This window comes from Corvus kubaryi, unplaced genomic scaffold, assembly GCF_017639235.1.
Source record: "Corvus kubaryi isolate FWS band 111438036 unplaced genomic scaffold, C.kubaryi_AGA036_p1.0 37308, whole genome shotgun sequence".
In the NCBI taxonomy this organism is placed as follows: Eukaryota; Metazoa; Chordata; class Aves; order Passeriformes; family Corvidae; genus Corvus; species Corvus kubaryi.
Window position 1 is genome coordinate 5,743,610 of NW_024581096.1, and position 66,599 is coordinate 5,810,208.

The following is a 66,599-nucleotide window of genomic DNA, read 5'->3' on the forward strand; positions in this document are numbered from 1 at the left end:
GGTCAAGCTGTGTAAAACAAGCAGATACGAGTTTTGTCTTTGTTTCAGTGCAGAGCACAGATGGGAGGAGGGAAACTGCTGCTCCACTGAGATAACTGCCAGACAGAAAATCTGAAAGTATCCCGATGACACTGGGAAACAGGGTGTTTTTCAGTCAGTAGGAAATCCAAATGGATTTTTTAATACCTGCTGAACAGTAATAGCAAACAACTCATTGAGTACTTAAGCTCTGCTCCACTTCTCCCACTTTTCTTGTTACATACTAAAAAACTTTTTAAAAAACTAAAAACCACAAACCAAACTGAAAAAACAAAAACAAAAATCACCATACTGAGGACAAGAAAATAATCTGAAGGTTTGGACAGGCTACGGGAAAGCCTAGGACTTTCAAAATCGTGCAGCAATCGGTGATCTTCCATCACTCATTCATTCTGCTGGTGGCCTGCTCCTGGACTCCAAGCAACTGAAGTGCAAAGTGAGAAATGCCAAGTTTAACCTAAACAGAGACACTGGTATCAGCTGAACTTTTGCAGCCGTGTTCTCAGTTACTTCAACATACAGGGACACAAAGCAAATTTCTCACTTGGCACATTAGACGTGCTGTGAGGCTTGTCTCAACACTGGGCTTGCTCACTGTAACCCATCTCTTCAGACAAAATATAAGAGTTCACCATGGTGTAAATTCTAGCAGGCTCTGGAGACAGTGAACCGCAGCATTTCCTGCAACCTGTAGGCTCCGACCTGCCTCTTCACACAATCTGTGTGGATTCAAGGCACAGCCAAACACACCCCACCCCTGCAGGCTTTGAGCCCTGCCTGCACCCTGACTGTAAGCAGTAATGTGGACACACAGCATGGGAGTTGGGGAGGGCATAACTCTGGCTTGGGGATGCCCCTTCCCCAGCCCAGCTCACAGCATGGTGCCATGTGACGTGTGCTGCCTGATTGTTCTTGCTGGGCTTGGTTGCACCCTGTGCTCCAGCATCACGATCAAAGCAGCACACAATAATGAGGGTGTTTGCAGAAAGGCTTCTGCTCAGTCTACCCAGTCTCACTAGATTAAGTCCTTTGGGATATGTTCAGTTTACCTTGATTTGCATTGAAAGACACAGTTTATCCAGTGACTGCAATACTGGTTATGGCTGTGACAACTCTTTTGACATTTCACTAGTCTAAAATCCCAGTTGTAGAGGATTTTAAGCACTTGGGCAGCTGACAATTCCCATGAGAGGTAGGGGTGGATGGAAGAAAAGGAGGAGAGAGAAAATATGCCTTTTCTTTCAAGTAGCTTCTTAGGCAGCTTGCATGCAGCTACACCAAATGACCAGGAGCATGGCTGTCCTGGTTTATTAGAAAATGATGCACTTGTCTCTTCGATATGGAAATTCAGATTATTTTTGTTAGCCACCAGTATTTTTGGTTTTTCTCCCACCCTTGAGTATGCATGTTTCCTGTTTGGAAAGGAGACATTTCCTATGAAAATTGTGTTTGCCCTTGAATACTCAACATCACAAAAATAACTTAAAAACCACAACTGGTATAACGGTTGAGACAGGAAAAAAGCTAAGTACCATCTCAGCACTGACAGCAGTGCTGAGGACAGCACTGACAGAGGACAGCAGATTTGCAAATGAACCACATTTGGTTTGTGCAGCAACTTGTGCCCAGATTATGTTTCCTTTTTTTTGTCACCAGCATGAACAAACCATTTTCTCACTCTGATCCTATGTTCTGATTTCGCTGCCATTAGGATCATAACCCATACCTTCATTTTGGTATAGCGAGAAGCATTCAATTTCTGCAAAGTGCTTTGGCATCTCAGATGAAAGGGCATTTAGAAGTGGAAAGTGTTTTATTACCATTGTTATTGACTTGTTTGAAAGGCAAACCTCAGCCTGTCAAGACTCTGCTAAACAAACACCACCCGGTGCTTGAGAGGCAGGAAAGCCCAATTCAATTACAGAAACCACCTACCTCTACAAACTTGGGGAACTGAACAAACTACTAAGATCCAAATTCCACCTTTCATTGTTAACAAGCTTAGTGAAGTGATGAAAGTCTTCTTTTCCCTTGCTTGCTTTAGCTACATGTAGATTTTTTCATAGTCAAGCTTGTTTTCTTTTCAGCTCATTTCTTTCATGTATTTCTTATAACATGATTTTTGAAAACTAAGTGGAAGCAGCTAGCTGTAGTTATCGCATAGCAGTGTAACCAAAATAAAAAGCTGACCGAGGAGTCTTCTCAGCAACTTTGTTTGCCAGTGATGTGCATTCTCATTCTTACTCCTTGAGCTACACTTTGCCACACGAAAAGCAACTTCTGTTTGAAAAGATGCATGGGAAAGAGTTGCTTCCCTAATTTCTAGCTCTCATTCTTCTACAGCTTTACACAAAAAAAAAAAAAAAAAAATTGTGCTTCTTTACCTCATTCTAACAGCTGATAGATTGAAGAAAGCTAGTGGCTATTTATTGATTACACTCACACCTTGGACCAGCCAAGGACCAGCTGGCTGATCTAACTGCTGGTAGCAGCCACCTTCATGGCAGCAGTGCGAGGCTCTCCCTTCCACCGTGGCTTCACAGGACTGAGCCACTGCTCAGCCTGAGGAGGGCAAGCAAAAGCATTAAGCAAAACAGTGGAAGGGGATTGATGCAAAACCTTTGAGGACTACTGGCTTACAAGAAAATCACTCAAATTGTGACCTATATTGCATTTGACACCAGATATTCAAGGTTAAAAATAAAAAGGCCCATCAGTTGCTATTAACAGACACCATTAGCTAATGAAATGAGAGTAATAGTTCTCTTGATTTGTTTTATCTATCGATAAGGCATTAGACATTTATTACAAAAAAGGAATAAAGACTCAAACAGGTTCATCCTGCTACATGCTGAACTGGATAATTTAGTCTGTTATCTGGTTTTGGCTTTGGTATTGAAGAGTATGTTCTATTTACTAATGGGGTTAAATGGAAGCAGAATTAGGTCTTTCAGACCAGGATGATTATTACGGCTTTTTATGTCCCATCAATACATCAGTATTCACAGTCTCTACTTTATTTTCCAAACTCAGATTGAAATTATGTTAAACCTAGGAAGGGAAGCATATAATGTATAGAACTTCTATATATAGAAAGCATTTGTTAAAATGAATCTCTTTTCACATGGTAAGTCATACTCAGAACAAATGCAGGACTCATAGCTTGGCAGCAAATTGCACTGCTGTTTCTCAAAACTAGGAACTAGGTTTTAATTTGCTGATTGTAAAATGTGAAATGGCCTGTAGGTAGGATGCTGAAGAATGCAGATTTTATTGTGGAGATGCTGGACTTTGATTAAATTTATAAAGAAAGTGCAGTTGATGGGTTTTAGCAGCTGAAGTAAAAAACTTTCTTATTCATTCTTCTTGCATATGCCAGAAGAGAGGTCACAGAAAGGCAGTCTTTCAACAGCAGGCCTTGGCAGGGATCTAAAGGCTAACTAACAACAGTTGGAAGTGGGGCTTTTATCAGCAGTTCAGGTAAATACCACTCTTAGCAAATTACATGAGGAAATCTGCCAAGGCTGCAGGGTCTGCAGGTCATCTGGAGGAGATGTTTGAAGTGTTATCTATTTAAATAAAAAATATAAAAAATCAGAATGCCCTTTTCACATATTAAAGCCCAGTGAAAGGGCACTATCACAAGCAAATTTTCTGATAATGGGTAGGCACAGGTGGCTTGCATTAGTTAAAAGCATCTTGGAAATATAGAGAAGGTAAAATCAATGGGCATACAGGTTTCTTTTTTGGGAGTATTTTAGAGTGATGTTGCCCTTTTGTGCATTCATCATGCACCAACATCATATTAATCACAGAGCAGGTGGAACAAGGACTCTGCAACATTTTCCAGCATCAAACCCCATTCACATAAAACTTCTCCCATCTGCTTCAGACAGCTTGGAGATTGCTACACCTACAGCCATCAGCTATTATCTAGACTGATCACATGAAGTTCATACTCAGTTTGAAAAGCCAGGCCTGAAATAGGAACTAGGAGAAATAAGCTGCCGATTTCCACTAGGCAAGGACACTTAAGACACACAGCCAAGACAAAACTTTGCAGGTAACAAATTCTGGGTGCAACTGATGTCTTTCACCAAACTGACTTTGACCCAAAATTAAACATAGACCCTGTATGGTACATTGTCAAATGAATATCAGGTGGTGCTGGTCCAGTGCAGGAGGAGGAGGACACTGCTACAGATGGCAGCAGGGAAGCCCAGAGAGTTCTCCCATATATGTGTATGTGCAAATTTGCCTCCAAGCCTGATTTTGTGAAGGAATCAGAGAGCCATAGAGATGACAGTTACACCTGTGGCAGGCCTCTAGTTTGATCGCCATCTCAAAGAGGCCTGTCACCAGCATGAGATCAGGACAACTGCAGCTTTATGTGGAAACCTTCAAGGGTGGTGATTGAAAACCTTCCCAGGTAACCTGCTCCAGTGTGGCAAAACTTCCTGGTGAAAGTGCTTTTCTTAATGCTCATCCTGGACAATCTGTGCTACAGGTTGTTACCCTTGCCCTTTTTCTTACCACCTGTAACACCTAGGAAAAAAATTGGATTTATAGTCTTACTAACTCCCTTCAATTCATCATCTCGTTAACTGCTTTTTAAGAACTTGCAGGCTGCTATAAGGTAAGTTCTTCACCTCCTTTTCATCAGATTAAACAAGCCCAGTTCCCTCAGTCCCTCTTTACAGGTTCTGCACTTTAGGTTCCAAGATCTTGGAGCCATCCACTGGGTTTTCTCCAGTTTTTCTACTTCACCTTGAACAAAAGGTCCAGCTTGCCTTATCCATGACAGGAGCACATCTGGCTGCTGTTGTCTCTGGCATTCACCCAAACGTCTTGTTTCTTTTCATCCTGGTGTTGTTCAGCCTGTCACTGCCCTGTACAGCCTGTACTGACACATCAGATTATTCCACCCCATCTCCAGAACTTTGTTCTTCTCCTTGCTGAATTCACAAGGTTGCAGTGTATCCAGTGGAACATTCATCCACATGTCTCTGGGTTCTGTCTCTCAGAATTTCAGCCATACTCCAAGACTTAGTGTCATCTCCAGTTTGCAGAGGAAATGCTCAGTATCATTTCCCAGGTCACTGATAAAGACACTGAACAATAACGGTCCCAGTATCAACCTTCAGGGTACCCTGCTTGCAACAATCTGCCAAGCCATTGTTTATCACCCTTTGGCAAGGAGGAACAGCCATTGGATGTACTGAATGTAGATAACACATCCCAGAGAGCCAGAAGCAATTCTATCATACATGGTCACCTAAGCTGGCTTTTATCAGCAGGTTTGGGAAAAGTTGTGATTTCAGCAGTTGCTCCGTAGAGACAAACCAAAACCCTACAACAGAGCATGGGTGAATTGTGTGCTGAGGTTGGGCATTCTCCCTTCAGATTAAACCATATTAACCATATTGAGCTAGAGGGAGATGACAGATACCACGAGCCCCAGCAATAGCTGTGTTCTTCATTTCAGCAAAATTAATGGAGAGAAGTTGAATGGTATGTTCACTGGCTGAGACAGATGGGTGGTGGACCGGACTTAGATTCCTCTCAGACCTGTGGGCATCAGTGTCTAAATCTGTTTGCTCTTGTGTTAGAGACTGGCAGCAAAGGAGCAGGAAGTGGAAATGAGGCAGTGGAGACTGTAGCAATAGGAAGAATCTACATGTTTTCCACTTTACCAAAATTCTTCCTAATCCTACACTTCCCTGAGCATTAGCTGTTTTTCCCCAAGTATTTACTAACCCAGTGAAGAAGCTCAAAGTAACACTTGTTCTTTACCAGCTGCTTTCAGAAATGGAAACAGGACCCATGGGGTTAATTACATTAGTTATAAATCTCTAAGTGTCCTTTGAAGATATATTTTCATGGAGAAGGGCTTTGATCAAATTTACTTCTACCAAGGAAAATGTCTGTTGTGTCATAGAATCTCCCTTGCAACTCTGATCCCATCACACCAACTAATTTCCCTTCAGGCAAGAGTGTAAGATGGCACAGGAAATACAGTGTGGCAAGAGAGGCAAGGCTGTAAAAGCAAAGGGGAATATAAGATTCATTTTCCAAGACTGTTGGAGTGAAAGCTCCTCTGGACTCAGGCCCAGAGGGAAGTCAAAGCACAGGGGCTGAATTAAAACCTTTGGACAAACTGAGATACATGAAGCCACACCAAAGTGAAATAGAAATACAGATTTTTTAACTTTTAGTAGAAATATATGCTAAGTGCCTTAAACATTAAAAAGCTGCAGCAGAGACCTTAAACACAGTTCTTACTGCAGCAGTGTTACCTTTTCACAGAATTCTTTACTTCAGACAAAATACAGATAGAACTATACTGTTCACATTTTTTAGATAGAGTTCACATAAACAATAAGAACTGATAGAAACTGTACACCCAAATCTGTGTGATACCTGTGTAACACTTGTGTAAAACTTACGATTGTTAGAATTAGACCAGGACAGGCTAAAAGAAAAGAAAAACTAGAATCGTGTGTTAACCTTATTGGTCAATTAACAAATATAATCCACACTTCTGTAGGAAAGAATATAGAGTGTAGAGTGTATAGTGTATAGAGTATATATGGAGCATATAGAGCATACAGAAGAAGCTGGTTCTGCCTGCTGTTGCTGCTTGCCTTTATCATGTAACCCCCTTCGAACTCTGCCTTCAAGAAAGCTATGAGACTATGAAATAAAGAACTTAGCAGAACAGCAGCCTCCTCTGCTCTTTTACCCTGGTCCGAGAAGGAAGGGTACCCCATCAAAAGCTCAACACAAGACAAATAATTTCATGTCAGCCAAAAAGTGTCAGTATTCACATTGAGAAAGAGAACAGCAAAATACTTACTCTTCCATTAGCATGTAAAGTGAAGAAAATCTGAACAACACAAAAAAAGACCTAGGGTAATTGTCGTTTCATAGGTATCACTGATCATGGATTTCACCAACTCATCTAGTTAATAAAGGCCTTCCTTCAGGCCTTTCCATTAGGAAAAGCGTGAGCAGGTGGTTTCCAAACTTGCTTGAAGGCTTCTGGATATTTTGTCCCAGATTACAGAGGACTTGGACTTGCCTTCCATAAACTGCAGAAATGCAGGCACCTCACACCTCTGAGTTCTGTTATCTAGGGGTATTTATACTGACAAGTTACACTTAATTTAATAGGAGTGGGGGGGAAACTTCAACTGTTAAAGCATTTAGGAATTTCAGACTAAGGACTTCACAGCAGTGTGATTGAAACTGCTTTTGGAGGCAGTGGAAGGATGGGCGCCTTGATGAGAGGATTGCAAGAAAACTTGTGAGAGCTGGAATGGGTGCTGGAGCATCAGAGAGTTTCCCAAGGATAAGGAGGGGGGAAAAAACACAGTAGTGATCTGGAACATGTGTGAGGACATGAGAAAAGCTAAGATGGGTCAGTGACCGTGTCAAAGAAGGGCTCTTTGCTGGACAGGAAGCTGGCCCAGAGTGGTCAGCCCGACCTCAGAGAGTGCAGGGGAAAACAGCATGTCCCTCCTCCTCCCTTTAGCATCCTTTCTCCTCCCAGACCTGAGAAAGCTCTAAGGAACACAAGCCCTCTACTGTCAGAACACACTGCTTCGAGACCCATACACAAATGTCCCATGAGCTGTACTGAACAGTTTCCCTGCTTACATGGAAACAACAAGCAGTGTGAAAACTTCAGACAAGAGTTCACTACTTTGTTTCACTAAATAAGCCGTTCAGAGAGAGGAAAAAACCAACAAAACCCCAAAGAGTGTGTGTCATAGAAAAGACTATATTTAGTCAAATGTTAAAAAGAAGCATGGGCTTGGACTGCCAACACATCTGAAAATATTGCAGTCCATTCCTGGTGCAAATGTGCCAGAAGGGAGGGACAAAAAATTTATTGAACAGCTACGTGATGGGATTTGAGCTGGGAGGTTACTCTACCGTGTACTCACTCATGCAGCTTCTCTCAATGCAGGGAAGTAACATATGCCATGGCAGGGCATGCTCTATTTCTTTCTGAGCCTCTCTCAAAGCACCATGCTAAGCTGAATTAATTCCTCTATGCAAACTATTTCTGAGACATCCCACCCAGAGATATTTGCCTTATTTAACAAGAGAAGGAAGTGATTCTGGGTGCAGAATTTCTATGTAATGTTTTCTATAATATCACTGAGAAACAGCCAAGTCTCCAACCACATGCCCACATTACTGAGAAGTCCAAGCAGTGCAGGTCAGGGTCCCTGGCAGCATCAGAGGGCTGTGTCCCATAGGTGTGGTAGCCCTGACACCATGGTCCATAAACACAGTGCTCTGTTCTGGTGGGAAGCTTTAGCTCAAGGCTGCAGAACAATTTTCAAGTGGCCACCTGGGCAGACCACCAAACTTTTTGGCTACTGCAGTTACCCCCGCTGAGTCTTCACCTCATTGCGAAGTGGCAGGGCACCACCGAGGAGCTCTGCACTGCTCCCAAAGGGTGACGGGCTCTCGGTGGGGTGTGAAGCAAGAAGAGCTTGCAATCTGATTGTAAAGAATGCAAAGCACTTTTGGATTCTTCTGGATGAATGACAAATAAATGACAACAGTGAAGTTATTAACTGGCTGACATAACTGGCTCATTCAGACTCCCAGCTCTGCTCAGTATCTGCATGACCTCACCTCTGCTTGGGAGACAAAGTTTTTACTTATTGGTTGGCCAAATCTGAAAATTAAAAAAAAAAAGTATTTTTCTGGCAAGAGGGATGAGCAATGACAGCAGCCTGGGCAGGGCAGTTCACTGGCCAGCTTTGTCAGCTCAGGAGGTGACTTCAGCTGGAATTAGCAGAGGGAATACCACCCAGAGACCAAGCTAAGCAAATAAGAGCGACCAGCGGGGAGGGCACCAGCCTTCCCTCCTGGGAGAGGGGACAAACAGGGCTGTGCAAGGTTTCTGTGCATGGAAATGGCTGACTGAACACCACACTGCCGCCTTCCACTGTGGGAAGAAGCAATTGCATATGGTCTCCCAAGCAAACCTTGCTCAGTGCAGGTTGGATTTCAAGTGAAGCACAGTGTAACAGAGAACTGGTTTCTCACTAATTTCCCTAATTTGCAGCTACAGCTGCATTATTGTGTTTACATTTCATATGACAGGCTGTTATATCACAGGGCGTAGGAGATGACCAAAACAAACTGTACACAAAGAGCAAATAACTGGCTAGGCTTCACAATGACAATCAGCAAAATAAAGATAACTCATTAAATTGGAGGAAAGGGTGTTTCCTTTAAAACCTGTGCCATGAGTGCACAGGCAACTGCCTCACAGTCAACAAGCACCCAGCACTGCTGCAAATCCTTCATCACACATAACAGGCAAGAGGTGCACTGGCAGACACTTTGGAGACACCCACGTGTCCAGCTGCAGGGTCCCTTCCAGGCACACACCTCCTGCAGGGGAGCAGCAGACAGTGGCTCTGGAGGACTGGTGATGAGGCACCTGCTGTGCCCACGAGGTCAGCCCATCTGGAATGAGCCAAAAGCCCTTGTCATCCTGTCCAAGCCCCTCTTTTGGGGTACACAAGGAGATTGCCTGGGGTAACCAGGGAAGAGAGACCATGAAAACAGCAAGAGAAAACTTTGGGTTCTGATAAGAGGCATTCGGGCACCTCACTCCACACATATGAGAAGGAAGTAGGGACCTAAGCAGCTTTACAAAGCTTGCACATACCCATCGGGTGAGGAATTTTGTCATTTCAGGTTATTATTCTGTTATAGTCAGCAACGAAACCCAGATTAAAAATAGGAAGCAGTCGCAGAGAAGAAAGGGGAACAGGACGAGTTTTCTGTTTGCTTTACACAGGAACTTGGCAGTCTTGTCTCTGCTGACTGCAGTGCTGCACATCATTCCTGCATCCCCAACAGTCCTCTTCAACACTGGACAACCCCATACCATCACCTGCCTCAGAGCCATCACCTGGGTGTGAGCTGCAAGGAAGCATTTTTTTCTGATATGCAATGTCATGTTCAGAAGGTTCGCCGGAATCCCAACACGACAGCCCCATTTTCCTTTCTATTACCTAATTTTGAAAGTATTGATGGCTTCATTGTTGGTACTGTCTTGCCAGTACAGTTGTATCATATTCATGCTGAAATTTGATTAATTTTCCCCATGTTACAAAACAAATGGCTCAACAAAGAAAAGGTCTTTATTCATATAGATGCTGGATCTCTTATTTACCCTGCCTTTCTTACAGAGGTATTTTAATGGACAGATGAGATAATTTGTTACTCAGAGCTAGACCTGGTTTTCAATTTTGATTCAAATATAGAACTCAACTTTCACCAGATTAAAGATTTTTCCTTTTAAATCAATTTTTCTATTAACAAAACTTTAAAGTACACTACTCAACTAGATATTTGCACATTCTCAAAGATCTATAATACGAACAAGGCTCATCCGTTGTGTCCTAAATGGTCTCCTGGATTTTTGCCTGGGATTAAATGCATCAGATGATGCATTGGATCATTGGCACTCTGCTTTGCTAGTATTTTATTCCGAAAAATAAATGAACAGAAGAAGGCATTATGGTAGTTACATTCGTCCACTACAGGGCATTTGTTAAGTAAACACCCAATATAATTCAACTATTAGCATCACTTTATAAGATCTTCTTTCTCTGAAGAAAATACGTAATGTGCATTAATATTTCATTATTTGTTATGTGATTTCTCAGTTTCTGTTTAGGCTTGGAAGATTTACAGTGGAGCACTTAAAATCTAAAATATGTGGTCAGAGGCCTGACTTGACTTTGGCTTGAGAGGACAGTTACTTCTCTGGTCAAATTCTGTGCTCATTTAGAATGAGAATGGGACAGCCTCTGAATACATATAAAACCCCACTGTAATAAACAGAACACTGCATTCCATGTTATCCAGGTTGTGTCTGTCCATGTTCTATGTGATCGTGCTCCAAATAATATCATTTTTTAATTCCAAAAAGTATTTTCTTCATGATTAATAGCGAATGCCACCAAGCAGCATGCAGCTGTGTAAAACAGTGCAAAAGTGCAGTCACATCAGAGCAAACCCCTCTAAGTGTGAGTGCTGAACCCACCCCCACACATGAGCACTTCCACCTGACCACAGCACAGGGCTGTGTAAGGCATGATGTGTGCTGTGACTCTGGGCTGGGCACAGCTGCACTGGAGCATGCCTAACATTACTGCCCCTGCACACCGCAGAGGGCTTGGGCTGCACTGGGGGCTGCAACTCCAGGAAATTCTGACTTCTGTTCTCTCCTTAACTGCAGCTGCATCTGCAAAATATCTCACCCATCTTATAATTTAGGGCACAAGTTTAAACTTGAGTAACTTCTGCAGTGTCTTCCTCTTCTATCATAACTTTTCAAGCTCCCACCAGGAGTGGGCATCCCTTTATCGTGCACTTCTGCTTTGTTCTCCTTGCTTTCTTCTGGATGCCGTCAAGAATGTTTTGCCCATAAAGCTTTACCACTCGGCCATGAGTGTCTTTGCCACAATCAGCATCCCTCCACTAAGGGAGAAAGCTCCTTGAGAAGGGCAAAGCTGTCTTAGGGGGCAGGAAGAGGCTTCCTGCTTCTCTGCAAGTCAGCAGCCAGCGTGGCTGCCCTGTGGTCTGCCCTCCCTGGGGACACTCCTCATGTTTGACAAACTGGTCTATCTCCAACAGTACTGACAACCGTGTTTCTTTGGACTTGTTTGACTAGAGTTTCAACTGATTTTTATTTAGTTTTGACTTGTCAGCAGACTGTGTCTGTGATTAATACTCCTTATGAATGGAAATACCATAGGCTTTTTGCAAATATGGTTTCTGTTTCTGTGTTATTTCTTGTGTCAAATTATATCAAGTGATTTTCCCTGGCTGCATTCTTAACACTGCAAGAGGCTCTCTTACATTTCAGGATCAAGAAGTTCCTGTCTCTTGACTTGTTATGCCCTTGAGACAGAGCAATATGCCATGTGTGACAAGAGAGCAACTTCAGAGACTCCTACTTTGCCCAGAAGTGACAGTAGAGAGGTGGAATCTTAACTGTCCTAGTAGCTCTTTCCCCTATGCATTAAGTCCTAACGTGTTCTTTATTTGGGACAAATTACAAACCACAGACTTTCCATAGTTTTCTCCCTATGCTCATCCTCATTTTATATTCTGTTAAGCAAACCTGCTTGCTGTAAATATTGCTCGGGACTACTCAGAGAGGCTTTTGCAGCTACACAGAATTTTTCATCTCTTGGGACTCCAGAAGCTGAAAAGATCAACACTTTAACATGTTGGTATCTTTCACATATTTTTGTTTTCCATTTTCATCAATAAGTCATGTCCCCTACTAACAGAAGAGTAAGCAGAATTCACAATGAACTTTAAAAATCAAGGCTTCTCTTGAGTAATACATACAAATCATAGAATCACAGAAACATTAAGGTTGCAAAAGACCTCCAGGACCATTGACTCCAACCTTTCATAACCACCTTGTCAACTAGACCACAGTACTAAGTGCCCCATGTCCTGCCATTTCTTGAACACTTCCAGGGATGGTGACTCCAGAACTTCTGTGGACAAACCATTTCGATGCTTCACCACTCTTTTAGTGAAAAAACTCTTTTTGATTCTGTCCAATCCAAACCTCATCTGCCACAGCTTGAGGCCACTTCCTCTTATCCTATCACTTGCTGCCTAAGAGAAGAGGCCAAGCCTCACCTTGCTACATCATCCTTTCAGGCAGGCAGTTGTAGAGATCAAGGTCTCCCCTGAAACCATCCCCTGAAATCCATAGATCCTATTTATATGTACATAATATAAGGATGTATTATATATTATATACCATATAGTGTGTGCGCGCGCGCGCGTGTGTGTGTGTTTTACATATAATTACTATAAATTAATAATGCATTATGGTGAAACTAATCCAGGTAAAAGAGAATTTATTCCTGCTCTGTTTCTCAGTAAAGAAAGGCAGGAGCCGTGCTGTGCCTGACGTTCATGTTCCCTATCTGACAGAGGCTGAGCTATGAGGCAACAGCAGGTGGGCTCACAGCACCCTGTAGTGCTCTACCTGAAAACTGAACATTTTTCAAAGGTCAGCAACACTTACACATCGCAGTATTGCAGCCTGACTGAGAGTGATTTCAAGTTACCAAGTGCCATAAAGCTAAGCTCTTTCATGTGGAAGAGGCTGAGCAACTGGCTGAGCAGCTTTGAAATTTGCTCCCAAGTGCCACTGCCCTTCCCTGAGAAGTAATGAGCCATTTGGAGGCTAGATGTTGGATCTGTGATAACTGCCTAGACCTCCCCTGTAGCAGATAGAGACCTTGGAAAACAGCCAATATTAAAATGGGGATGTGAATCCTATATCTGAGCCCTTGTACTTTTCTTTCAGTGTCCCTTAATGGTGTTTCTACATTTTCTACATTTGGCTCTGTCTCTGTATTTGTCCTCTTCCTCCATTTTGCTCTTTCTCATTTGTGCTCCTCCTGACACTTTCCATTCCACTTTATTCATGCAGTTGCCTTGTGACCCCTCTCCCAGGAAGCACCATTTTGGCTTGCTGCACTCTTTGCCACCAAGATGAACTTCAATACCTGCCCCTGGCTGGCACCACTAAAGCTCCATGACAGCCTGTCTTCTCTGTGCATGCCTGCACAGTTTTACCACTTTAGAAATATCCATGGACTTTTTAAAGAGAAATTGCACACTGTATTAACCCTGAGTGTAATAGGAAAACGGAGTAACACAGCCAAGATTTTAATGAGTTCTGTAATATTGCTGATATTTTTGCCCCAGAGAGACAAACACTGTCAGCAAGCTTCCTCTGCCAGAGCTCAGAAGAGACTCAAAAATATCTCAAAGTCTCATTAAATGAAGGCAGCATACATCTCTCTGCAAGGAATGTGAAGGCAAGCATTTAAAACCTGTAGCTTCACACCCCAGGGACAGGAACGAGACACGCAACCCTTCTGTTTGACTGAGGCGTAATACAGAGTGTTGATGCATAAACATTTTCAAATGAAAGGCAATGCTAAAGCCTCAGGAGGAAGCAGACTGCAAGCCGCAGTAGTGTGAGCTGCAGATTTGGTTAGTTTCTTCAAACTACCAGCTCTGAGGTGTGTTTTATCCATCTCCCTCCCCCACACTGCTGAAACCCTACAAATCTGCTGTGACTGGCACCTTCTTGTAACCTGGATTTCTGTAGCAGTGGTGCATCCTAATCAGATGCATTTGTCCTGCTTTATGGTTCCAAGAAAATCATGCATCATTTGGGTATGTGCACAGACCTTTCACCATTGCCTTCAGACACTGAAAGAGGGCAACCCCACTGGCTGGGCTCAGCAAAGGTTATGATGGAATTGTGAGTCCTACTATGTTCTCTGTCTTTACAGTCAAGCAGGATAACACGTGTCCAATCCTAGAGTGCACTTCCATTAACAGGAAAGTCAAAGACCTGAGGTGATCAGAGTGCTACAGAGAGGTTCATCCTTATGCACTGCCCCTCCAAGGCAAGCAGACCCAAGGAAGGAGCCACAAGTCCCTGGGAAACCCACTGAGCACACCAGCCCCTCTGTAGAAATCACACATTCCCTCACACACACACACACACACACACTGGAGACCCTGACACCAGAGGCACACCAGAGGGGATGGAGGCTGATAATGTAGCCAACTCTCATGACTTTATCATGAGTCTTGTAATGGCCAATGTTTATTTTAAAGTTCCCGGAGTCATAGTTTCATAGAGCTAGGAATAATATCATCCTGGGAGCTGATGCTTAGTGATTATCCACTATTTCCCTGAATATATTCCAGTGGTGTGCCTTTCCTTCTATATTCTTCAGCTTTCCCACAGCAATTCTGTCTTTTGTCATATTATCAAGCACTGGAACAGGCTACCCAGGGAAGTGGATGAGTCACCATCCCTGGAGGTATTTAAAAGACAAGTAGATGTGGGACGTGATTTAGGGGTGGACTTCACAGGGCTGGGTTAAAGATTGGCCTTGATGATCTTAAAGATCTTTTCCAACTTAAAGAATTCTATGACTCCATGACTAAAGTACATATTGCCCAGACAGACTCACATAGCTAGTCAATCCATCTCGTCTGCATGTGTGATCTGTTTGTCTCACAATGTTACCTTCATAAGGCTACAAGTCTCATCAACATGATAATTGTTACAGGAAAGGGACCCTGGTGGCCGACATTAATTGCACTGCGCTCAATTTCTGGTTGCTCCCACATCTGCTTTCTGGTGCCTGGCCTGTGTCTGTGTATGATTATGTGGGAACCATAGCATATATTAAAGACAAAATAAATATTTGGTCCTTGTAGTTTCAAGGCAAAAGCTAAAACCCCAAAAGCTTATTAAAAATCCCATGGCTTATAACTCAGTATAATCTTATGGTTTTTAAGTTGCTTTTGTGAATTTCTGGAGCCTGCTTTCATGAACCAGCAATAAAGTTCTGGGGGAAACCGTGGGAGTGGGCAGAGAATGGCTGGGGAATGGCATTGAGCCCCAAAAAGGCAACTTGGGGAAGGTTCCTGAGCTGTCCTCAGCTCTGGCTGAGATGACTCCCAGCCTGCCTGGTAGCGTCAAAGCTGAGGAAATGGCTAAGAATGTAGCTAAATAATAGCTAAACCTGTGATAGGAGCACACACACAGCTTGCAGGACTGGATGTGCAGCTGTATGGTACTACAAAAGAGAGGACGGACCACAGTAGCTCAGCTTGATTCTGCCCCATCCTCATCACTCTGGGCAGCACCAGCCAGGAGTTACACTCCTGTGAACCTCTCCCCACAAACTCCTGCTTGCCAGCTTCTTTTAGTTAACTGCACTTACTCTGTGTGTAGATTCCCAGATTAGTGAATAAAAAATACAGGCTTTCTGCTGACTACCAAGGGGTGGGAATGTGCATTAAAGTAAGTGAACTGAAAGCCTGTGCCACAGGAAGAGTGGCTGCCGCTCCTGCAGTGGTGACCAAATGGTGAGCAGGACCTGCACACCAGTAACAGCTGGGATCATGCCTGGGTGTAGGACCTTTTTCAGCCTCCAGGCCCCTCATGCCCTATGACTATACTGTATACCTACAACAAAAGCAGAGTTAGGAGAACTGAAAATATCTGAGACTGATCCTTGTTGTGTGAATATATAGACTCCCCAAGTTAGATCCCATCATCTTCAGGGAGTGAAATCTGTAATACCTCACATAACATTGATGCATATAGAAACCCCAAAAAAGAAGCAACTGTCAGGGGGAAAATGCTTTCCCTGGGGAGGCTCCTGGCATATAGGAATGCAGAATAAGGGAGAATTCACAGGAAACTTAGTCAGAACCGGAATCTCCTGTTAAACTTAAATATGTGTCAGTTCCTGTTTAAACAAAATGTATAGTCCCCAAATAGCCACAGTGGTTAGTTAATCTCTGTGTTTTGTTACTACTCAAAACCCTGAGCAAGCCTGGACTTTTGTGGTATGTGTGGTACAGGGACGGGACAAGGCTAAAATAATCTAAAGACAAACAAAAGAGAAAAGGAAGCAAAAATGAAAGGTTACAAATTTTGCAACAGGTCGTTGAGCCACAGTGCAATGTCCAAGTGTAGACATCAGTGCATCTAATATCCGGTCCAGTGTCTGTTTCCCATTAGCTTAGCAAGTTCCTGAGAGAGAGCACAACTACTGTATCACCCACAAAGGAGTTGGATAAAATAAACATATGCACCTATACAACATATAGGATTTTTATGTTATACAAGAAGACCAATTTGAGTAACCATTAAAAAGCTTGGATACCCAAAGAGATTGTCTTTCTTTCAGTTTTTTTGAGATGTCCTGAAATTCATCAGAAAGCTGCTCAGTGGCAGAAGCTGGTCAATGAGAACAGTGGCAGTGTTCTAGTGGCTAGTTTCTGGAGTCAAGCAAAGTAACTAGGAAAAAAACTCCTGCCACAGAGACAATTCAAGACAAAAGTTTTTTCTTCATCTGAATTGCTTTTAGAGACAAACCTCCAGATTTTTAAAACCAGCTCAGACCAATCACCCCCTAACACAGGTCCAATCCAAACCAAGAAATCTGAGAAATACTGATGCAAACATCTCTACCGTGAAGACCCTATGAAACTGCAGCTTTATGGGAAGAAGATCACAGCAAGAAGACATTAATTTCTCTTCCCAGATGCCACCTCTTCTTCCATTCATAGTGATACATCATCAGTATAGGATGTTTTTATATGTTGTCTTTCTTGCTTGCTTTTCTACTACAAATCAATCAGCAAAAAACTTTCCTGCAGTTGCTATTCTCCTGTTACATCAGTAACCTCTGTAAGAAATCCTTCCTCTTTTTTAAGCTGTAGAGTTAAAAAATAAAAGAAACATTAACTGAGGTGAAATCTTTACAAAGTGAACTGATACACGTAAAATTGCCCGTTGAGACTTGCAAGTGTAAAAGAGAGCTAGGTCTGGTTGCTCTCAAGTGCAAAACTTCCAAGCTATCTTACTCATGTAACTTTCCAGACAAAGTTGCAAAATAAGTAGGGCCAATTGCTACTGTGGCCACATGCAATACTTTTAGAGAAATGCAAGCATAAAGGAAAAAATATTAGAAGTCTGTACAGGAAATGCTTGCTTAAAATTCAGCTTCTTTGCTTGCAAAATTTGAATAATTCTAAATTCCCTATGCTCCCTAAAGCAATAGGCTGCGCTTTTGCCAATGACACTGACCACAGTGAGCAGAAGTTCCATCAGCTGGGAGACAAAGAGTATCCTTGGGGTGTGCATAACACTGCCACACTGATGTCAAGGGAGCTGAGGGACACACCTCTGCCATAAATGAAGAGGGAAAAATAAACCAACAGTCAGTATTAGAGCACTTCATAAAACAGATCTTTCCATTCTGTCAGCAGAAGCAAAGCAGACCTGTCCCACACCCCTGGCTAGTTTTGCTCTCCTCACTTGTCACAGAGTGTCATTTTTTTGGCTCCTGACCAGCCCATTCAGGGCTTTGAAGGTGCTTAAACTCACAAGAAAAATCAACAGCTATTTGCCTAACATTGTTCTTACCCACACTGCTGTATTCTGTTTCCATGAAATTAAGCTTCTTTATTACTATTCATAACATTCCTGCTTTTTTAGTATTTAGACAAACCTTTCAACGCAAGAGTCTTAGGTGGAAAAAAGAAAGCAAAACCAACTTTTCAATTTTCTGGTTCCATTTGTTCTGAGCTGGATTAGCTACAAGCACCCTTTGCCCAAATTGCATAGTACTACCTGCTTGGTTTTGCAAGAAAATAGAGTGTTTCTTGAATAGAATAGGCCACTCTGAGCTTCTAGGGCTTTTTCAGTGTTCCCTCTCTATAGATCTACTTTCAGCTTCTTTGGCTTGTTGCTATGGAAATCCAATCTGGTCAAGTCCATTGGGACATGAGCAGGAATTGACAGGTATTTTAATACATGTCATTAAAACAGGCCCTGCAACCACAAACCAAGTAATTTCAAGACTGTTACAATGCTTTCCATATGGGAAAGCAGATGTACGGAGAGGTGATAGAGAAATAATCTGACCACAGAAATGCAAGCAAGAGCCTGCACTCTCTGAACATCAATCTAATGCACTCTGCATGGGACTAAAGCACTTCTTTACACTGCATAACCCCAAAATGTCTCTGAAGCAGTGATAATTCTCATACCAGAAAATGAGTTTGTATTTTATTATGGACCAGATTATAAATAACCAAATGGCAAAGGAAAGCACCCAGAAGGCAGAGTCATTGGTCTCTGTGTGGTCTACGTGTGTGCCAGACACACATAGGAGAACGCTGAAGTGACTGGTCCCCGTGGGGTCCCCATGCCCATTCAGTGCAGAGGAAGGACCAGGCTTGTAGAATGAATGGCTGTGTTACATCTCACTGCTGACAGTGTGTGGCCTTGTGGTGCAGAGGAGTCCCTGGCATAGTGTCCAAGTGCTGTTCTGACAACAGGCTCACTAATTCACTGCTGTGGCACTCACACCTTCATCTCAACACACAAGTGTTGAGTCATTCACCCCTGCCACACTGTGAGAAAGGGGCTGATCTCTTGCTCATGGTTGGGGCACTGCAGCACAGTGATGTGCGCTGCGGACAGCGAGCTGCAGGCACAGTGGCAGCTCCACTGCCTTGAGTTGCCACAGCATCTTCTACGGTCTCCTGCAAATTAGACACAGCTGTCTCAGGAAACAGAAAGAAAGAGGAACCTACAGAGTTTCCACATGTTTTAAGTGGTTTTCCCAGCAATTAAAATGCTGCAGCATGATCGTGGACAAAATCCAATTCTCCAGGGCAGTATTTAAATCACCCTCACCATGAGGCCATCTCTTCTCTCCTGCGCCTCTTGTCCTGACCATCGCAAGCTTTCAGAAGTGATGGTGCGTCTTATGGGATGGTGGAACCAGGCCCTTCAGGCTCAATCTCCCAACAGGCTTCTTTACCCACTGGATATCTCCAGACACCAGAGCTCCTTACCTTCTTTCACATCCAGCACTGCCTTTCCCTTCATGCCTGGCCTTTTTATAAAAGAGTTCTCCAAAATAATCAGGGTTGCTAGGTCTGTGTCCCTTTCCCTAAACTTCCCAACAGGGAGGGCCTTTATTTCTGAACTGTGGTAGGCTTGACCCTAGCATGGAGTGGCAGTACAGGCACTCTTTCCAAAAACCTTCCCATGGCAGCAGTTGTAATTAGCACTACTCAACCACTATGCAACATCTGCACTAACGAGGGAGGGACTATACCACAAAATAGTAGTGCTCAGACACAACCATGGCACACAGGACAGGGGCTGAGTTACAGTTCTGCTGCTGTTTCTTGGCATTTGAGTGTTCAACTGAAAATTCAACAACTCTCACAGACTTTCTGTCATAATGTATGCACACACTGAGGTTTTAAGAATCATGTATAGGAATTTGAAGTCTTTCATCCATCAGAGTGGATGCAGGGGCCCTGCCAATGCCCATAAGCAGTGGGATTTCTAAAGCCATCTTTGCTTTGAAAACAGTCAGACAATGTATACTGCTCACCCATCATCACTCTGTAATTACTCAGTCAGAATGGTTTAGTCTGAGGTGATCTTGCCTAACCATGTTCTCCTCCTGCCTTTAAATGCTGTACGTTCTGCTTCATTCTTACTGCTGCTATCACAGCATCTCTGGGCTTTGGAAGAGATTAGGGTTTCATTGTGCAGGATGCTGCTCTGCCACTGAGGAGAGAGTGTCTGCCACTAAGCACTTAAGTCTAAATCAACTGGACAGATAAAGGGGTCCAGAAGGGGTGTACCACTGTCTCCCTTTAGTAGAATAAGAAAGAAATATAAGCACAGACATTACCATAAAATCACGTGAGAGGTCTCTAACAGAAACAGATTTGTATCCTCAGCTTTTCTTTCACCATTTTAGCAAGAAACCATCCTTTTGTTGTTTGCTCTCAGTCTAGAAACAATGCTTGGGGGAACTTTTTTTGGGTGTGGAGTTTCTTTCTTTCTTTTTTTTTTTTCCTGTTTCCAAAAATACAGTTGCTACATGTGATTTAATACTGAATTTTGAAAACAGGTTTGCACTGCTGTTCTGTTAAAACACCTTTCTGGCATGCTTTGGAGTCTTGCATGCTTGCGCTTGTCAGCTTTTACATAAAACATGCACAGCTTTCAAACTGATGTGAAGAGCTCAGCTACAGCTTCTGCAGAGATCTCCTCAGGGATCAGGCTGACCCTGAGACAGTGCTCTGATTATTTTGATTGCCTAGAGGTCTCCATCAACCTACAGGGAACAGGCCACAGTGGTTTTGGGTTTTTTCCACTCTAAATAGCTGTTTGAACTCAATAGAACCAAAATAATTAGGTTGGAAATAACTATTAATAAAGAAGCATAATTTTCACTTAGAAAAGAAAAATATTAAAAAGCTCATAAAATGCTGGTTACTGCATTTATTGGAAGAGATACTAGCCCCTCTCTCTTATCCACATGAAAGCTATCTTCAAAAAGCCATGATATTACTCCCAAAAAAGGAAGTTCATGTTTTCATTTGTGTGGTTACAGCACAGCTGTGGGATGTACTCTACTTTGTGAACTGAAAACCAGATCTGGTGCATGGCTTGAAGAGCCATGAAGAAATTCACATTCGACACACTAGAAACTTTACAGTCTTTGATGATCAGGATGTAAAAGGATTATCAGTTTATGTGTGGATTGGCAGATCTTGGTATTTTATCATGAGTCCAATTGTACATCATGATTTTATTTCTAAAAAGTCCCTGATGCCAAATCTTGTAAACAGATAAAGGTCTAAGCTTTAATTGCAAACAAAAAGAGATTTCTCTCTTATTGCTGTTGAGGGAAAACATTGCCTTAACTGCTTTTAATGACACCTACAATATAACTAAAATATCCCACCTTTGAATTTTTTTTTTTTTAAGACAATCAACTGATATCTTGGACTCCTGGCTTTAAATTGACTGTGGTTAGCAACTCTCTAACTATTTATGATGCAAATGCACAAAAACAATGACAAAACAGAAAAACTTGGAGAAAATGTTCAGCTTTCACCAGTCGGTGTGCTGAGAAGCTGCAAACCTTTCAAAGTGTCGTGTGTTTATAGACCTGGCAGTAGCATCACACTTGAACAGCTTGACTTGAGTTAGAGACAGGTTCCTTTCTCACCTGGCAAGGTATGGTGGTTTTGGGCTGAGCATGCACACAGCCTTCCTCCCTCTTCCTGCCCAGTGAGCCAGGTGCATGGGGAAGCATAAAGGATTTGTAGAGTTCACTGCGGGCTAAGAAGGCTGAAGACCACTTCATTGAAGATGGTCACGGTCACTCATCAATCTGATCCATATGGTATTCTGTGTCCAGGATCATGAGACACGGCCTGGTTGTCTTCTGCCTCCTGTTTACCACAGGCAGGAAGAATCTCTGTAGTATGCACCCACCATTTGTCTTCTCCTTAGCCTTCCACAGAGGTGCCCATCAAAACCTTTACCATGTCCTTATGGGGAACAGTTGTCCCCTTTAACCCTTCCACTAGTGAGAGCAGGTTGCTCTCAAATGAGCCATCGTAATGCCATCAAAATCCTCATGGCTCACATTCCTTGTTACACTGATGCAGTTTGGAAAGGTTATACTGGAGAGTATCATGCCATATGTGTACACTGCCTACATAGCAGCAACTTGCATAACACAATTGCACTGTTTCAGTGTGTTATATAATTAGGCCAAGCAAGGATCTGGTCCTGTGAGCTGTTACTGTGCTGTCCTGCTCATCATTTCTGAGATCTATAGCACCAGGGAACATGATAGCACCAGCCTGTAGTTTTCAGACTTAAACAAAGTATTTTGTTGGATTGGTGACCAAACTAATTTTTATGACATGTCATTTCTGTAAGGACATTGCTTTATTTCGCAGAAGGGTTTCCCATAGATAATGGTTGTTAGCTGGCTGAGTTGGAATCTGGCAGGATTAAGGAAATCTAAACTGACAGCTGGTTTTGTGCAAGGAAGCATAATGTGGCTGTTGTTACAGGAGGCAATGTGGGATGTTTGTGCACAAATGCATGACAAGAGGGCTTGCTCTTTGCTGTATATGTAAGTGCAGCTTAGCAGTTAAAGCAGCACATCAGGGCTGAATGCCTTGCAGAGAAAACTTCATGTGACTTTTTCATCACACAGTTTGTGGTTGTGAATATGATTATATTTTTACTTTCACTATAGTTGTCAGAAACAGATGTTTGAACTCTGGTCAAAATAAAAAGGAGCCATGCTGCCAATTATCTTAAAGTGGAGCCAAGTCAGTTCACCACTAAAGAGTAAGGATCGTAGCTAAAGGAACAGATTGCCTCTCCAGATAACAGCCCAGCTTGTAAGTATGCACAACTGATACAGCAGAACTGATGTGTCCTATCAGAAACAGCACCTCAGATGCTGACATTTCATTTGCCAGCTCCTAGGTTTTATTTTCTCCAAGCAAACTGCCCTGTAACTGCTAAGCACAGACATTTGAAAACAAACACAGTTTCAATGGGACTGCACAGCTCAGTGCTCAGAGGCAGCACTGCCACTTCTGCTGAGCTCTACAGGCACTGAGGCTGGTGCTGAAGGTGCCTATCTGGAAACACAAAGCATTTCTTGAGGGCTTTTTCAGTCAGAAGAGATTTTACCATATCAGTTGAGCTCATAGCAGAAAAACATTAGAAATTGCTTTATTACAGGCCTGTGTAAAATCACAGGCTGTGCTTTGACATGTTTTGCACAAGTTTGACACTAATGCAGCTATGATGAATACCCCAAACTAACAGTTAATATCCATCAGTCTCAGTGAGGCCTGGGATTTACGAAGTGTTCAGTACAATGCTAATGATGTTTTGGTGACATTAACATAATTAACGCATAAATGTACTCACACGGGACTGACACTTGCCAGTATTGGCTAAAATAAAAACAGGAAAAGTTAGAAGCCATGAAAGCAAAGAGACCTGATAAAGGCGTGATAGTGATACATGCTGAAGCCACCAGTGCTGGTGTCTGGCATAAAACACAGTGACGCAGAGCAGGGCAGAGGAAGCATCAGGTGCTCATTTGCCCATGAATGCTGCAAATCTGGATTGCACCTTGCCCCTACTCTGGCACATGGAGGACACAGTTGCCTGGCTAAGTGAACAAGTCTGAAGGGCATCCAGAGCATTCAGGGGAGACTCAAGCCACTGTAAGCCAAGTGGCCTTAGGGTGTAGTTTGGACTTCTGCAGCTCCCAAGACCCAGGGCAGATTGTCCTGGAAATAAGGCCATTCTCGAGAGCACAGAGTGTCAGGTAGACCCTGCTGGGCTTGTACAAATGAAGGACAGAATGCTGGTGTCATGAAATACGAGGTTTTCCTTCCCACACAAATGAGAATAAATTGCTGCAGGATTCCCCCAACATACCCTTGTAAACCAAAGTCAGATGTGCCCACAGAGCTGCTGACCCAGGTGGTGTAACCTCAGGACTTCCACATTTGGCCATTCTGGGAAAATGGTTTGCTTACAGAATGGGAAAATGGAGATAATTGCCTCCCACCTCATCCTGCAGCCCCAGCACTAGAGGCAACTCTATTCCCTCTCACTATATTCTGCAACAAGATCCTTTCCCTTCACAATTCTATGATTCAATGATATATGAGATACCTTGGCTGTGAAGTTTCAGGTTTATGCTGCTGTTTGGAATATAAATATGGCATGGATTACTTTCACATTAGCCTAACATAAACTTAGGAGAAAAGAAGATTGTAATAAACAAGAAAAGTAAGTTTAAAAACCAAGATTCAAATCTGTTTGAAACATATCTCTTAGTATCATGCAGATCCTTCAAAGTCATGTTTTCTTCCTTAGCAGTTTGTGGATCCCTCATTTAAAATTTACTTCATATATTGCACTTGTTGGAAAATAAGTTCTGGTCTTCTGTGGAAGTTCTCCTTCCAAACTGCTGTATTTTTTTGGTCCACTTCCACTAATTCAAGTCACCATCTGACCACAATTAATCCAGCTTTTTTGCACACACAGTTTATCTTGTTTTCTTTATTGATTTTGATAGTAAAATATGTGTGGATTAATAATACACAAATATGTTCTCTTTTCACTGAAGTAAGGGTCAAACCAGCAAACCTCTGACCTGGATATTTAACTCTGAATGCAGACAGTGTGCTAAAAGCTTATTTAAAGGATACAGCTGCTGAAGAAGTGATATAGCTGCAGGAGAGTGTAATTGGAGAGAACAACTTGCTACTTTCAACATAAAATCTTACTGATATTTTCACAACTAAGCTTTTGCAAAGCATATTTGAGCATGGGTCACTGAACATTGTGAAGATACTTCTTGCTTTCCAATGAAGTTAAGAAACCATCCCAACTTGCCACAAATGTAAACAAGCACCAGGAATTCACCTGGAAGCTGGGAGGATAACTCACCCAGTTTCATTTCCTGAATAAACTGGCTGTGTGAGAACCAGGATGTAATTTTAGGGAGGGCAGCAGTCCTCCGCTTCATGGGCCTGACTGAGCACATTTTAATGAGAAAATGCCAGTTCACTGGAACTGATTAATTCCATGTGTTTTCTTGTTTCCTGTTCGTTATGTTCACCTTTGGGGGTTCCCACCTAGGCTTCTGCCAGAAAAAGAGGTACAGCCTGTGCTCATGTGTCATCCAAAGGCCCATGCTGGGCCACCACGTTGGGCGTCACAGCACCCTCCATGAGGATCTGCGGAGCCCAGATGGTGCGAGCTGGTCATCATCTCCAGAGCTACACCATGATGTTCCCTGCACATTCCCAGCAGAGACAGACATTTTGGAAACTGCCTGCTTTCCACCTACACCCCTTGATATTGTGTTCCAATAGGCAGACACTTCCGATTTTACAAGCATCCTGTAGTTTCTAGTTTCTCCGGATTGATCTCTGAATCCTTAGGCTCTATTTGCCACTTTACATGATCACAGATCCTGCTGGATTCAAGTATTTTCTCCCACTGCAGTCAATTATAGACCAGGATCAAGTTTCTTCTTTATTTTCTCTCCAATACACAAAAGCTGTACAAGGCCTTTGAAGGTTATATGGCTGGATCTCATCCTGAGTGTGAAAAGTCTGCATTTAAATAACTTTGTTCTTAGTACCCTTTATATTAGGAATATAAAATATGAAAAATATAGAAAAATTAACACATTGCTTCTTTTTAAGACCCTTCTTGCAGATTATATCAGTGTATTCTGTAGATACATAGTGAGAGAGTCCAGCTATGATAGGGTGCAATTTATGTAATTTGGTATCTATTTTATGATCTGTTTTGTGAGTACATCTAAATGAATACCCAGTCAAACTGTAAAAGAAAAGGAAGTTCTACGTATTATTTATTTGGCTAGTAATCAACAATCAAAAATTAGGAACAAAAAATCTTCTAACAGTGAAAATGCTGTATTAGATTGGCTAACTTGAAATTTAAAGCACAAAACTTATCCCAAATCAGAACAGATATAGGTTAGCAATAACCTGAAATTTAACAGGTACTGGAAGGAATAGCTTATAATGTAAGTGATTCAGGGCAAGGGTGTTCCTTTCATGTTGACAACAGCTTCCCAGAATATTATTCTGTATCTTATAAATGAATTGTCTTGGGAACGATGGCGTTGCTCTGCTTTCGTGCACAGTACAGCCAAATAAGGTGAGAGATTTTACAGCAAACATCTGTCCAATGTAAGGAAGGTAGTAGTAAGGGAATATTCCTGAACAGCAAGACGATGGTGGGAAAGAGGAAAAGAGCTACTGCATCCATGTTACACGTTGGATTAGTGACAGATTTATGTTTGAAGTAGAGGCCTGTCGACCTAAAATTGGTAAAGATGTACCATCAGCCAAATGCAGCATTATTGGAGAAATAGCCTTGAAGCTTTCTTAAACCCTCAGACACAAAGAACAGAGTGGTTTCCTAAAGGTGGGGTCAGAAAATGTGACATTCTTCTAACAACCTATTGGATGACACTGAAAAAGTTACTTCGCTTTCCCTTCTCTGGCAAGATTTTGGGGGCTCCCCACGGCAGAGATTGCCCCTCTTTGTAGGGCTCAACTGAGATCCGCAGAGACGCTTGGACAGGAAGCAGAGCACTAACCCCTTCTCGGCCCGCAGAGGGACAGAGGGGCCCCTGCGCGGGCGGGGGGCACATTCGGGGGCGGGGTGGGGAGGAGGTGTTTAGCCAGCCCGAGCAGCTCCGGCTCCCCAGTCCCGTCCGGGGTGTCCGGGCGCTCGGCGGGGCTGCTGGGCTGGGGCGCCCTGACCTCTGCTGGTCAGAGACAGCCCGCGCCGCTCCTCCCGCGGGAAAAAGGGAGGAAACAGGAAAGGGTGTGTTAACTCTGGTGCGGTTTCTGCCTGAATTCTGGCTGCTCGCCTAATCTCTTCCTACTTTCCCAGGGGAATAGCGTGTTGGGTACTGAAACGGCTGTTTGGTTCTTACATGGACATCCAGCATCTCCTGAGGTTGTTTTTCCATGGATTAATTATTTCAGATGCATGACTTGGCAGAGGTATCCATTTTCTGTTTGCAGAGAGTTTTGTCAGATTTTAAACGTTGAGCTGAAGTTTTCCATGTTATGGACTTCACCTCAGCCCGGGCCGTTTTCACTCCTAGAAATCTCGGTGTGAGGGAAACTGTTTTGAGTGTATCCCAACGTAATTGTGCTGCTACTGACATGTTCTCTCAAAGTGTTTAAACTCTGGAAACTGAAGGAGCATCACTTGGGATTTTGCTGAGGTGAGGCAGAAAGGCTTTGTGTGAAGCCTGTGACCTTACAGCAGAGCTACAGACCTTTCAAATCTACAGTTTACTTGTGCTTGGTAGTTCCTAGCACATCTCCGCACCTTTTACTGAAGATTTTGCTCACTACCATGCCTGATCTAGCTTGATGCTCTACACACTTTTACTTGTGGTCTTAGCCATGGCTACCCTAGGTAACATCAGGTCTCCAAGTCCCACCTTGGAAACGGGGTGACAGAATTAAGGGCTGGATACAGAATTTGGCTGAATGAGGAAGAAGGTTGAAGACAAGAGTAACAACACAGAAGGGTCATGCTGGGAAGGAACAGCATGTACTCTTGTCCTTTCCATGCCACTGCAGAAGCCAGATTGGGTGTCTACTACACATGCCCATGCCTTGTAGTCAGCTCTGGTCAAGCCATCCCTGGTCAGTGCCTTTCCTGCAGAACCTCCTCTACACTGAGCCAGCTAGGATGAAAGACTGAATCTAGAGGTTGGAATAGCCTAGCTGCAGTGAAAATATGCTGTGTACCAAAAACAAGCCCCAGAACTGAGGCAGGGAGTGATAGCCAGTATGGCAGAGCAATCACAGCTATTCTGACACTGCTGCTGCTGCTTTTAGCACTGTATAAAGCTGCACACAAGAAGAAAGCCCCAAAACTGGGACTCCACAGTTTGGCCAAGCTTTGTTCCAGCTTGTGCGTTGTATGCTTGCAACTGTTTTCCTCTTTCAAAACTTGGAAAAAACACTTCATCTCTGCAAGTTGAGAACGAGTATGGAGATGCAAAATGAAAATCTCTTTGTACTTTATTAAAGAATGGAGATCCATCAAAGATATCAGCTTAGCTTTTACATCTGCTGCAATATATTTTGGATTTGAGATTAATGAAAAATAATTTGTGATAAGATTTCAGTTGTGATACACAGAGGAAAGCACTGTTTGTTCTGACCTCCTTTAGGATAAAAGTATCCATATCCAGCTGAACAGCCCCTTTTCTCTGGTGGTAAATAAAGTGAATAGCCCAAAATACATACATGATTTATGTAGAGAGTTCATATTTAAGAAAAGTGTAGTGTAATGAGAATTGCCCATATATAGAGATCAAAGTTAATATAGTGGACAAAAGAATACAGGAAATGATCCCTATCTTCTGTTCAGTCAAGTCACTAAATTCAAGTGTGTCATTGTGTCAGTAGTGTTTGATTTGAAGTCTTCATTATTAAGAAGTGAATGCTCAATATCAGTGGATATTGTTATAATGAATCTTGCTGCTTTCTGAAGTCTACTTCCTACAAATCTTCTGCACATTACTTGTATTCCTAAATTATCCTTTAGGGGCAAAGCCAACAACATGAAACCAGACTAAAACAAAGCTCAGAAGAAGAAAGTATTTCTAGTTTAAAATAAGCACCTTCCTGCACAGTGGTGCTATGCAAGGTATCTCTGTGCATCTCTGTGCATTGCAGTGCCTGCTCAAGAAGTGTGCCAAGGAAGGTATATACTGAAACATCATAGAGGACTGACCAATTGTGTACCCCCAAAATGATAATCTGTCTGAATTTTCTTTCTGGAAAGGCCCCATGACTTAGAAAGGTGAATATTTTTTCACTGTCCAAAAGGCACAAATCAACATCCTGAGGAATTAATGCTTGCCTTGCATTGATTACTGAGCAGAAGAACTAATTGTTCTATAAGGCCTATACAAAACTACAAATTCAAGAAATTCTCTACTTGTGGAAGTGCAGTTACCATGTGTGCATATACAAATAAGCATATTGTTCACCAAACACTTGCATGTCTCAAAAATTAAATTAACAGATCTTCACTCAAACTTATAACCCATTCAATGTCGTCATGAGTACATTTGCCATGTCCTTCATGACTCTCTGCCTTTCATGTTGAAATGTAGCCAATAATGTCCTCAAATTATGGTGCTTAAGCTCTACATAAGCTTACATAAGGAAGCACAATTGAGCCCTTGACATTATTTAGATCATAAGAGCGGTTGAATGCAGGGAGAAATCTTTATAATATTTTACTGCATATGGAAAATGCTCATAGCACAGTGAGGGTTGTGTGTGACATGATTTCCAGAAATTAAATACTCCAGAGAGAAAGTTATAAAATTAATCATCAACTTGTGTGTTACCACTCAGCAAGATTTTTATTTTGTCATGCTGAGAGACTGAAGGGAGAGAAAACAGATCTCAAAGAGACTATATCCAGACATAATTGCTTTATTTGGCTTTGAATTTGCCTGTGCTTCAATATTTATTCTGAACATCTGGTTTCTTTGTTAATCAGAGAAAGCATGTTTTAGTCCCTTGACTTTTTATTAAGAAAAAGTGAATTTATTGCAGTCTGCCATATGAGAATCCACTGCAACAGTAACAGTTTGCAACTGATGTTCAGGAACTGAACATGACATCATGCTGCTTGTGATACGCCTGTGTGTGCATGTGTGTGGGATGCTCACAATAGTGATTCTTTTCCCATAGGATTGAAACCACATGCAGGAACTCCACTGCCAGGACATGCTTATCACCATGATGGCCAACTCAATACAGCCAGGGACTTAAAGGTACAGGATGGATTCACCCTGGTGATAAATAGTTCATCTCTTTAGTGATGTTCAAAAGAACTTAAAGATCAGAGACAATTAAGACTGCTTCCTGAGATGTCAACTTCTGCTTCTCCATTCCTATCCAAACACCCATCCTCAAGTTTGATTTCCACCCCGGGCTATATATAGCTGTTTGTTACAGCAGAGGGACAAGTCTGAAGTCCCATGGAGACTTAAAGCCTGTTCAACTGGCCAGAATTCTTCACCTTCTGTAATGCAGAGAGGCTGGAAGCTTCCCTCTGCTCCCTTTGTCCTCCTCAGAGATGTCTTCATCACCACCACTTTGGTTATGGCTACATTTAGGAGGAAGAAGAAAATGTAGCTGCTTCCTGTGACATCCAGCTGGAGCAATGGCAAGTGATGTCAGACAGCAAGAAATAGAGCAAAGTCAAGAACTTCATATTATCAGCTCCAGTGTCACACTGGGGAGCTGCTGCTTCACCAGACCACAGACCATCACTGTGGTGAGGAATGCAAACTGCAATACAAGGGCTCTCTGTGCATCAGGGAATGGACCTGCAATAAAAATTTGCAGCTTGTTTTTTAAAGAGTTTTATTAAAGACATATTAAAATGCAGCAACAGAGGATATCAAACATTTGCTGTTTAATCAGAAAGGTGGGAATGGATTTTCATCAAAAAGCCTTCTTACTTGTTGCTTTCTCACAGAATCTAAGAAAATTATAATAGCAGGTGGGGTAGCTAGTTTAAAATAGAGCCTAAAACAGTTTTTGGAACAACACTTCCGAAATGCCTCTGTTTTACAATCAGTAAAACCTATGGGAAAATACTTCAAAGTGGGCTGTTTGATGTTATGCCACATGCATAAAAGCAGTACTGCCTCAGGCTTTCAGAATATCATGAAATAGGAATGCATTAAGGATGCAATAAGAGATACTTAATGATTATCCTCATTGCACAAGGTCCTTCACTGCAGAGGAGAACAAAAATACCATGCTCCTGTCAGAGCACTGCTGATTTCTGCTGACTTCTTCCATGGAGGAGATTGCCCCTCTGACTGGCTCTGCGTCTCCCAGTCCTCCCAGACTCCATCAATCAGCGCATTCCTCACTCTCTGACAGGACCCAGTGCACACCATGCTGCCAAGCACGCTCAGAGCCATGGGGACTTCTTCAGCAGCCACTGCTCCAAGGGCATTCTGGCAGCAGGCCCCAAGGCTGTGCTTGCCTGTGTCCTGTGGGCTAAAGGAGCTGGATGCCTAGGATGGAGAATGGACAAGTGGAACCATCAGAACAGTGCCGGCTTAGTCTGCAAAAGGTTGTGAGATACAGCAAGCTCCCTCCTGGGTCTCATTGCAATGGCCATCATTGCAATGGTCTCGGCTCTTCCCCACTCTCCATGTTCAGTTTCTTTCTGCTGATAAAAGTGAGGCCATTCCGTGGAAAGGGAGGAACAGCATTTCATTTACATCACTTTTTTTTCCTGTCCAGGCTTGATCTCAGCTCTTCTACACTCTCCATGTTCAGTTTCAACTTTTTGGGTTTTTACATTTAAAATCCCTGATTTCACAGACTTCATGGCCTTCTCCATGAAATTTAGCTTTCACACACGTGCATGGACACACACAAGCACATGTGTGTCCTGCCTTGCTTCTTCTGCATGAGTCCCACATGAGGACGATTCAGGTGTTCTAAGGTGATCTAAGGTATTGCCAACTCGACACCTGGACCGTGAGGCTGGCAAATGTCTGTGGGGATGATGGAATTTCCCTTGGCAGGACACCTGAGTTCCCCCAGCTAAAGTGACTCTCACTGAAGCACACTGGGTTTCCAAATGCACACTGGGTGAAAAGAGCCACTGACACAAACAGAGGCTACACTGTCACTGTGTGCCAAGTGTGTTGGCAAGGCTGGGGCCAAGCTGGGCTGTGTGAAAGGCAGCGCTTCCTCTCAGATCCTGGCACTCGAGCAGGGCTCCCTTCACCCCCACCCACAGCCACCCCATGGCCCAGCCATCTGGGAGGAGATGCTGCTGCTACAGCAGCTGCTGGAGACCACGCGTTGCGCAGGGAATGTGCTCCGCCAGCCAACAGGAATATGCTCCGCCAGCCAACGGCTGGTGCTGGTCTCCAGCATCCCATCAGAGGAGCCATGTATGATTGTTCTTCCCCCACTGTAAGCTCAGGCTGCTGGGCAGTCTGACAGCTGACTGGGTGGTGGATCTCAGTGGACCTGAGCAACTTCCTCCAGCAATCAGTGCTAACAAAAGGCCTCTGTCAAGCCATGTAGAGCATGGAACTGGTGTTAAGTGTGCAGTGCTACTATTAAGGAATTAGCACAATGAGAAAATTATTTTGGCACCAAATGGCAGCAATGTCTGGGACAGCAAGACAGACATCCACTTCTAGCCATACTTCTGATGTTCATAAGCAATCTCTGCCACTACCTATTTTTCTTTTCAATAATTGGTCAGGGGAGGCAAGCAGTGAGTGCAGTTAATATAGGCAAAATTAAATGTATTTGCTAATGCTCTTTAAACTGCAGCACCTAGAATAGTCTTGAAAGTAAACACTTAATCTTACTGGATTTAGGGTGCAGTAAAATTTTAAATGGGCACATGCTCTTCTCGAGTGAACTGTTATAAAAGCAGTTGCATTGGCTTATATCAGTTGAGATTTATTCTAAATTTTACTCTTCTGTGTTTTTCCAAATAATAAAATCAGATGAAATCTTGAATGCTGTCAAGAATGACTGTGACACCAGACACAAAAGGACACTGTTGATTTTGCAGTCTTGTTAAAATTCTGGCCAAGTTGTCGGATTTTAGTTTTGAGTTATTTACAATGACATGTCAGAGGCTGAATCTATTTTTAAATGGTCTTACTTAAAATTTCACTCTGTTTCTAAATCAAAGAGGAGGCCTAATCTATTTCCAGATATTTCTCTGATTAGTTTCTCAGAAACATCATCTAACTGTATTAACACAGCTGTCAGAAGTGGCTTCCTTAATAAAATCTACCCTTTTCCAAAGGGGAAGAAAAGAAAATTTTATTAGTTTGTTGACCAGGGCATTTCTACAGATGGCGCCTGGTTTACTGGTTTATGTCCTTGCTCGGATCTGACTCTTGTCTTTGTACCATTTGTAAAGTTTAATTTTGCTAATATGAGCATCTGAAGTGATTATGGAGAGATACTAAATGGGAAGCATATATGAAAGATCTTATTAAATAGCATTCCTGCATTATCTGAAACAGATGTAGTATTCTAAAACAAAAAAAGCCTTTATTTAGCCTCCAAAGCTGTCTTTGTCCATCTGCATAAATTGGCAGGTTGCATGAAGACCTTTTTGTTATTTATAAATAGAATTGTGCCTGAAATACAACCACACATCCAAACAATCTCTAATTTAGGAAGGGTTAAAGTCCTTGGTCTTGTTATCCATCTTGCAGCTAAAGCCTGTCATTATTATCTGAGGTTTTACTACTTGCTTCCTCTGGTTCTTCTTGTTATTTGTTTTTACAAGTCAGCCTCCAGTTAACCCTCACTCTTTTATTCATGTTGGCATCTTGTATGTGTTACACTAGATAAATGTAGACATCCTCATCAGACTATGAAATACATATGCTCAAAAGCCCCTAAGGCAATTTTATTAGCCTTTATCTCCTCAGCATAAGATTTGCCCTGCAATCTGTTGTTTTTCTCTTTTAAATACAATATACTGCTCATTAGGCATTGTTGGCTTCAGCAATTACCTTGTAAATCCAGAGCAGGAAGGCATCAAATGACCCTATCCTGTCTCCTGCTTGGGTGTGCAATATCTCCAGAATACCACAAGATTATCCTTGAAACTACCATTTTCAAGACAAAGCCCTCTGGGTGAATTCCACACCTGAATACTTTTGGATTGTGTGGATGCTCTAACTGCAGAGGTCTGTTGCCTCTGCTAAGTCCAAAAGCAGCAGTCCTACACAGAAGTACACAGAACCCACACCCAAATCTTACAGGGTGCAGCAGGTCTGCAGGTGTTTGTCCATTTGTGCTGTGCAGCATGGGGCTGGCTGGCTGCCCTTGGGTACCCACGCCAGCCAGCTTCAGCCTTCACCCGCTGCACCAGTTCTGCTCGTATCTCCAGGCCACCCTGCTCAAGAAAGCCAAGCCTTTTTCATGCAGATGTCATAAAACAAGAGTTTAAGATCCCAAGTTAGGGCCAGAAATAAGTGGTTTTACAAGTTTTCAGAAATCGTAAAATTAAAAGAGGTGTAACTCACTTCAGTCAAAATTTCCTATAGTTTCAGATGAAACATAATTTCTTTTTTTTCCCCTCTTGCTGAGTGATATGTAAAAATCAAGCCCTTAAACTGAGTACGTCATGTTCAGTGACTGTGATGAAGCCCTTTAGCCTCAGGAAATTCAGGGAGTCTTCTGCCTGTTCCATTGTGAAACACAGACATCTCAGCTCCCTACACACTTGCAGTGGGATGAGGCCACGCACATGCACTCTGCTTGCTGAGGAGTGAAGATTCACAATCTTGTGGTAATTTATTTTACGTTGCAACCTGGAAAAATTTTTCTTTATAAAGTATTTTCAGTTTATAAATCCTGTGTGAGGCAGCCACTAGTCCAATTTTAGCATCTGAAATGTGACAGTGTTGTACACATGGTCATCTGTAGGAAAAAAAGTGTTTCAAAATAAAAATGTAATGCCTCATACTCCTGGTTCAGTAGCATGAACATTTCTGGCTCCCTTAAGCTAAATAGCATTGAAAGGAAGGTAAATAGCAATGTTCTCTTTCTAACCTGATTTCAGGGCATCACTGTGACTTGGAGATTTAGTCTCTGTTCATTTCTGAATTATTTTAATTGTAAAGCAAAGGTTCCACAGTTTTTTCTGCATTCATCACAAGAGCAGAGGAGATAGGTGTCTCCGTGCTGTGGGGACCGGGGATGTGCACTGCATGGCAGGGGAAGGGCTTGGATAACAAAATGCCATAGTTATCAGAACCCATGATCCTCATCTTTAGATCTCCAGCTAAAGCTCTTGATATTCATCATAGTCAGAGACCAGAGCATTATATTGTGACATTAAAATAATGCTTAACTTTCTCTTGTAGGAAAAAAAAAAAAAAGCTGCAGTGAGGTTTCCTCAACACCTGGCATTTAACAGCTGGCAGTGGGCAGGTAGCATGTCTTACAGTGCTGGCCAGAGATGCCTCTGCTTAATACAAAACAGCACCAGCAATCCTTACCCTGAGGAATCACTGCTGTTAATCACCAAATTTATTAAACTGGAAAAGCTGCTGATACACATCTGTTCTGCTGGTGGGAAAGGGATTGGCTCTGGCATTTCTTCTCAAGATGGATATAATTCATGAGCTTATTCTAGCATCTGGTGCCAACTGCACTGAAGATTTATGCAGTGTCAGTAAAAAATGAGGTTGTTATCACTGCCAGGTTTATGAAATGTTCTCTGCTTTACTGTGAATATATGTTCTTAAGCAATGTGAGAAAATGGCTGAGAACCTCATATTTGGGTGTTACCTCTCCTTCCACAAACCATGTTCAAATCAATCCATACAGACTTTTTAACAGTATACTTCTCTGATTGAGCAAGTAGGACGAGAAACTGTTCACTTCCACAAAGACAGGTCAGTAATATTTTCTGGAGGGTTTTTCTAATTATTGTTTGGCTTACATGATTTTTTTGTGAAGTATGCATGCATGCAGAAAAATTTGGGACATATGTGCTCTTTAAAAAACCCATACAATTACATTCTTTAAATCTGATTTTAATGCTGCATAGTTACCAGAAAGACTTTCTTGTACCTCAGAATACAGTGCTTAGTCCTTTCATGACTGAGGCTTTCAATGACCGCTCCATTGACAGGTCCCCACGTCTCTGTTCATTCTATTCTTCCTCAGATCTGCTGTTATTCCTACTCCCTTCTACAAAAAGTATGAGTCCCCATTAGTTTTCTCTCCACCTTTTCATTTCTAGTCTCTGTCTATCATTACAACAACCTTTGTTAGGGTGCCTGTATTACTTTTTTGAGACATTGGACTTTTTATCAATCCGCTCCGCATGTTTCCTTGAATAATTTGATCTACTCATATTTCCAAACCTCCTCTTAATGTCAGTTCCCAATACCGACTTGCAGCTCCTAATCCTTTTCCTTCCATTCTGTTCCACAATTATTTTAATTTTTTTCCTGATCTTTTCTGGGGAGTGCTTTGCTGGCATGAACATGGCTAAAGCATAATCCCTACAGAGTCAACAGTGGATAGAGCTGTAAGAGGTGGCAAGGTATCTTCCTCCTCTAATGCAAATAAATATTTACCTGTCATCTTCTTAATACTTTCCAGTATTTCAACACACCCTTAGAAAGCCTCCTCTAATCTTGTTATCTCCTCTAATATCTACCATGTTATAACTCAAAGTTTTCTAACTCAACCATACTTTTTTCTGCCTATAATGTCAGGTGATCTCTTCCTGTCTCCCACTCAGTTGCCACATGATTCAGTGAACATCACACTTCCACCTGCCACACTGGAAGGGTGTTACCACGAGGATCCTCTCTTCCTCCACGGTCTTCTCTTGGTTTTGAGCTAAGAAAACCCTGTTCTGGTCCTAGCAAGTGTGTTTTCCAGACACACTGTTATTTTGTTCTCTTTTCTCTGGTCTCCTGCAAATGTATTTACATCTAAAAATATGAGGCATAAAAATCAAACATTCTAAGAGGCATCTCTGCACTGAGCAGAGTCCTATTTTCTTATCTTACGTATGGACGTCCTGAGTTTGTTTCTTTCACCTTCTGTTTCTTCCCATATTGTGCTAGTAACCTGCTACTACTACAACTTATCACCCTGGTGCCTGGCATGTACCGAAAAATCCAAAACTACAAGAATACACAAGATGGCTTCTCATACCTTTGTGAGAGGATGAGAAAATATACACTATCCTTCTTGTTCTGCAGACCTTCCCTGTGAAAAGAGTGAAGTTTTCCAAGGTTACCCCAAGGCTACAGTTAAGCTTGCAGCCTATAAATCTGATTTGCAAATATATTGACTATCTCAATTCCCCTTACTTTAGGTGCAAAACAAAATAAACCCCCACTGACACAATTTTCTCTTCCCCTCAGCATTACTCATAAATGAGGTTGCCTGAAGGGAAGTGTTAAATCACCGCCTGTTATGGATACCCTCCTAGATTTTTACTGCTTCCAAACTCCAGTGCTTCTCCTTGAATCTTGTCTTTCTTCTATCATCATTTAAACAACTGACAGTTCTAATTATTGTACTCATAGACAAGGACTTAATTAACCTAATCAGCCTGCCATGGAGCTGACAGGTATGCTTTTCTGTCAGAGTTAGGTCAAAACATGTAATCTGCAATGAATAGGAGCTCTTTTTCAGCTGCTCTGGCAGTGGTTCAGTGCATCCATGTCTCTCCTCAGGCCACTGAATTGTGTGACCTTGTAGCTCACAATGAAGAGTGATGATTATAAAGTGTATGTCAAAAAGCTAGTCTTCTCTGACCCAGTTTCCAGATACAACACGATGGATAAATGCCAGGGAGGCAGCAGCCTGTGTTATCAGACAGAAGCAGGGCCAAAGCAGAGGGGAGCATTGCTTCAGTAGTGCCCAGAAACGATCGCTATCATTGTGGAGCAGTGCAGAGAGCTGTGCTTTTCAGGGTAGATTTAGGAGACACAAGGTGAGACGACAGAGAGACACCATTCTAAGCACTATGGGTGTCTGTGCCTGTACTGACTCAGCACCCTGACCACTTTCTGGCCATCAGTAGACAAAGAAAGACACAAATCCTTCTAAAAGCTATGGCTGCCGTTTATCATCAGGAACAGGTCACTACCACACAACTTGTGGACTCCCTTGCTGCTCCACTAGCAAAGGTCAGAGAGGGAGATAATGGCCGGAGAAAAAAGTGAGAAACAGCTTGCATATGTTTCTCTCCCCAGACCTCTCTGAGGCTGGAGGTGCTGCCAGAGTGGGAAGCCCAGATTTTTATTAACTTGCTGGTTTACCCTGGACTAAAAATAACACAATGTACTTCACATCCTGACAAATTATCTAAAATTAACTCAGCTAGGTAGTTACCTATAAATCAAAATACATTTTTACAGTGCATTTATATAAATAAATCCTTTAATGCTGGCTATTTTTTGTGCAAGGGCTGGAGCAGCTGCAGTGCTGTTGTCAGACCATTTAGGACTCCCTCCTTCTCCATTTCCTCTCATCTTCCCAATATACTCACTTCCTTTGAGAGTTTCCTATGCTAGGAAATATCCTCTTGATGAAAAATGAACCAACAGAGAGAAAGGTGTTTCCCCATTAGCAGCTTCCTGCCTCCCATCAGGGAAGTCAGCTGCCGGCAGCAGTGCCAAATCTGTAACAGAAAAGAACCAAAGAGAAACTGGAAACTAAACTTCCAACTAAGCCATAGACTGGAAGAACATTGTAAAGAGCTGGTGTTTGTCACTGTATTTATGTGAAATCTATCTGTCCTTGGACCCTTGTAAGGAGGAAAGGACTTAAACTTGTATTGACATTACTCGTTAATGTGATTGCATCCTTAACCATCATCTCTCAGATAACCTACTGCAAGAGCCAGCCACACAGTTCTTAGTCCTGGCGTTCAGTCTGTGCAGTTGTTAACAAGCAGTGTTTCCAATCACTGGGCTTCCCTCTTGCAGAGTTGCACAGCCAGGAGAGAAGGCCGACTAACACACCAGTCCTGCTCAGACGATCATGTTTGTTTCACTCTCTGACTTTATTCAAACCTAGACTTACTTCCCTTAGTCCTGTTCCTTTTAAAATATTAAGGGAAACTTGGAATTTTTAACTGCCTAGACAATATCAGAGTCTGTCACATTGTAAAGTAAATTTTTTTGCCAAGGGAAAGGAAATATATCCTTAAAAGGCAAGTCAGACTAGGTTAAGCATCATAAACTGCATGGGACTCTAGCCCTCATTATAGGCCCACAAGGCCCATAATGTGCAGAAAAGCAAAGAGCTAGAAACAAAAGTCCCAGCTCAAATAGTCCCCTTAGGAAAATGAACAAAGGCAAAACACTGATGTTTGTAACAAGGAATATGAAATCCTATGAAATTTTAATCTAATCCTTCAGAAATGGCAAATGCACCCTGAACTAAGAAAAATCATGTAGAACACCAAAACTTGAGAAGGGCTTGAAAACTTTCATACAGAACCCCAAAAGTATGGTCATGATGCGCAGGACATCAATGCGCAAGGTCCCTATGACTCATCAGAGCACTGACCTGTTATGCAACTCAAAATACAGCAAGTAAGATATTTGCAGTTATGTGTTTTAGTATATCAGAAAACATACACTTTATATTTTAGAAACTATACTGCCAAAGAGACTTGATTTATGCAAACCTTCATATTTGCAAGTGACATTGTAGTGCTGGCCAAAAGGAAATCAGGAGTCCAAAATAAGTAGAGATTAGAAGATATTTAGCATTACATTCAAACCAAACGTGGGACCACTGAAGGCTGAGCAAGCAGAGCTGAGACAAGAAGACAAAGCAAACTGAACTGTGTTGCCCAAAGCATTTTTATAAAATCACATTGAAGGGCAGCTACCTCTAAAGAGACAGTGAACCCCGAAGAACCATGGGAACCCCCAAAGTCATTGGACCCTCATTGATTTTAACACATAGGAACATACGGATTAAAATTAGAAGATGAGCCTCTTGAAGCAGTATGGAATCCTAGGAGGCTCTTAAATTTATTCTGAATTTATTTAGGAACCAGAGGATGACTTGAACCGTAAGCACACATCCCCACACACTGGGATTAATTATTAAACACTTCACGGTTCAACTACTCTTTACTTGTGTTTGTAGCCTCAATAACATATTGGCTGCAATGTAGTTACACAGATTGACACAGCTGAGAAGAACTGAATCTTAGTTGTCTTAACCCTTAAAATCTTCCTGAAACATTGTGTGTAACATAATAAAGATAATAAACTAATATTGCTGCCTAATGCCTAAGCTGGTAGAGTAGATAAGTAAGGTTTCTGCAGTAGAGACTGTTCCCATGTGCCTGTTTGCACTGCACCCAGGGGGAAGAAAACAATATCCTGATGAGTTCGACAGTGTGAATCCCAAAACCAGTTCTCACTGAACAATAGCTTTCCATTAGCCTGGTGAAAGGATGCCTCTGATCACAGATATTGCAGAGACAGTCTTTTCAGGACTATTTCTACTCAGACTTTCTCACGCAGGGTAAGTAGAGCAGGGAAACAGCTTTCAGTGGAAAAGCAAGCAAACAACAAAACAAAACAAACCCCTCTAAGTAAGGGTAGATTAAGAGTCTGGGAATCTTTTGATCTTTTGGACTCAGCTGTCCTCCAGCAGAACAGAGAACAGCTGACTGAGGTAAAAATAATGCCAAATAACTGGATTTCTGGAGAAGAAAAACTAAAAGGAGGCTAGGAGTGAATGGAGAACTGTGCTTGTCAGTGAAACTGGCTGGGTGAAATCCTAGTATTGCCACAATCAATCAGGAGCTTTGCATTTGGCTGCAGGGGAGCCAGGCTTTAACCACTGAGTTCAGTGAGGACACACACCTTACAAACAGCATTCACTCCGGGAGTTTAAAAACTTACTGTGAAAACATTTTGAAAATTCATTATTCAAATGAATTATCAAAAAAGCAAGTATTAAAAAACAAAGAAACTATATTACCATTTCAGGTGAACAACTATAATGGGCATTACTGAGAGATACATTAAGAATGTTCTTGCTAAAGTTCAGCTACAGTTGCCAAGTTGGTGGTAAGGTACACTTCTCCTTTGAAAAAACCCTGCCCATGCGAGCTTCAAAAATAATGAAGTCTTGTATTTATCAATATCTGAATTTATCAAGTATCTTACGGAGTGTGTACATGTACATCTGTGAGCCTATACACACACAGAGAAAAACTCATTGAGTGAGACTGCTTTTGTCTAGGGATCAGAATACCCGGGCGTATGAAACATTATGCTGGTTTACAACCCTTGAATTATGAGCATTGTATTGCTAGGCTGCACCTAACTCAGCTCTCACTCAAATGAAGATTGCTGGAAAACTTTTGACAAGAATATTTTTTTATTTTAAATTGCCAAATTGTACAAAAATGTAGAAGTTCCAGCTACATGGTGGGTTTTTGTAGATTTTTTTCCTGTTTTTTCCTCAGCTGTCTACCTAGACCAAAGGGTGACCAAGGACCCAGGTGTTTTGGCTTTCCAGAAAATGAGCCCTTGGCACTTCTCAGGACTTTTTAAGCCCTCAGGTCCCAGATGAGCTGTCTTCAAGTTAAGACTATGGGGCTCCTTTGGCCCACAGCTTAGAAACTGTAAATGTGCTGTAAACCAGTATCTTCCCTCTTTTCAGGAGGTACCTTTTAACTCTTGCTTTTGTCAGATATAGAACAAGATTGATGGTTTTTTTCTTTTTTTTTAGTTGGTATCTTCCACAAATTGGAAACCAGTTTTTTCCACCCAGTTCTGATTCCATTTTCAAGCATGAAGTGTCTTTTTTTACAGCAGGAAAGTTTTTATCATCTCAACTGGCACTATTCCACAACACTAACCACAGGCCAGTCTGTGCATTATAAACTGGAAATGGCAAGATCCATACTCTAGAGCTACTTCACAGTGTTGGATATGAACATTTGTGTCTTGGGAAGAACGTTTGAAGAAGCATCTCCTTAAGTTACCTGGGAATCAGCTAACACAAGGATATAAACATCAGGGATGCAGAAGCACATAGAACCTAAAGCACAGAGAAACTCACATTCCACTCTGGGATCCATGGCTGCCCAGAGGTCCAATCTGCAGTGTGAAAGAGGCACTTGGGCATGGGCAGAAACACATGGGTACTCCCCTTACAACGAGTTGAACTCAACTTCAGTTCTGTCCTAGAAGAAATATATTGTCTTCCAAAGGCACCAGCTGTATTTTGAATCATACAAACCTGTCAAGCTCATTGCAATTACTGCAATTCATTTAAATATGTACATACATACACACACACATACATATTTATATATATATGCATTTAAATGAATTGCAATATATAAATGCAGTTCCAAGGCAATAATAGCAGTGAAGAAATATGAAGCTCATGCAAATAATGGCATTACTTTCAAATGAAACAGAAAAAAAAAAAGAAGATAGTGAGAAAAAATAAACCAGATTTTTAACAGATTTATTTTTACTTTGACTTCAGGTCTTCATTTATTAACAAGAAGTTTCTTCCATAAGCAAGCCAATATTTATCCACAGGGCAAGGGAGAAAACATAAAATATTTACTTACTCATAGAAAAACAGTAAGCAAAAATTTTGCTAGATAGCCAGCCATCTGTGCAGGATGCTGGGAATGCATGGGGAGTAGTTTATTAACAGAGCTGTTCTGCATATTTTGTGTAGGTTACTCCTCTTGTTTTGAGTTTCTTCTGAAAGATCAAGATTTACCGCCTGAAACAGAGGCGGGTGTTCATTCATCCAACATAAATTAGTCTCCGGTGCAGGTTTAAGGCAACTGGCAGTGCAGGCCTTAACTCGATGAACCTGGAAAGGCCCACACCTCCCACACCACTGCTTTTCAAATGAGAAATTCCTCAGCACAAAAGACTCAGCCCACGGGACTTCTCCAGACAAACAATCAGCCTGCAGTGCTTCACTGGGCATGAGGGTCTTGGCAAGGCGCCATTCACTATCATTAAAAGTCTTTATAAAAAAATTGTTCATTTTTGGCCAGCTTTTTTTTTCCAAGGCCAGGCCTCCTCCCCCACATCTTCAGTGGAATGTGTTAATAATTTGCTTTGTGGAGATGAAAGGCTCTTTGATAGGAACAGCATAAACACATCTCACTGTGCTCAAAGGTCTTTGTCCCACAATAGAAGCATAGTTTCTGTACAGTGGCTTAAACGGAAAGAACAGACACATTTCTGAATCATTTTTCACTCTTTTTTTCTGCCTTTCCTCTTCACACACACACACGCATGCACACACACCCCATTTGTCCCTTCCTTTAGTTCTTACAGTCTTTTGTAAATCCTTGTGTGGAATACAAACAAGGATGTGGTTCCAAACAAGAATTCCTCACTAATATTTGCAGCAGATGGATTAAAAATACCAGCCAGACCCCACAGTCTGTCGTGTCAGAAACCAAAAATCACAGCAAAACATGGGTCTGTCCCAGAGTATGTGACTGAGCATAACTTGGAGCAGTGTGTAGCATGGGAAGGGGGAAGAGTCCAGCTGCTATTGTCTCCTGATCTTCTCTTCAACAGCAGGTTGCAGAGCCTACTGAATAAATATAAATGAGAGTTTATAATTTATCTGGAGGGAAAAACCAGTAATAATTACCTCAATATGCAGTGTGTACTAGCATGCACTGCCTAACTGTTCTCTCCTGGCTATAGTGCCTCTCTTTCACTGCCCAGTTTGAGCCATTTGTGTGCATCTCATCTATACCAACACCACCCCTTTGAAAGCACAGCCTATTGGTGCTGAACCATAGCATCAGTCCTCAGGGATCCCGAATGGATAAAGACATAACTGAGATGTGGCCCTCACTCCTGTCCTGATTGACATGTCAACACAAGCCTTAATCACCAATATTGTCTTGAGGTATTAGCGCTTCAGGACATCTTTCAAAATGAGATTTGTGTAGGCTTGTTTTCTTTCATTTTTGTCTGTTCTTTTGACAAAAAAGATGGTATACTGTCCCAGCTTTACCAGTGTTTTTGTTTTCCTAAAGGGTTTGCTGCCCTCACACTATGTCTCTGTTTACTCGACAGATTATTTGTTTTCTATTCATGACAGCCCTCTCTAAAGAAAAATCAAACTATTTTACAGATGTGTCACCTTACACTTCTGAAGCATTACCATTCAGCAACTAGAATAATATGGTCAGATAGGCTGAAGTGACTTGAGTGGTTATGCTACTTTTTTTAAGGTAATTTAGATATAAAGGCATTTAGCCACTGCTCCATGCAGTGTTAAGTTTTATGTGTTGTATACTATATGTAGACGGATTTGGGAATGGGCATCTGCTCAACAGCTCAGACTGTGCTCTGCAGCAAAGCAGCTTCAGTCTAGACATGCACAGTCACCTAGTTCCTTCTGAGAGAAACAATACTCCTGATAGCCAGTGCCCTACCAATACATTTCACATGTATGTTCTGTTTTCAAAAGCATTTTAAATCCTTAATGAACTCTGCTCAGAGAGTCACTCTCAAAAGAGGGGTTGAGGTTTGTTAGCAAAAATGTAAGGGTTTAGGAAAAATACAAGGCATTGTAATTTAAATGTAGGCTTGCCCCAGTACAAGCAAAGCACGAAGTCTCTGAGCTCATCTGAGGTAACAGGAGTGGATAGCTTTAAGTCACCAGCAGTTAGGTTTGTATTGTGGGTAGAGGGGCGATTTAGCATCTTTAAGCTGCAGCAGCCTAGCAGGTGCTAATCTGGTCATTCTGTGCTGCTAATCTTGTTCTTTTCTGTAATTATTGTTTCCAGCCCCAGTGCTTCAGCTAACATAATTGTGGCTTGTCATCTGCAACACTTCTGTCATGCAATGGGAGAATGGGGGAATGCCTGAATGTCAAGCCTGAGTTTCAGCTGTGGTACTCATCCTTCCCTAGGAAGAGAGGGTGGCTGACACTGAATCAGGTGTTTGGATTGCCAAGGAGTGAAGGTGAGTCAGGACCTCATCTGATGCTTTCACATCTTAAATGATGTGGGATGGAAGATCATGTATTGGCAATACTGCTGAATGAATATGGACAGCATAGATTTTAGCTCAATATGTGAGAGCTCTGAATGCACCATTAAGTAACTCTTAATACCACAGTTTGCTGAAGTGTCACTGCCCTCGTTATCTTTTCTATATATACCTTTCCACAACACTCGATGAAATAGTAATCATGTATCTTAATGTGGTTTCAGTGCAAAATCACCTGAAGAATGGCAGTTTCACTTGGTCTCAATTTAAGCACTTTAGGCCCATTCAGTGCAGAAACTTAGGGAGTGCCATGATACTGTGAAGCAAAGCAAATATTTGCACAACCCATGGAGACCAAGCAGCATGCACTTTAAAGCAGATCTATTGTGTGCTGCTGTCTCCAGCCAGCATCTCTGTGTTTGTGGTGGGAGTAAGCAGGTTGGACCTGCTATGAGCCTCTCCTGGGCTAGTGGCAACTTATCTGTCAGACAAGTGGAACAGACAGCTTCGGGGGGCCAAGGGGAAGGGCAGTATTTTAAAGTGTAGTTGAAAATTCATCAGATCTTCTTTGCACGCATACAATTCAAAATATCTCTAACTCAGAGTGGTTTTTAAGTGAAAGCTGTGTTCCTGCAGGGGTATAGTGTTAAGTTTCTTTCCTAAAAGAAAGTATCTTCTGCTTGGCTGCTTGACTTCTGCTGCATTGTTGGAGATAGTTAAATGCAATCATCTATACTGAAAAATATCCAGGTTTTTCTTAGCTGATTTTTCATTCACTTGCAGGCTAATTTACAAGCCCAGCTGCATCTGTAGCTACCTGCGACAAGGACAGTACAACCTGCTGGTAGAGAGGCTAATGTCCTGAACAAGATTTGCTTTACTCTACATGTGATGTCTTGAACTGGTTCACAGACGTTCTCCTTAGCAAACACTTTGGTTTCCCCGGCATGCTCTGAGTTAATGTGGCACAGTGATGGCTGGCTGCTCCCTAGGAAGAGCGTGCCCTGCTTTCACCAGCTTCCTTACCCCAGAAAGAGCCTGAGACCCAAGAGCAGAGCCGATCTGAAGTGGGCTTTATAGCATGACCAGTCCTGACCAGTAATAGTGAAAGTGTGTCTGCCCACACAGAAGGGGTTACAGAATTGAACAGGAGGACGTGGCTAAAGAGCTGGTACAGAGAGTGTCAAAGCAGGTAAATAGGTATAACAGAGTGAGGCCAGCCCTGCTCCAACCTGTGAGCAAAGCTGGATAACGAAGGAACTTGAAATATGATTGGGATGCCTGAAATACAAAGCTAGGCATTCTTTATTTGTTTCCAGACAATGGGCAAAGCTGTTTTTGCAATTTTTGTCCTGTTCTTTTTCTTGTATAAAAACATAGAGAGTATGGCCAAGCTTCTCCTGATCATTGTCCTCTTTCCTTAAATAAAAAAAATCTCTGTTTCCACATTCCCAAGGAGTCTGATGACATATGAGCATAGAAGGGCTGGATCACAGCTAGAAGTAGGAACATGCCTTTGGGCTGGAAGATCTAGCCACAGTTTTCTGTATTTTAGAAAGAAAAAACATAACAAATAAACAGTCATGACAACCTGAGAGAAAACTCTCTTTCACTGTTTGTCTCTATTTAACTCAGACGATACCATGAATTGCTAATAAAAAGCCATTGCTGGAAAGTAAAAATAAAATGCCAAGTGTCTTTTCATCAATATGAAACATCCCTGATCATGCAAAGACCAGTCCCTGCAGCCTCTGCTCACGTGAAAGGTGTTTACTCACAACTAGGTTTGCAAGCACTAAAGCATTATGCACACAAAAATAATGATGACTTTTCTGTGTGCTCAGAGAAAGAAAGTGAGGCACCTCGTATTTTCAGGACAGGATGAAAGTAGTACCTTTTTAGAATCGTGAAATGTAAGAGAAACATGGCATTTGCAGGCAGGAGAACAGTGGGGGCCCCCATCCTGTCCAGGCCTGGGTGCTGCCATTGGAGCCCTGCTTGTGCTGCAGCACACTCCCAGCGCTCCTGCAAAAATAACACTCCAATGCTAATTTTAGCATCCACTATAATACAAAGCAATTCAAGGCATCAACAGCGTATTTCATGAGGACAGTATTTCTCTTTTGCTTGTGTAGTTCCCAGGCTGCAGTGCCATTCTGTTCACCAATCTTAAACAAACACCGCCCTTGAGATTTCCTAAATAGTTCAAAGTGGTGTCTAGGGAAACATTAGAAACATCGATATGGAAAGCCTGAATACGCTTCAGATGAAACCACTTTGAATGCCCATTTTTGTGCAAGTTCTGGGCTGGAAGATAGTATAAAGCAAGAGGTTTTTAAGATAAACTTGTCAGGAATGATGCTATAATAGCAAAGTTTTCTAAATATTTATTCCTGATAAGCTTTTCACAAGCCCTTCGCTTATCATTTCATTCAATTTTTAATGCAAGAAATGTTTGAGGAGGAAGAATTAATGGTCACGTTCTTTTCAGTCCCCTTGAAGTTCTGACTGGAATGTTTTTTATATGTTGTTTCCCTTGCTTATTTATTATAGGGAGCATTTACAAATACATTCAGTGCAGAAGCCGATGTACAAGAGACAGTACTCCAAAAGTCAGTGTTTGACAGCAGAGGCCACAGTCACCATAGTTATTTTCTATTCTGAATACATGGAGGAACTGCACTAACTGGGACATGCTAGTTTGCAAACACTGACACCATCTCATCAATGGATAATCACTGTTTACATGTGCTGGATATCAGCACCTGTAAACTCCTGTAACACCTGAACCTTACTCTGAGGAAATATAAGAAGGCAGCTCATATTTTTGAAGCATCAGCAGAAGTCACTACTATGAAGATATCGTACATGGGACAATGCCTCCTGATTCCCACTCCTCATTTGTCTCTTTAAAAAGTTTGGGACATTCTCTGGCCTATATTCATCACTGTCACCACCCATCTCTAGTTTCAGGAATGTCACAGGTCATGATTAAAATAGCTGCCACTTTCCCATCCCTTTGGTGATATTTTTGCAATGTGGGATAAAACTATCTCTCATGTATCCACGTGGGGGAAATCCAAACTTCTCCCTCTGCCTTAATGCACTCCCCATGCTGCCACACAACTTGCTGGAAGCTGGAGGAATATTCTGAGGAATTATTACCACAAGTCTGGTTTTATTCTTGTTCTCTTTGTAAATGTGGCCCACTTTTGGAGACATGGCACTAGGCTAGCAGGAGTTCAGGACTGAGCTGGTTTGGCTAGTCTTAAGTTTTTTATGGCAACATCATTACATAGCACGATGAGAGTCAGTCCTGTGCTCAGGGCCCTCAAGGTCTGGGCAATGCTCCTGTGATCTTTTCTGTGATTCCTATGCTTGGAAAAGATGCTAGGCCCAGAGAAAAGAGATTAACATTGCTTCTCTTCAATGTGCTCAGAGCTACAAAACCTTCTATAGTCCTTAATCAACAAATGCCTATTGATACCCATTGGAACATCCACCAGCCCCAGTAAAGTTTAGCCCAGAGACTGAACCATGGACCACATCTGGCCAGTGCAACCCTTTTGCATGCACCAGCAGGATATTAAGCTCACAGTAGGTCACACAGATGACGTATGCCACAAGTGTAGCAAACCAGTTGCTTTAGGACACTCAGCTTACCAGGAAATCTTGTCCAGAATATGGATGTTTTGGCCGGATGGTCAGGATGCTGGACAGCAGGATGGTCTGAGGAGGCTGCTGCTCAGCCACAGGGACACGGTCGGCACATGGACAAGATGAAATGTGGCCAGAGAAGATGAAGAAAACAAAAAGTCTGCTGTACCTGAGGGATGGAGGTTAGGACAAGAAGCAGGCGACCCATCTGTCCTGTCACTGCCTCCCAAGACTGTTCCCTGCCTTCTGCTCTCTCTCATTCCTGGTCCCACTTCCTAGTTGACTTTCAGTCACATTCCAGGCCTGCCTGCTTGCTTGCAGACCATCTCCAGTCTACTACTACTAATGTTTTTATTGGCCAAAGACCTAAAGCCTGTCTCCCCACCACACTGCTGTTGCCTTGCCTTGTGGTCTGCCCTTTCCTTCCTGTGCTCCATTTGTTAGGATCCTTTGCTGGAGCAGCTGCAGAGGCAGAGGGCTGCCTGCTCTGTGTGCAGAGTCAGGGAGCTGTGCTGGGTGGGAACAAGGGGATGGCTCCCAGCCAGCATCCCCAGGCCAGGGCAGGCAGCCTGGCAGACAGGATGTGATGGGCAGAGCTTAGCACAGGCAGCAGGACACAGGCTGCAGCCAAGAGGCAAAATGCCAAATTTCAGTGGTGGCTGGATGAAAGGACTTCCTCAGCATCCAGGCGGGAGCTGCTGCCATCCAGAAAAACACCAGACCAAATCTGGGCCTGGGGCAGGTGTTTCATCCCATTATCCCCTATTTTGTTTCTGACTCATTCAGTCTTCTCAAGTTAAAGCAGCTAGTTGTCCTACCAAGCTGACCCTATTGTAGTGGGTTTAACAAGGGCCGTAGATGCGATGGCACAAGAAGAAAATGATACAAATGTTTTGAAATAACCCCAGCAGCTGAGGGAATCTGCTAAACAGAAAACAGAAGGGGTCTGCCCAGTCAGTTTAGTGTTTGTATATTTTCCACAGGTTAAAACTGATTTGAGCACATCTTTCAGACAAAGAGCCATCCCTCTGCCCTGCCCTGACAGTTAACAACAACTACCAAGTACAAGCCTTACTGGCATCTAGAATGAATTTAGAGTTCCTTTGGCCCCAAAACATTCTGGATGTCAGTGAGAAAACTGACAGGTTCAGACATGCAGCTTCATGCAAATGTACTGCTTGTCCCTCCAATAAGTGTGTACGTTTTGGAAGACAGTATATAAGCTGAAAACTGACCCAGGATAAAGGGACAATTACTTAGCAATAGAAGAACAACTTGCAAGAAGCTAGCTATCTTGCACAAGGAAGTTCTCTAGATTCCTCCAGTATTAATAACATTGAATTATAATATTTATACAGGCATATAAATCTAAATTTTATACACTAAACATTTACTGGACATTAATCAGTCTCCAGTGCATCTGACTCCATTTCAAAGTGCAACTGCTAGATTAATGACTGTACTGTAGCTTCTCCTGTCTTTTTTTTTTTAAATAAAAGCACTTTTTGCCACTGTGTCTTATGTAGAGCCTGATCTTGTGGATATGCATTATGTGTGCTCTGACACTTCTTTACAGTAACAGCAGATGAACTCATGTTTTTATGGCATATTAGTGGGACATTGGGATTAAGCTATTTAGACTTCCCAAGGCTGAGGTATTTTGACACTGATGCAGAATGGGACCTTGAGGATCCCTGGGAGCATGGTTTTACATCTTGAACATAAGGCCCCCATAAGTTTAGGCAAGTTCTGAGACAAGGCTTCTGAAGCTAACAAATCTCAGATGCGTGATGTCCAGTGGTACGTACAGTTTCGTGGCTATAGCTTACCAGCTGCTTGCCTCACACCCCTGCAGCTTATAAGGTCTGTAATATAAATGTGCAAATGGTAGGATTTGGCAAAGGACTCTTTGGCAAAGAGTCAGTATAAAAAATGAGGTGAAAAAATCTTCATGTGAAAATATGTTAAAAGAGAAAACAGAAGATTTGAAACCAAAGCTAATCCATTTGTCCTCTTGTTTCTGCTTTCTAAGAAGTGAAAGCGTTACAACATAAAGAAGGCTGCTGCCACTGGTGTATTTAGCATCAGAAAATAATGAAACTCTTGTAAAAGCCTGTCCTGAAGCCCCCGAAGCCAGGAGCTGCAGAAGGTGATGAAGGGTGGCTAACTGGAGAAGGACCTGTGTCCTTAGAAGTGAACCTGCTGTTACGGAGTACTCGGATGTAATACAAAAATAGCACATACGTCATGTTTGTGTATAAATTGCATGTGAAAGATTGCTTTTGAACAGGAAGCTTCCCCACTACAGGAAGCATCTGGAACTAAGTCTGTGTTGCAGTCTAAAAGACTATTACTTAAAACACTACAGAGAAGAATGAATGCAAAGCTTTTTGCAAGTAGGCTGGGAGAAATCTAGAGCTCCACAACCAACCAAGTGGGAAAAGATGTAAGTCCTAAACCTCTCTGAAGATTTCAGTCATTTGGCAGCTATGTCTTTTGATCAAATCAAAGTGGCTCTACAGTATACAGCAGACTGATTTCTGACCCCTCCCCCCAAGAGAGTACGAAAAATCAATGGGTAGGACCAGAGGAAGTTCAGATCACCCAGCAGGATCTCTGTGCTGGTCCGTGCACTCATGGAAGCACATGCTTCCATGGAAGCACATGATACCGCTCTTTCATGACTAGGAGAACTGGCTTATGCAAGGTAGTGCATAATGCTGACATGCTTGTCCTTTGCCTACCCTTCTCTATCCCAGCTCAGTCAAAGGAATGTTCTCTAATATTTGTTCAGATGTTGAAAAAGAAAGTTAAAGTGTTCACCAATTTAGTTTGTAGCCCATTATTGAATGCATGACTAAGAATATAATGCAGCTATCAGCACCAAAGCCTTATATATATATATCATACACAGAACTACATAATAAGTAGGTTTTTTCCCAGGGGAGCTAACTGTTCTGCCTCCCACATAATAAAAATAAAAAGTGGGAGACTTGCAACAGAACCTTTTCAATCTGTGATTCTGCTATGGGATGTGTTATCTAAAATATTCAGAGAAGGTAGGATGTGAGTATCTCTCATCACATTGTGAGGGCTCTGAGCAAGAACTTGTCAAATGTTAACATTACATAGAATACTTTAAAATCAGTGAAGAAGCCAGAACGTGTTAGACCCATTTACCACAGCCTAATCAACCAAGTAAGCTCAGATCATTAAACTAATTATGAGTTGCTGAAATAATTAAGGATTCCCTTCTCACATGGTATTGGTGGAATTCTCTGTTACAGAACAACTGCATAGTAAACACAAAGCATGTGCTCAGACAGTTGCTGGATTTGATAAACAGCCCTTGTTACAGCCCTTGTTTCTGAGAAACTTTGGTAGCCTTTGTGCCAACAGTCAATGACAAATAATACGAACAAGCAACATACATTCCGAGAGGTTTTCATGGGAAGATCACTTGAGTGGGGAGGGGGACATAAAAGAGAACCTGATAACTGGCACTTGAGAGTGGCTCTATAAAACCGTGGGATTCATTTCCAGACAAATGTTCTCTCTATCCTGTTTGCACAGATCAAAACTAACCCCTGATGACTGATTACATTAACTGGATGTTATATTAACTGGAAGTCTGCATTCCTGAGGATTTATGCCATACCAGGTCATTTCTCATATTCATAGTTAATCTAGAATAAAGTCAGAAAACAACTTAACTTTTTCTGACAAACATCCAACAAATTTTATAGTCACACCAGTGCAGCTTTCTGGGTAAATTGATCCTCATTCATCATAGCTCTGTACACAGATACAGATACACGTAGTTTTGTGTTCACAATCAACTCAAACATTAATGCACAAGCTTAGCTGGGACTGAAATTGGACATGTTAAATTCCTCATTGTAAAGACTGCATTTGCTTCTTATATTTAAAATGCAGTTCTGATTTCATCTCATTAATTCTTTTCTGGTGCTAATTTTAACCCATTATTTATTACACATTCCATTTTTTTCTTAGAGCACAGCATCAAACCTTAGAAGTAAAAACAGGTGCAGGTGCAAGACTGGCCAGAGCCTCTCAAACCATTAAGTGTCTGCTAGCATTCTTGACATATTAATTAAGGTCGAATTTCTGGGAAAGCCACAGGAATCTCTGACCTGAACTTAAATGCTTTCCAAAACAATCCATTCTATTATTTATGCAAATCTGCCCTAACAGTACTGTGGACAGTGTAAACTATCAGTCCAAATATCAGAGTCATGCATGGTGCTTCAACCATAGAGAATGTGGTTTTGCTGAGGAAAATACTATTAACTTAAAGTGACTGAGCAGGGAGTGTTTCAGCAGCAAGCAGAGCCTTCTCCTAATCTCTCCTAGCCTCCTCTCCCTACATTTCTCCTAAGTGTAGGGCCACCCCTGACGGACAATGGGGCTACATCCTTGATCCCAGAGCACACCCCATGCCAAGCAGGGCTAGTACAGGAGCCCAAATGACATTACATCATCAAAGCCTGAGTCTTCTGTGAAAATGATGCCTGACCATCATTTTCACAAGGGTAAATAACCTCTGTGGGAATGATGGATGTTAATATTTTCCCTCCCTTTCCCCAATTACTGTCCTGCTAATCATTAAAGCAAACCCTGGGAAAAAGATGAGGGTTCAATCCCTAGAGGCTGAAGTGAATCGACAGCCATTTTTCTGGGAGGTGCTGCTTTAGATGGGATTAAAATGGCAGATTTTCAGGAGAAAACATAAAGCTCATTTTGGTTTTGATACTGCTTTTTTATCAACTGTACATGACAGACAAAGACAGAAACATTTAAATCCAGAAAGCACTCACATAACAATTATTTTCAACCTCTTTTCTCTCGGGCTGGCAATTCTTGATACAGTGCAGCACAGTTCACCAGTTATCAAGCATCCCGGATACCATGATCAGAAAAACTCTGAATTCAGGAATTAAGGTGTTAAAAAGCATACAGTGTTCATATGTCAGTGAAAGGACCACATTTTATAGTTTATTTCAAGGTGGGGGTTTTGTCAGGTTTTTGGGGTTTTGTTTTCTTTTGAAAAATGACCTGACAGAAAATATTAACAACCATTTGCAGAATTGCATTAAAATTACTCTTTATCTTTCATCACATCTTCTAGCAACTATGTTTTATTATAAACAGTATAAGTGAAGTTGAGGAAACAATACAGATGAGCATGAACCCATGAAAGATTGATGCAAATTGTTAGGAGGAGCTCTTACAGGAGACTGACTTTTTACTTTTGCCTCTTTCTGCACATATGTGCACTTGCCCTGAGAAAAAGGAGATTCTATTCCAATTTTGCTATGACAAGTAAACCTTAGTTTATTTTAGAGACCATTAGTGTCTTCATTTTTTAAAAAATTCAATGTTTATATTTTGCATATTTGTTTATAATGGAATTTTTACCACTTTAGGCCAACATACATCCTTCATATTTTCCACATTCACACAAATCCTAGCAAAGTTCAGCATCAATCTTAGGACTATGTGGGAAGTGGGAAAAAATGAGAAAAACTGGAATAAGAGAGTAAGTGGATTGCCATTGAGTTTCTTGTGATTCCTGACTTTCCAGTGTAAAATGGTATTTAATTCCACAAGAATGTGCACATGTATGTAAATGTAGGATGTATAAAGAGAGAGAGAGATGCTTTTATTCCTTGTGCACTTCTTCCTGGCAGGCCTATTTCTACAGAATAAGCAGATGTGTGTGTGAGGCTTTATTTCTTAAGCAAGGAAAACCTCAGCTGAAGGGTATTCAACAGAGATGTCATGGACACTTGTCAGTTACATTTCACTTATAAACAATCAATTTCTTTTCCCTTGGTCTCTCTTCACCTGTCATCTCTAATCATCTGCCAAATCTCTTTCATTGTCACCACTTCAGCATGGATGATGACCTATTTCAGACAGTTTTTTAAAATTTCTCATATATAAGGCTTTTATATATTTTCTTCTTGCATGGCAAATTAAGAGATTCTGTATATTTTTGATATCTCACAAATGGGTCTGATTATTTTTATATGACTTGACCCTATGAACAATTCAAACAAAATACCTGTGCAGCCCCCTTAGTACAGTGAAACATTTTGAGTGCGAAGTTCATACATACACCAGGATATATTTCTTGACCTACACAGACTTAGCCCAAAACAGACAGTAAAATAATTTAAAGTAATTCGAAACTAAAGTTTTGATTCTGTTGTATTATTTTTGTTTCAGACAGGAAAAAAGATTCTCCTCTGATTATAAATGCATATATTTTGGATGCCACATGATAGCAATGATATCCTGTCTCGTAAGCACAAATAATTCAGTGTGTAATAAAAGAAAGGTACAAGTACTGGCACTAAATACTTCAGCATTTGCGTTTAGAGGTCAGTTGAAAGAACCTTGAAGATGTGATCTTTAAAGTCTGACTGTCTTCACTTTGCATGCAGATAATTTATTGGCACTGATGCTAGCCATACAATAGATTGAGGAATGTGTTACACATAGTTTTCTTAAACATTTATTTGTTGACGTGCTACTAGGTCAGAGAGGCAGCCATGGGGTGATCTGTCCCAGAGCTCACTGAAGCTCAATAGCCCTGGAGCAGATATGCTCAGTCAGACAGTGGAGCTAGCTCATGGCAGGAAGAATTTGCAGCTCTCAGTACTGGTTGCACAGAGCAGAAGTATTGTCTGTTCAGCCTTGAGAAGAGGAGATTGAGGGGAGACCTCACTGCAGTTACAACTTCCTCGTGAAGGGGAGGGGCAGACCCTGATCTCTGCTCTGTGGTGACCAGTGACAGGACCTGAGGGAATGCCCTCAAGTTTTCAGGGGAGGTTTAGGCTGGATATCAGGAAAAGGTTCTCCACCCAGAGGGTGATTGGGCACTGGAACAGGCTCCTGAGGGAAGTGGTCACAGCATCAGCCTGATAGAGTTCAAGAAGTGTTTGGACAATGCTTTCAGGCTCTTGGGCCTGGTGCTGTGCAGGGCTAAGAGCTGGACTCAGTGATCCTTGTAGGTCCTTCCAACTCAGCATATTCTGTGATTCTATGAAAAAGAACCAACTAACAATAGTGCATTCCTTACATCTGAAAGCTCTACTCTGGGGCTAAACCTGCCCAGACAGAATGAAAAGTAATACACTGAGGATCGTTTTCTGAACTAAATCAATATTTATGAGACAATCATCATCATCATTATTATTATTATTATTATTATTATTATTATTATTATTTTAGGGCCAGCGCAATGCTTGCACTCACAAAGCCTCCAGAAGAAGAAGAGCATAGAATAAGTTGACACCCACAGCACTGTCCTGTAGGAATCCATTAGGCAGCATGATCAGCACTGTATAAACCTGGCTTTCTCCACTCTACATTCCCTGGTCCTATATCCCACTTACCTTCATAGCTACACCTCAGTTTCATACCAGTGATGTTGCTGGTACTTTGCAAAGCAGTGATCACTTTATTTCAGATACCAAGAAATGAAAGTGAAAAAAGCACACAATAATAGTCCTGTGGGCAAGAACTGCATGGGACACAGAGGATACCAGGGAGAAAAGCCATGTAGCACAAGCATGGCTAGCTGGGGACCTGGTTTAGAGCATTACCAAGCTCTGTCTTATTCACAAGCATAGACACAGACTGAGAAGAGGCCAATCCAAAGCAGACCTCCCAGGTCACTGACACCAACTCCAGGAAAGTGTCGGGGAAATGATGCACGGATGATGAAGGAATCAGGCACAAACTGGGAAGGGTTACAATGATGGTCACAATGACAATGATGATGCAATATGACAGTGACAGAAAAAGAAATTGTATGCCAGTATCTCCAGTATTCTCCTTACATCTAATCTATTGTTGTTTACAAAAACTGAAAATGAGGCAAGTGGCTGATTGGGAACTACGATTTTTTTGTTTATTTGTCTGTTTACTATGCTGTTTTCCAACTATGTCAAATAGAGACTACAGTTCAGTCAGTGCAAGAGTCACAGCCATTTTATTTTTCTTATCTCTGACATGCTGTGTCTTTATCAGTAGAACTATTTAGACAGTGAACCTGAATCAAATGGAACTTTAGCTAAAATGTGTCCTCTGTTTTATGTCAAAGTTGGCTGATTTAATGTCTTTGATCTTTCAGCTAGAACATCAAGGCCAGCATTTTCAATAACTCTCACTAGGCAGAATAAAATCTGTGTCTGAGAAAACAGGCAGGATATCATTAATCTGTTTCTAAACAAACAGGGAGTTATAACAGCTCTTTAATCTGAAGACGCTAGATCCTGAGATGGAATGAAGTACCTAAGTGCCAGCCAAGTTCAGTGAAAAGCAAATACGGTGTATGTCGTAATTTATTGTGCCATTGTTATTTTGTGACCTACAAGAAGGCATTCGTTGTGTTGGAAGTACGTGAGAGAGATAACTATTTGTGATCAATTGGTGTATTTGCTATATGTTCTTCCCTTTTGAAAGACTGACTCTTTTTCTCTGTTTATAACGTTTTTTTTATTTATCTACTCAGTTATTTCATTGTCCTTACAGGAAGTTCAGCCTATTAATTAAAAGCAACTGGGCAAATCACTAGAGTACTTTAGGTAACTCACTGGAGAACACACACAACCAGCCTGTAAATATGAATGCAAATGTGCAAGCTGTAATGCCTTAATCGGTGAATTCAGAACTTACTGTGGTTGAGGAGAATATCTTGAGGTGAAGGCCAAAAAATAACAGTTTTACAGACTTGGGAGGCATTTCAGGATTTGCCCAACCATGATTAGATAAATGAAATATTCTCTTTCATAATGACTTTCCTGGATTTCTTTGAAGACAATAATTGAGCAGCAACTCATGATAATAAAAAGATGATTAGAGAAAGACATGCCAAAATACAATAAACATTCTGTTTAAAAGTTGAGGAATTACATATATGTAATTCCAACGCTTTGTTACCAACACTAAAATAAGATGAAAAACATTACAACAGAAACACTCATAAAGAAATTTTAAAAACCCAACCCGGCAAGAAGTCTTCTTATAACAAAGAAGAATCAAAATGTTTGGTGTTTTGGTGCTGTGTTAGAACAAGAAATGTACACACCAAGTGGTATGTCAGTCACCAAGGCCCATGGTGAAATTAAGCATGACATCTAGACCAATGTGCTTTTCAACATTCTCCAAGCAGCATGCTTCATATCTCAGTTGTGACAACAAGACACTTTAGGCACTTTAAAACCAAATAAAAGCAGATTTCATGGGACATAATCACGAGACATTCAGTTTATAAAAGCCTTGGCCAAAAAAAAAAAAAAAAAAAAAAAAAAGCACCCAAAGAACTGAAGTCATGTTCAGATCCAGGACATCTAAAGGCATAATTTCAACTTAGCCTTATTGACCTTTCAGAGCTGACGACTTCAGTTTTGTTTTTGCAGGATTCTACATCTTCACCTTCTGAAAAGCCAAACCACAGATGAAATTGCTTTAGATCAAGCTGGCATGCTTTGTTTTGTAAGTACTCCAAACATACTGAAAGCCAGTTAACTTATCAACCCCGTGAGCACTGAACAATTTATTGAGTGAGCTTATAGATATTGCTTGTTCCCTCACTCCCCTCCCCCTAAAATCAGAGAAGGACAGAAAGCACAAATTAAGATGTACAGAACCTGGAAGGAAAACAGCAATACAAATATTATATGGACACACTGAAGTTGTAAGTGGTATGTAGCAAAATACAGCTCACTAAAAGTTTTGATAAAATAGACTGCTAGCATAATGCACAGAAGAATTAAGAAATATTTCTGCATGTTGATAAGTGTACATCACAATGAGCTTACTAACAGATCTATCAGTAATGCAGAAATAAGCAATCTGGTTTTGGCATGCCCTCAGCTGAAAAAAAAAAAAAAAGGTATTAAAAGAAAATTGAGACATCTGAAGTCATTGTTGGGGGGGAAGCGTACTACTGTAATTATAAACACATTATTTGTTATGAATGCTAAAATGTGCCAAAAAATGTGATAAAATTAAGCAACTGAACAAACTTAAAAAGAGGTTCTCAGATATCTACTGGCATAAGACAAGGTTAGCTTTTGCATGACAACATTGTGGATGTTGTCTTCAGATACCGAGATACTTGAACTTAATTAATTCATGACAAAGCAAAAAGGTGAAGTATATCTAGCAGTGTGAAAAGAAATACCTCCGGAGAGATAGGGTTATCTTGGCTTGGATTGCAAGCTGAATGTAAGGTAAATTTTATCAAGCTATTCAGAAATTAACAAAGAGTTTCCAGGAAATGCTTGCATTTCACATGTGACTTCAGTGATTACAGACAGCATGCCTTCAAGTGTGTTAGTCTTTCCATTAATCTTAATCTTGCTCAACTGACTTAATCGGATTGAAAGGCAAACCCGTATTTCCCACCATCATGGATTTTTTTTATTGTCACAGAAACTGAAACAGCACATGAATGAAACATGTCTAAGCAACAGTCTGCATAAATGGAGGATATTTTTCTGTTTCAGCAGACCTGGATAACGTTGCTGTAATTTGACAGCAGCTTTGAAATCATTAAAAAATCTGACACCAATGTCAGTTCCTAACAATGGGAATTTCCGTAGAAGTTTGTAGTAACCATGTCTTAGTGCAAGAGTGTGTGGAGACACTAGCAGGCTGTGACCCAGGGGCCCTGGAAAACCATGATTGCTTTTTTAGTGTTCTGTTTACAATTCAGAAGGGCCTGATTTCATTTCACTTTGACGTCCTGCAAAAGAAGCACATGAACTCTTTCCTGTTTCTCCAGGAGTAATTCTATTTCATGTATTTTTCATGTGTCCTATGTATTAAGAATGCCATTCATCTGACATGCTTTTCACATTTGCATTAGGAGAAGATTAGTTGTGTGCTAGCAGCATCTGTTTTATCTTGGTTCTAAGGGACTCCAGAGTCACTAGCTGAGAACCTGGTATCTTCAGGCAAAGAAATAGCCATACCATAGATTAGTCAGACAGATGCCGTCTGTGGAATTCTAAGTACAACATGCTTTATTTACAAGTACATACTTATTCTGAAAGAAAGAGGATTACAAGCTATGCAATGCAATGCAATCTCTTCCTTCTAGGATCTCAGTCCAAAACCAATGCCTGTTTACAGGAGAGAAACTCTGCTTTGGTAATTTACCCTGATTAGAAAAGATAACAAAAAAACTACTAAACTTGTCCAGCTATCTTTTACAGGAAAGTAAACATCTTCTATTGCAACAGTAGCTGGATGCTTTCTTGCATCATAATAAATTACATACAACCTGACAATCTTTTCATGACTTTTCTGTTTGATATACAGATATACTGCATATTGTTTAACCGTCTGGTCTGTGTAGAATATTTTATCTAGAGCTACAATGTATGGAGGGAAAATATTTTTTGCCAGAATGGATTTGTTAAATGATCAAAAATAACAAACCCCACGGACTAAAGAGGCTTACCCTGAGCAGACCTTGAAACTTGTTAATGTTTCTTGATACTAAAGTTTTACCCTAGCTATGTAAGATGTGCTACCATTTCACACACCATCTCATATACTGGGAATTTTAAGACCAGACAATGACTGCTTTCTGATGAAACTGAGGTTTTCATGCCAAACTTCTTCTAAACACATTTCTTAATTTATTGATTAAAACTTGTCTCCAGCAAACAGATACTTGGATCAGCTAGCAAGGAATCAGACAATGTGTACTAAAAATTTAGCAGATGCCGTGCAAGCATGTCACATTCTCCTGACCACTTGCCCACTTTTCTTTTTTTTTTTTTTTTTTTTTTCCCCTATTTAATCATGTGGCTTTGTTTTCCAGGATTGCTCCCCTTTTGCTGGTAGGCACAGGAAGCAATCAGAACTGCCTGCAGACAGGATGCTCCTCTTCAGACTGCTTTAGCTCTAGAGATCAAGGATGTATTTCACTCCCAAAGTGCTGTGTGCCAAATGCAGGGTGCCTAGGGTTAGCCCAGCTTTTCTTTTTGGGTAAAAGGGTATCAGTGATGCTATGCTGGCTTTCAGCATCTGAGGATGTGTCCTGCTCTGCTGCCACTGTTTGATCAGAAGGAATGATAAATGTATATCCCCTTGAAATAAAATCAATCTGATGATTAGTCAGGTCTGCCAGGAGAACTAGACTGACACTTTGCCATTTATTAGTTCCAGACATGGATCTATATTTGCCCTATGGGAGCTAGCATTGTGAGAGCATGAACCAATAGAACATTTTAATTACAAGTCCACTAAGCCGATCTTCCTTTCTGTGGCTGCCTCAGAAAGAAGCTGGTCTATGATTCCAGTCTCCTTCTGAGAGACACAGTAATATCAGGCATCTCCTCAGCAGCTATTGGAAAGCATTCAGTCAGCCAGGAAGAGCCTTCATGTAGGCGTCATATGTTTTAAGAGAGGGCTGTATGGATAAGGTCTTTTTACTAATGTAAATAAGGGGTTGTTTCATAAATACAGTGTTGGCAGTCTTTCAGAAACGGTGGCTCGCAGCGTCTTCAATATCTGCAGTTATGGAGGGAGAAAGGAAACCTCCTTAAAAACTCTTTCAGTTTTGGAAGACCCACAGTAGGTAAATAATGTATTTTGTTGAGATGAGAGTGTTTAGACTCTCCTAGGTCAGCACAAAAGAGAGATGACTCGGGACAGAGTTACTTCTGCCCATGGCTCACTGCGCTGAAACTGGTGTGTGAGTGAAGCACCAAGCAAATGCCACCTCCCTGTATTCATCTTGTACCGGACAGAGTCTTCCTCCCTCCTCCTTTCTCTCCCTTCCTTATTCCTCCACTTCCATCTCCATGTTCCACTGAGAGAACTGCAAAAAGGCATGTATAAAGGCTGTGGCAGAGATAACAAGAAGGAGGAAGAAGCCATAGCAGGTATTGAGCATAAGAATACCATCTGGGGCTGTCTAATACCAGCTAAAATACCACAACCCACAGCCGCTCAGAAGGGTGGGATGCCATAGTTACTCAAGGTCAAGCAGGCAGAAAGAAAGGAAAGCAGAAACTCTGGCTCAAGTCTGAAGATATTTTCAGGAGCCAGCAAGGTTGACCTATGCTATTAATTACTAGGCAGTATTAATACAAGTGCCAGCTTTCTTTCACCATTCTTTCTCTAATTACTTTCACTGATGAATCGTGACATCTTGAAATTACCCTTGACTCTGATTGTGTGAGCCAGATTCCAGAAATGTGGTGCAAACCACATTAGCAAACACAAGAAAGTACAGACCCTCCCTATCAAGATTAAATTAAGCTGAAATATTTCTCACCCTCCTCAGACAAAAGCTGAAATGTCCTGAGGCCACCGGCACATACTGAAACTCAAGCACCTCTCAAAGCCTGGCACTTGAGCCTCAGCAGGTAATCATCAACATTTGAAAGGTGAACCAATGTAACTCAGTCCAGGCTTCACAGATGCTATTTTGTTTTTCAAATGTCCCCCAAGTCTGGCATTATTTACTTATCTGTATTCTCTATCAGCTGGAATTCCTAGGGGAACCTAGGGATTCTCCACTCTGAAATCTGGACACTGGTAAAAGTTTCTCCAGCAATGATCAACTAAAATGCACACATTTTTTGTCTGGCTATGCTGTGACAGATCAGCTAGGAAAACACCTGTAAATTCCTTTAATATAAGAATGCATTTGACTCTGGAGCTACTCTTTTACTGGGAAAGTAGCAATAAATCAGCATGTAATTTTTAAATTATATTTAAGGTCTCTCACATGCTCAAACTAAAATATGGTGAAGATCTACAAAATCAGACTTCAGAAAACTGGAAGATGATGAAGCTCATTCTTTTCTGTCCAAGTTGTTTTTAGTAACTTATTTGTATAGTTCTTATTAGGTAAGTTTTTGTTAGGCTCTCTGGAGACAGAGAAATGCTAGCCAGCTACTTTCCACTTGTAGCTCACAAAGTTTAAAAAAAAGTGTTATGGCTCCAGATGAACTAGCCAGATGAAGATGAGAATGGCTAGCCGGATTCAGAAAGTGAATTATGCCATTGCATCATACAGGAGAGGATTTATCCAGAATGATGATGGGTGCCATGACCCACCATGGATGCCATGCCTGGCAACATTGCTGGTCATTCATACTGTCTCCTCAGAGGTCCAGAGCTCATATTTCAAAGTTTAAAACAAACAAACAAACAAAAACAACAAACAAACAAACCACAAAAAAACACCACCTAGAGAGCCATGAGTGAGATTTTAAAAAGCATATTCTATAACTCCTTTTTAAATAGAAGTACAGCTCATAATGGTATCAGTGGGAGAAGAGAGATCTTGAAATTCAGTTGGACAGAATTGCATTTAAGTTTCCCAGACTTCTATTTCATATCAGGTAGATGATTCTGAAGAGCTGAAGCCAACAAATTGAATCCTAGAATGACTAAGGTTGAATGCTCTCTAAGATTACTGAGTCTAGCTGTTAATCCAGCACCATGTCTCCAGGTGTCACATGCACACATTTTTTTGAACACTTCCAAGTTCCTCAAGACTGCTGCAATACAGGAAGCATTGGCAAGGACTTGGGTGGACTTTGGGCTTACCCAGCTGGCTGACCATGGGCTGAATGCTTTGTAAGACTCCACCTTATCACCATATCATCTTGTTCTACCGTAAATACATGGACTTTTGCATTTTTTTTACCGGCTGAGGTTATGTTTAATCACCATTTTTTCTTTGTCATTCTTCAAAAAGATTTTACAGAATCAATTAGTTTTAGGTAAGACAAATATACTTTTCTTTAGTTATGTTCTCTTCATACATGCTAGGTTTTATTAAGCAAAAAAGAGTCAGTGTAAAGAGTGCAAGGAAAACCGTGCAGTTACATGCAATATGTATATATACACACCTTTTGTGTTTGTTATTGCCACGTTTGTAATGGTGAGAGGAAAATATTGCTGTAATATTATGAGCACAAAAGCTATAAGGATCTTACATATTTTCATGTATGTTGCATATTCAAGGTCAGCAGCTACCAGTAGCATCACAACCCTCGTGCAGTAGTCAGAGGCGGTATCTTGCACTTGGTGTTAATTCTTACCATGCTAGGAAAAAGTGGATGTACTGTCTTGTACTGTGGAAAGGATAAAACCCAAGTACTATAAATTTTTTTCCCATATAATCCAAAACCACACCATGCTTTGTAAGATCTGCATGTAGGTTTGTTCAGAGGCTTTGGATTCAGTCACTGGTATCACAAAGCCAATACCCTATTACTTCTAACCATCATGATTTTCCTTATTGTAATACATAGGAGTCAACTTCAGATGGAGCACTGCAAGACAAACTTCTATACTTCTACACAACTTCTATATAGATGCGCCCTCCTAGGCAGCCCCCGCTTTTTTTAGCAGTCTGTTGATTCAACACTATAACATCTCAGCTCATTTTGCATTATGTCTTTGAGTTTTGAAAAGGTTGCTTTTGACATATACTTCTTTAAACTAGATCCAAACGTCAGGGCTAGGCTTAAAAATACTGGTCTCCCTTCAGAAAAGTATGCTTTATCACAAATTATAAGCATTAGAAAATAAATCATGGAAAAGACCTGTGATATCATCTCGTCTCCCCCCATAAGTATAGGATTGTTCCCTACAATATGTCAGGCAGTTTTGTTCTTTCTAGTTTAAATGACTCTCAGGTTTTCATCAGACTCTTTTACAGTCTAATTTATCTTATTATCTGACATCTATCCAGATATTCAGCCTACATTTTACTATGCTGTGTTTCATCCCACAGTTTTGAATTGTTGTCCTTCATTCTAAGTAAAGAATCAGGATTTTTTTGTCTTCTGTTTTCTTAGGAAGTGCAAAGAATTCTGGACTTAAGTAGACAAAATGTAAGTGGGTCTCAAGTGCATCCAATTGAAACTCTCTCAAACAATAACGGTGCTCACCATAATAAAAACATCTCCACCTCAGAACTACTCAGAGCAAGAAATAAGCTAGCTCTTTTCTACTAGTTTTTTCAAAATGAGCTTTCTCATTGCAATTTTCTGGTTTGGTTTGGTTTGTTTTTAACTGCAGGCTGCACACATCTTCTGTTCAAATTCAATAGGTACACTTGAATAGCAGTTAAATAGACACAATTACTTTTATAAAAGTGTGTCTGTTGTGCATTTTTTCTAATAATGTCTTTTTAATTGACTGGTTTAAAAGAACATCTATGCTAACACTCATGTTTGCACTGTCATATACTCCACAGCATCTTACCTCTGATCTTGGTCTCACACAGTCACCTGTCCTCCAAAGCATTCTGCTTCATGCACCCACATTCAGAAAAAATCCAGTAGGCACCCACCCTAATTAACATGAAGTGTCATTTAATTAATCTCTTTAGAGAGCATAATCCTGATTAAAATGGCCAGGCAACCAGTATTTAATGGGATGAGTAAAAACGTGGATCTAAAGAAAATCTGTGTTTTCAATTGTTCTCAAATAATAAAATACTGGGTTCTAATTCTGAAGGCTTTTTACAGACAACATTAACAAAAAAGAAACAGGAGACTTCACAATAGTTTTTTGTCAACTGCACCATCAGTAGCTTTTCAAATAAGCATATTATGTATCACAACAGACATCAATGGTACACACATATTAGGCTGGCCACTATACATGTGAGTGTAAATGTGTAGGGGGATGCTGTTCACAGATATTCATACATTCAGATATGTGGACTGGCTGCTCTGTTGTTGTGTTTACGGGATGCTCAGCACCCAAAAGAGAAGAAATGCAGATGGGAACACCAAATTAGTTGCATCTTTTGTACCAGTAGAAGAACTAACACTTGAGGAGTGCTGTGCCTGATGCCTTAGGTTTTAACTTTTACATTTTTCAAATCACTCTACTTCTTAGTGTGTAACTCTGAAGTTTCTTGTAGCCTGTTAATTTCTGCTCTCTCATGCTAGGTAGACGTAACAAAGCCGCTCCAGGCCTGCTCTTCAAGGACACCCAGACCGTCCTAGACCCAAAAAGTATAAACCAAAAGGCCTCTAAAGGGGGGGCAAGTGAGGGAATTACATCATTAAACTGAAGCTTTAATTGGAGAATTAACCCTGATATGCAAATGAACCAAGCCTATAAAAGTGTGAAGAACTCATGACCTGTTGTCCATCTTGGGGTCCATTTTTGGCAGTAGCCTCTGGCTCCCCAGGGTGTACCTTTGAAGGCCCTTCAAATAAATGCCTACCTTATTCCCTTACCGCTGTCTAGTCTCTGTTTCTAGGAGGCCTCTTAAGGCATCATGCCCCATGAAACAACAGCTGTACCTATCCCCTTCTCTTGTCACTCTGGCTTTGCTTGGTTTGGCATTGTGAACATACACTTTGTACTACACAGTGTGTGACCCAGTGACTCCTGGAGCAGTATTTGCTCCAACTCTGACGACAACTCTTCGAAATACTGTCTTCCCTGCTCTAAGTAAAACGTGGCAGCAGATGCAACAGAAATGGCCTTACTCTAAGCTAGAGTTTGCCAGAGTTTGCTAAGCAATTTTAAGCATGCTAAGCTTTCTAGCCTCTTTACAGTCTAAGTAAGAACTTTACTGTCTCTCCTCTCTTGAGCACCCTTCTACCAGAAGAAAAGCAAACCTAAGATACTTCATAGCCTTTCTGGCATCATGACAAATACTACTAGCAGGTATTTTGTACTACAACCTCTGCCTGCTATATTTCATTTTCTTTAGTAATTACTAGTTAAATTCATCACTGCCAGAAATCCATTGATTCAGCAGAAGACCCTCCTATAGTGTCATGGTTTAGCATAGTTTGGGTTTTTAGTTAAAGAAGGCTCCATCAGCCCCAGAAGTGATTCTTTGCAAAGAGGTGCTTACAGCTTCCTCTAGACCCAATAGAACCAATAAACTGGCTCGTTTGAATATTGGCACCTTTTTTAAGCCACTTAAGAAGCTTGACACGCCTCTGTGATCCACTTTTAAGAATGAACAAACCCCGGGAAAGCGCTCTTGCTCCCAGCTTTTGGACAGGTAACTGGGGCTGCGGCACGGCCCAGCGGGGCCAGGCTGGGCCCGGCCGTGTCGGCCACAGCGCGGCTTGGCTGAGATCTCAGCCGCTTCTGCTCGCTGGACACCCGGTGCAGCCCCTCAGTGCAAGCCGGGCTGGCCAGGAGACAGCCACCCCGGAGCCCCCGCAGCCCTGCTCCGTCCGCAGCCCTGCTCCGTCCGCAGCCCTGCTCCAGCCGCAGCCCTGCTCCAGC

The 66,599-nt window shown here is 41.6% G+C and overlaps 1 long non-coding RNA gene across 1 annotated transcript; it reads left to right on the plus strand.

Annotated features, from left to right (window-relative positions):
- The first annotated feature begins 35,425 nt into the window (after positions 1–35,425).
- LOC121664775 lies at positions 35,426–57,851 on the plus strand. Its single transcript, XR_006016127.1, has 3 exons — positions 35,426–35,552; positions 44,456–44,633; positions 57,770–57,851. It is a non-coding gene; the product is annotated as an uncharacterized LOC121664775 (long non-coding RNA).
- Positions 57,852–66,599: the final 8,748 nt, after the last annotated feature.